At 45.2% G+C, this 72,089-nt stretch overlaps 2 protein-coding genes across 2 annotated transcripts; one reads left to right on the forward strand and one right to left on the reverse strand.

Moving 5' to 3' along the window:
- The first annotated feature begins 17,797 nt into the window (after positions 1-17,797).
- LOC127345608 (uncharacterized) lies at positions 17,798-23,113 on the forward strand. The gene is made up of 2 exons (XM_051372102.2): positions 17,798-19,929; positions 21,146-23,113. The coding sequence occupies exon 1, from the start codon at positions 17,847-17,849 to the stop codon at positions 19,764-19,766; it is 1,920 nt and encodes a 639-aa protein (XP_051228062.1). The 5' UTR covers positions 17,798-17,846; the 3' UTR covers positions 19,767-19,929; positions 21,146-23,113.
- LOC127345599 (long chain acyl-CoA synthetase 1) lies at positions 20,966-26,464 on the reverse strand. Its single transcript, XM_051372095.2, has 19 exons — positions 26,304-26,464; positions 25,292-25,355; positions 25,093-25,182; positions 24,892-24,948; positions 24,761-24,809; positions 24,537-24,613; positions 24,416-24,455; positions 24,235-24,329; positions 23,951-24,118; positions 23,733-23,843; positions 23,549-23,636; positions 23,406-23,472; positions 23,254-23,329; positions 23,002-23,119; positions 22,268-22,513; positions 22,048-22,187; positions 21,780-21,962; positions 21,432-21,551; positions 20,966-21,146 (listed from the first exon to the last, which is right to left on the reverse strand). The coding sequence occupies exons 1-19, from the start codon at positions 26,462-26,464 to the stop codon at positions 21,084-21,086; spliced, it is 2,013 nt and encodes a 670-aa protein (XP_051228055.1). The 3' UTR covers positions 20,966-21,083.
- Between the last annotated feature and the right edge of the window lie 45,625 nt (positions 26,465-72,089).

Raw genomic sequence — 72,089 nt, forward strand, 5'->3', positions numbered from 1 at the left:
CGGTGGCGTCGATGGAGATGGCTTCCGGGGGCACTTCCCCGTCTCGGCAGGGTGCCGGAACAGAGAGTTCTGTCCCCCGAATTGGAGTTTCGTGATGGCGGCGGCGCCCCTGGAGTCTTTCTGGAGTTTTGTCAATTGGTACTGTGTTTTTAGGTCGAAAGGGGTTTTATAGGCGAAGAGGTGGCGCAGGAGGGTGCCTGGGGGCTCCTCACCATAGGCTGGCGCGGGCCCAGGCCAGGCCGCGCCGCCTTATGGTGTGGTGGCCCTCTGGCCCCTCTCCGACTCTTCTTCGGTGTTCTGGAGCCTTCCGGGAAAAATAGGAGGTTTGGCGTTGATTTCGTCCAATTCCGAGAATATTACCCGAACAGCCTTTCTGGAACCAAAAACAGCAGAAAACAGGAACTGGCACTGTGGCATCTTGTTAATAGGTTAGTTCCGGAAAATGCATAAAAACATTATAAAGTGCAAGCAAAACATGTAAGTATTGTCATAAAACAAGCATGGAACAACAGAAATTATGGATACGTTGGAGACGTATCATTACCGCTCTGTGGGGCTGCCACAGCCAATGACTAGTGGGGTCTTCTATTTATTTAGAGAAAATCATATATTCCCGCTCTGTGGGGCCTCCGCAGCAATGACCGCTGGGGTCATCTATTTATTTAGAGAATATCATATAGAGCCGCTCTGTGGGGCCGCCTCAGCCAATGGCAGGTGACTATTTTCGCAGCTTAATCTAAAGGGAATGTAAAGTGAATCTTATACTAAACTTGGTGCTTTCCGACGGTGACCTAGCAGTGGCGGCGAGCATAGCCGTTCTGACCATGCCGATATCGGCATCGTTTGGAGGCTGTGGTGCTCGAATCATGGTGGAAATTGCGATATAATTTTTTAAATGCATAATATATAGGAAAATAGCTAGATCTCTAAATCGATGCATATGAAGCTACATATATATTCTTGGTCATAATCCCCTTATCTAAAGGGGATGGATGCATGGCTTCACGTCGTCGTCGCTTTCATCGTCAGTATCTTCGTCGTCCGAGTAGTAGTACTTCCTGCACATTGTTCCGTCGAACACCTTCACTGTGAGCACATCATCGCCTTCATATTTGAAGTGTACGAAGCAGCCGAAATCCACACCGTGCGCGATGGCGAAATTCTCCCAACCCTTGTCGAGGTACATCCGGCCTTGACCGTCAAATAGGACCTCCACGGTCCAGAGACGAGGACCATAGTCAGCTACTCGCAGATACACCTTAGCTGGCTCCTGGCCGTCAAGATAGTCCGCAAACTTTTTTGGGAGTGCCTAAAAAGAGATCGAGCGCCGATCCGTTTGAAATTAAAGGTTTTTTAGAACATGCCCATAATTAATCACATGCATCATATATGTGGGAACGCGAACGTACCTTCTTGACCAAAGGGTCTTCATAGATGACGATGAAGAACTCCTCTATGATCAATGGCAGTGTTGACGGTGGTGGTGGCAATGATGATGATCCACCACCCCGGCCGCCCCTTCCCCTTCCCCTTCCGGTCCGCGTCCGAGACGTGGAAGCCATGGCAATGGATCAAGTGTTTGTGAACGAAGAAGAGAGAGGCAGAACCTATTGACACAAGGGATGGCCGTTGTGGGTGTTCATAAGGGAGAGATGATCGTTGTAGGGGTTTACACAATAAATTAAGGAGGAGGTGACCGTTGTGGGGGTTTACACAATAAATTAAGGAGGACATGATCGTTGTGGGGGTAGTCATCTAGGTTTTGTGTTTAGTCAAACTTCCCTTTAAACTTTGACCACATATATAGGAAAAAGTAGTAGCATTTATGACACTAATTTAGTATCCCGAGATTCGTTTTGAAATGTAGTTTCAAATTATACCAAAATCTCATCATATATTTGACTTAGTACAAAAGCTAAAAGTACACTTATTTGTGGACGGAGGGAGTATATCTCAACAAAAAAGTAATGCGGACTATCTTGACGGAAATGGAACATCGTGATATAGTTTATCATTTTACCGTGAAAAGTAATGCCTAAAAGAAATGGTAATTCATGATAGTTTATCATTTTACCGTAATGGCTACAAGAAATCGGTGATTGTTCATCATTTTTTGCGTGGAAAGTAATGGCTACAAGAAATGGGTGATGGTGTATAATTTTTTGCATGGAAAGTAATGGCTACAACAAATTGGTGATGGTGTATCATTTTTTGCGTGAAAAGTAATGGCTACAAAAAATGGGTGATGGTGTATCATTTTTTGCGTGAAAAGTACAAATCGGTGATGGCTTATCATTTTTTGCGTGAAAAATAATACCTAAAAGAGTTTATAATTTAGCTCGTGAAAAATAATACAGAAAACCAAACTTTAGCGTACTGGGTAACCGCCCTTTAGCATACATAGAGGGTGGAAGCTAACCGCCGACAGAGAGAGAGAGGGTGGTGGCCCCGACCAGAGAGAGATAGGGGTTATCCTGCCCGTTAAATCATACGACCAACGGTCGGCGGGCACGATCCGCGTGACATGTGCTAGACCAATTAGGGCAATATTGGGCGTCTGTGAGAATTTGTGAAGGGAGAGGGCAAAACTGAGTAGTATCAAGAAACCAAGTGCAAGTGAGTAGTAAACAGACTAAGGGATTCAAATATGAGATTTAAAAAATGAAAAATGCGTGTTTTGTACAATGAAACCCATCTTGGCCTACCTCAAACTATTTGCAATACAAATATACATGAGTGTGAAAATTATGGCCTCATTCAGACAAAGTATGTTTTGGGGAAAGCTGTTTTGGGTAGGGCTTATTGTGGAAAACCATGCACCTTCATAGCTACTAGGTGATTTGAGAAGTGGCAATTTGTGGTAAAACTTGATTTATCTATGATTTGAGAAGTGGCAATTTGTGGTAAACACTCCATGAGTAAGTGCCACTCTTTTTCGGATTTTTTTGCACATTAAATAACTCATTTAACTGGTTAATCCCATTTGTTGACTCTCTGTTGACCAGCCACTTGAGGGTAAAACTGAGTATATTGCACTAGCCAGTATTAGCACCCAAGGGGAAAACTGAGCACACAAAAAATGCTAGTATATGACTCGAGGGTATACCTGAGTATATCTAAATTTCCAAGGTTAGACTCGAGGACGCGTGTTGCGGTGCAGAAGTGGAAGACGTGCCATTGTTGACGCGTGTCGCGGTGTAAACGTGCACTAGTGGACACGTAGGACGCGGGTCGCATTTAGGACGCGTAAGCCCCTCTCTCCCTCCCTCTGCACACAGTACGTCTCATTCTCGCTCACGCGCGAAACCACGCCTCTCACGTCCCATCAACTTCTCCAAATCGAAGGAAAAACCCCAACCGCCGTATGAGCCCTGCCGGCGATGGAGAAGAAGAATGCGCCGGCGGCCATCGCCCCCGATCCCGTCGCCGCCGAGCCCGTCGCATCCGAGCCCATCGCCTCCGAGCCCGTCGCCGCCGAGCCCGTCGCCTCCGAGCCCGGCGCCTCAAAGCCCGTCGCCGCCGAGCCCGTCGCCTCCGAGGGCGGCGCATCCAAGCGTGGCGCCTCCGTGAGCTGGGCCTCTCTCATGGGTGACGGACCACTTCACAAGATCGACGAATGCTTACTGGCGAATGAGGAGTACGTGGACGCCTACTCTGCTATGAGGCAAGTCTGTAGAAATTGGCGCTCAGGTTTACCTGAGCCCGACGTGCACTTGCACGAATGGATCATGGTAGACCACGCCCTTCCACGCGCCGCTGAGTTCACCTTCCTCCAACTCGGCACATCCCGCTACGTCACCATAGATCTATCGGAAGTTCGTGCAAGGTTCAAATTCCTTCAAATTCCTCCATATCTATAGGGTTAATCTATTCTTATTTTCAATCTTAGTGTTGAATGTTATCTTCATCAATATATTTTAGATACTACTTCATCGGCTTTTGTCGTGGTGTCATCGTGCTTGCCCAGAAGAACCCGCCGCACAAGATACGGCTTCTTAACCCACTCACAAAGGCATCGAACACTATGTTTGAGGCGCAGATGCCATCTGTTTTTCTGAATTCAGTCGCTGTAATCAAATCCCCGACTATGGTCTTCGTTTGCTCACATTACCCGAACGAAATTAGTTGGGTCGATGAGAGCACTCCAACTAAGGATATATATGAAGATTGGGGAGATGGTAGTTTTTCGATGGAGAACCATGGTTTGCGTTGCATTACCCCGTTCAATGGTGAACTGTATGCAATAGCTGTGGATAATTTTGAGTCCGGAAGAATAGTGTGCACCAATGTACAGTTGCAACAGCGCGCGAGCACTGTCAAGATGGAGACACTAATTTCATTTCCACAACTTGGAAATGACAAGTTCTATATTGTGAAGTCGGATGGTGATCTGCTGCTTGTGTTGTTGGACAACATGCTTTTGGAGGACCAACCATTGGTGTACCGTGTGGACACTCAGAGCCGCTCTCTCCATCCGGTCAGTAACATTGGCAGTCATGCCTTCTTCGTGCATTATATCCGGTGTATCTCCATTGACACCAGAGTGCACCCGACACTTCTACCTGGCTGCATCTACTACGCCGATTTGGGTTATATCAGAGAGTACATTCATGATACAAAGGCCTGGGATGAGTGGCCACGATGTGTGGATAGAATGGGAAACTACGGTCTGAGAAATGAACACAGGCCATACCGTCTGGAGGATGTATTGGCCGCACACTGCAGACGGAAGGAGTTCAATGAATATTTCCTTGGGATAATGCACGAATGGGGCGACGAAGAAATATATGAGCAATGAGGAATCTTCCAGCTGGCCATACATTGCGTGCGTCTTGTATTTTTTTCATCTTAGTTTGTCGTGACCATTAACAATGTTATTGGCTGCTTTTGGCTGCTGTATGCAGTTTATGTATTATACTTAGTTTTCTGATTATGCTGCTGTGAATTTATCATATACTAGCTTCTAGATTTGCTGCCATATTGGGCAAAAAACGAGGGACAAAAGGCAGAAATAGAAGCTTCTCTAGATTTGATACTAATTTGGTGAAAAAGACAGAGAGAAAGAGGGGAAAAGGTGCTCTTAAAAGGGAAAATGCCAATTTGGGCCGAGAGAGACAAAACTCAGCTCCTGCTCACGTGCAACCAAACGCTATCTCGTCTTGTCCCACGCGGTCCCTTTCTACAAGCTCCACGCGACGAGGACCCACACGACGCGGCCCCACACGTTAGCACGGAACGGTCAACTTAACGGGAATCCTGCCGTCTGAGCTGCTTCTGCGGGTTTCAAACAAGGACTTGGGGAAAACTGAGGAAAAACTAAGGAGCTGGGGAAACTGAGCACAACTAAGGAACCAAGGGCACGAAAATAGAAATCCCAAGATTCTATAAGTGTGAGATTCGGCACCGTAACCAACAAATATACCCTCCAAAGCTTTAGGAGCAAATTTAGATAGACGGACCCCTTTGATTTTGTAGAAACACTTACACCCGAACACCTTGAAGTATGAGATATTAGGCTTGTTCCCGGTGAGTATTTCATATGGAGTCTTGTTCAAGCCCTTGCGGAGATAGAGCCGGTTAGAGGAGTGACAAGCGGTGGAGATGGCTTCGGCCCAAAAGTTATAGCGGGATTTATACTCCGCCATCATAGATCTTGCCATATCCATAAGAGTCCGGTTCTTCCTCTCCGCAACACCATTTTGTTGAGGGGTGTAAGCAGCGGAATATTGATGTCGAATCCCCTCATCACTAAGAAAATCATTGAGTGCATAGTTCTTGAACTCGGAGCCGTTGTCACTTCTTATTGCCATAATGAGGAGGTTGTGTTGGCGTTGCACCTCGGTAGCAAAGTCAATGAATATTTGTTGAGTCTCATCTTTCGTCTTGAGAAAGTAGACCCAAGTGTATCTTGAGTAGTCATCAACAATCACCAAGCAATGTTTCTTCGCACCAAGACTTGCATGAGTAACGGGACCAAAGAGATCCACATGAAGGAGCTCCAAGATCCTCTTGGAAGAGATGATGGTCTTGCTTGGATGCGGAGAGTCATGCATTTTGCCTTCAACACAAGCCCTACAAACACGATCTTTGGCAAACGACACATTTTCCATTAGTCCCAGAATATGGTTCCCCTTGTGAAGACTTTGCAAAGTTCTCATGTTGACATGGGCTAGGCGGCGATGCCACAACCAACCCACGTCCGCCTTTCCAAATAGGCACATCGCACTTGTCGTGGTGGTCCCCGAAAAGTCCACCACATACAAGTTGTGTTCGCGATACCCAACGAAAGCGACTTTTAGAGTCTTGCTCCACAAGAGGATCACAATATCATTATCAATAAAGACGGCGAAACCCATCTTGCCAAGGGCAGAAATGGAAAGCAAATTGTAACCAAGGGTTTTGACAAGCATGACATCCACAAGAGTAATGTTGTGTGCAACCACAACCTTGCCAAAACCCAATACCTCGGATGTAGAATTATCGCCAAAGGAGACGGTGATATCATTTATGTTGGGCCTCAACTCCTTGACGAGGTTCTTGCCGCCGGTCATATGACTTGTACATCCATTATCAAGTACCCATTTTGAACCTCCGGCGGCATAGTCCTACATGAGATCAATTCTTGGATTTAGGTACCCATTTCTCAATGGGTCCTCTTTTGTTAGCAACAAGGGTCTTTGGGACCCAAATAGACCAAGCAACATAACCATCATATGGACCAACATATTTAGCATAAACATCACCATAATAATCTTTAAAAAGAACATAGTGAGGGTTATCAATTCCCGCACCATCATCAATAATGGTTTTGCCCTTTTGGGTTTCACCATTAGTGGTGACCTTCTTTTGTGCGGGCTTGGCTTTTGTCTTGTGCCTTTTTAGCCTTGGCATTGAAACCAAGTCCGTCCTTCCCATTGTTTGACCTTTGCTTACTCAAAAGATCATCCAAGGAAAGTTTACTTTGGGGAGAGGAGGCCTTAGCAAGTTCATCCTTCAACCTAGCATTTTCCTCAATAATATTTGCATGATCACATGAGGGAGTAGAGGTACTAGGTATGTCATATGAAGCAAGCCTAATTTGAAGTTGCTCATAAGACTTGGAGAGGAGAGAGTATTCACTCTTCAAAGCTTTGTGAGCCTTGTCTAGTTCATCTAGATCCTTCACAAGTTTCTCATGGTCAACACCAAATTTGGCCTTTTCCTTTATAAGCACTTTAGTCTTAGCTCTAGCAAGATCTCTAGCTTTAGTGAGCTTGTTAAGTTTATCTTGAGGTTCTTCAAGATTTTCTAGCCTCTCTTCAAGAGATGCTATGGTTTCTTGACATTCCTCAAGAGCATTTTTAAGAGCATGTATTTCTAGAGAGTCTTCTCTTTCTATTTGGCACTTTTTCTCAAGAGTATCATTTAGTTGAGCTATACGAATCATGAGATTTGAAACATGCTTCTTAGTGTTACCTTGTAGGTTAAGAATGAAATCATCAAACTCTAGCATTTCTTGTTTCACTTTTAGACTAGCAAGATCAACCCCTAGATCATTTGAAATGTTAGGCGTAGAGGGGTTAGGAGATGATACCTCGGAAGATTTAGCCATGAGGAAACTTTCTTCCTCCACATGAATGACCTCATTGGGAGATTCACTTGTTGATGAAGAGTTAGTGGAGAGGGAGGCAAGGGCAACCAATCCATTTGAGGTTGCATCTTCTTCATCATCAACATCATCATCTTCGGAAGTATACTCTTCTTGAGTTGATAGCACAATTGATGTGTCCAAGGTGGACCTTGCCATGAAGCAATGTGCATTCTTGAATTGAGGATTCTCATTGGTGAATCAAAGAGAGAGGAAGAGGGAATGTTGGTAGTGACAATGGCGGCCACTTCTCTTGAGCTTTCCTCTTCATTATCACTAGCACTTTCAATCTCATCGGAAGAGTATTCTTCTTTAGTCACTAGCACAATCCTTGAGGGCCTTTTGCCCTTCTTGTTCTTGTTATAGAATTTCTTGTTGGGCGGCTTTGAGTACTTGCCCTTTGAGTCTTTGCTCTTGTCCTTGGGGATGAGCCTTCCACCATGAGTCTCCCTATTCTCATAGGGACATTCGGCAATGAAATGGCGCTTGTCATTGCAATTGTAGCAAGATCTTGTTCTTGGGCCCGAGCTTGAGGGACCCCTTGAGTTGTTTCTCTTGATGTTGTCTTCTTTGGCCTTGGATGGGTCAATCCAAAAGGTGTTTGCATGGAATTCCATGTGGTCATGGTAGTGGTGTTCCAAGTCTTCCGGATAGGACATGCTCCAAGATGCCCTATAATATTCCTGAGGAATCACTTCTTCCACGGAGTTGACTACCAAGGCAAGGTTGGACCCTTTTGACATCCCAAGAGCACGATTGCGAGAATCATGAGAGTTTTGCTCAAGCACCTTGAGAGCTTGCATCTCGTGCACGGCTTGTTGAGAGGTGAGAGAGGCATAGCATTCTCTACCGACAAGAGTCTTGACATCAATAGGTTCAAACGGCATCATGCAATCAATGTACTTTTCCTTGATCCAAGAGTCATCGATGTGAGTGGCAACAACATTCCGGAAAGCACCGGCAACGGTGAGAAGTCTTCCATACATGTCTTCATGATCTTCATCTGGTAGCCTCATGAATCCTTCGGCTTTATTCCGAAGAGCATTATACTTGTTCCTTCTTGTGCTCTCACTTCCAATGCAACTAGCGGCCAAACCATCCCAAGCCTCCTTGGCGGTGGTGAAATGCCGAACACGAGACAACTCCTTTGTCCCCACACTAGTTTGAATCATGTGCAAGGCGGTGTTGTTGAGTTGACTATCAACCGCTTCTCTTCTAGTCAACTTGTCGGGGTTGTAAGGCTTGAAGCCTTCCACGATGATTCTCCAAAGTTCATTGGAGGCACTGCGAACATGAGAGCTAAACTCAAATTGCCAAGTATCGTAATCATTAATGGAAAACTTAGGTGGGTCACCCCGGATGTTTATATGAGGATGGGGAACCGGTATATCGGGAGATAGAAAAGCTGGAGCCACTCGATTGTAGCTCTCACCTCCACTAGTTCCCCTAGGAGATGCAATGGGGGAAGTGATAGTGTTTAAGTTATCACCATTCGCGGGTTTGGTAGAGGAGGGTAATACCGAAGCATTTCCCTCTTCTAACGCATCCGTGACATTAACCTCTTTGGTGGGAGCCACGGGACGGGGCGGAGTCAAAAGCTCGGAAATCATCTTTCTCATGCTTTCCATTTGAGCTTCCATGGATGACCTCAACGAATTGATATCATCCATGGTGACCATCTTAGCTTCCCCTTCCATAGGTTCTTCGTCCGGCATACTCTTAGGCGGTTAAGCCCGAAATAAGAGCCGAGGCTCTGATACCAATTGAAAGGATCATATGCCGCACCTAGAGGGGGGGGGGGGTGAATAGGTGCTAACCAATTTTTAGTTCTTTTTCAATTTAGGCTTGACACAAAGGTAAATTCTCTAGATATGCAACTAAGTGAATCTACCTATATGACAAGATAAACAACTAGCAAGATATAGCAACGCAATATAAGAGATAGAATAGGATAGAGGTAACCGAGAGTGGAGCACGCGATGACACGGAGATGATTCCCGTAGTTCCCTTCCTTTGCAAGAAGGTACATATACATTTGGAGGAGTGTGGTTGCTACGAAAGCCAAACCAACAGCCACGAAGGCTTCACTCAGATCTCCTGTGAGCAACGCCACGAAGGCCTAGCCCACTTCCACTAAGGGATTTCCTCGAGGCAGAAACCGGGCCTTTACAAGGTTCTTGGGGCACACATCCACAACCAAATTGGAGGCTCCCAAATCTGTAACAATACCACAATCAACAACAACACATCAACACAAATCAACTAGGGATCTAATGTCTACGCACACTTCTATTCCTGTAGACATTGTTGGGCCTCCAAGAGCAGAGGTTTGTAGAACAGCAGCAAGTTTTCCCTTAAGTGGATCACCCAAGGTTTATCGAACTCAGGGAGGAAGAGGTCAAAGATATCCCTCTCAAGCAACCCTGCGATCACAATACAAGAAGTCTCTTGTGTCCCCAACACACCTAATACACTTGTCAGATGTATAGGTGCACTAGTTCGGCGAAGAGATAGTGAAATACAGGTGGTATAAATGAATATGAGCAGTAGTAACGGCGCCAGAAAATACTTGACTGTCTACGGCGACAGAAAATAGCTTGCTGGCGTGTAGTAGTAATATTGCAGGAAGTAGAGATGCAGTAAAACAGTAAACAAGCGGTGATTGCAGTATTTGGAAACAAGGCCTAGGGATCATACTTTCACTAGTGGACACTCTCAACATTGATCACATAATAAAACTACTCTACACTCTCTTGTTGGATGATGAACACCACTAATTGTGTAGGGCTACAAGAGCACCTCAATGCCGGAGTTAACAAGCTCCACAACATTCGATATTAATATTTAAATAACCTTAGAGTGCAAGATAGACCAACGCAATTATACCAAGTACTAACATAGCATGCACACTGTCACCATCATACTATGAAAGGAGGAATAGATCACATCAATACCATCATAGTAATAGTTAACTTCATAATCTACAAGAGATCACAATCATAAACTACGCCAAGTACTACCTGATGCACACACTATCACCATTACATCATGGAGGAGGAATAGAGTACTTTAATAACATCACTAGAGTAGCACATAGATTAATAGTGATACAAAGCTCATCATATGAATCTCAATCATGTAAGGCAGCTCATGAGATCATTGTATTGAAGTACATGGGAGAGAGATTAACCACATAGCTACCGGTACAGCCCTTAGCCTCGATGGAGAACTACTCCCTCCTCATGGGATACAGCAGCGGTGATGAAGATGGCGGTGGTGTCGATGGAGATGCCTTCCGGGGGCACTTCCCCGTCCCGGCGGCATGCCGGAACAGAGACTCCTGTCCCCCAGATCTTGGCTTCGCGATGGCGGCGGCTCTGGAAGGTTTCTCGTACCGTGGCTTATTCCCCTCGAAGATTTAGGTCAGGGGGCTTCTTATAGGCGAAGAGGCGGAGTCGGAAGGGTTACGGGGGTGCCATACAACAGGGGGGCGCGGCCCCCCTCTTGGCCGTGCCGGCCACCTGTGTGGTGGGCCTGTGGCTCTCCTCTGGTCCCTCTCGGGTGTTCTGGAAGCTTCGTGGAATTATAAGATGCTGGGCATTGATTTCGTCCAATTCCGAGAATATTTCCTTACTAGGATTTCTGAAACCAAAAACAGCAGAAAACAGGAACTGGCACTTCGGCATGTCGTCAATAGGTTAGTTCCGGAAAACGCATAAAATCATCATAAAGTGTGAACAAAACATGTAGGTATTGTCATAAAACAAGCATGGAACATCAGAAATTATAGATACGTTGGAGACGTATCAGCATCCCCAAGCTTAGTTCCTACTCGTCCTCGAGTAGGTAAACGATAAAAAGAATAATTTCTGAAGTGACATGCTACCAACATGATCTTAATCATACTATTGTAAAGCATATGAGATGAATGCAGCGATTCAAAGCAATGGTAAAGACAATGATTAAACAACTGAATCATATAGCAAAGACTTTTCATGAATAGTACTTTCAAGACAAGCATCAATAAGTCTTGCATAAGAGTTAACTCATAAAGCAATAGATTCAAAGTAAAGGCATTGAAGCAACACAAAGGAAGATTAAGTTTCAGCAGTTGCTTTCAACTTGTAACATGTATATCTCATGGATAGTTGTCAACACAAAGTAATATAATAAGTGCAATAGGCAAGTATGTAAGAATCAATGCACAGTTAACACAAGTGTTTGCTTCTAATATGGAAGGAAATAGGTAAACTGACTCAACATAAAAGTAGAAGAAAGGCCCTTCGAAGAGGGAAGCATTGATTGCTATATTTGTGCTAGAGCTTTTATTTTGAAAACATAAAGAGAGCACAAAAGTAAAGTTTTAAGAGGTGTTTGTTGTTGTCAACGAATGGTAGTGGGCACTCTAACCCCCTTGCCAGACAAACCTTCAAAGAGCGGCTCCCATGAAACATTTTTAGTTTTGGGTGGCACTCCTTCCAACCTTGCTTTCACAAACCATGGCTAACCGAATCCTCGGGTGCCTGCCAACAATCTCATACCATGAAGGAGTGCCTTTTTATTTTAGTTTTATTTAGATGACACTCCTCCCCACCTTTGCTTTCTCAAGCCATGGCTAACCGAATCCTCGGGTGCCGTCCAACAATCACATACCATGGAGGAGTGTCTATTTTTTGTAAAATTATGAAGGTTAATTAATTTGGGACTGGGAACCCCATTGCCAGCTCTTTTTGCAAAATTATTGGATAAGCGGATGAAGCCACTAGTCCATTGGTGAAAGTTGCCCAACAAGATTGAAACATAAACACCACATACTTCCTCATGAGCTATAAAACATTTACACAAATCAGAGATGATAAATTTTGAAGTGTTTAAAGATAGCACTCAAGCAATTTACTTTGGAATGGCGGAGAAATACCATGTAGTAGGTAGGTATGGTGGACACAAATGGCATAGTTATTGGCTCAAGGATATGGATGCACGAGAAGTAATCCCTCTCAATACAAGGCTTAGGCTAGCAAGGTTATTTGAAGCAAACACAAGTATGAGCCGGTACAGCAAAACTCACATAAAAACATATTGCAACCATTATAATACTCTACATTGTCTTCCTTGTTGTTCAAACCCTTACTAGAAAATATCTAGACCTTAGAGACACCAATCATGCAAACCAAATTTTAGCAAGCTCTATGTATTTCTTCACTAATAGGTGCAAAGTATATGATGCAAGAGCTTAAACATGATCTATTTGAGAACAACAATTGCCAAGTATCAAGTTATTCAAGACATCATACCAATTACTACATGTAGCATTTTCTGTTTCCAACCATATAACAATTAACGAAGCAGTTTCAACCTTCACCATGAAAATTAAAAGCTAAGAACACATGTGTTCATATGCAACATCGGAGCGTGTCTCTCTCCCAAACAATGAATGCTAGGATCCAATTTATTCAAACAAAAACAAAAACAAAAGCAAACAGACGCTCCAAGTAAAGCACATAAGATGTGATGGAATAAAAATATAGTTTCACTAGAGGAACCTGATAATGTTGTCGATGAAGAAGGGGATGCCTTGGGCATCCCTAAGCTTAGATGCTTGAGTCTTCTTGAAATATGCAGGGATGAACCACCGGGGCATCCCCAAGCTTAGAGCTTTCACTCTTCTTGATCATATTGTATCATCCTCCTCTATTAACCCTTGAAAACTTCCTCCACACCAAACTCGAAACAAACTCATTAGAGGGTTAGTGCATAATCAAAAATTCACATGTTCAGAGGTGACACAATCATTCTTAACACTTCTGGACATTGCTCAAAGCTACTGGAAGTTAATGGAACAAATAAATCCATCCAACACAGCAAAAGAGGCAATGCGAAATAAAAGGCAGAATCTGTCAAAACAGAACAGTCCGTAAAGACGAATTTTTTAGAGGCACCAGACTTGCTCAGATGAAAATGCTCAAATTGAATGAAAGTTGCGTACATATCTGAGGATCACGCATGTAAATTGGCAGATTTTTCTGAGTTACCTACAGAGAACACTGCCCAAATTCTTGACAGACAAAAATCTGTTTCTGTGCAGTAATCCAAATCTAGTATGAACCTTACTATCAAAGACTTTACTTGGCACAACAATGCAATAAAATAAAGATAATAAGAGGTTGCTACAGTAGTAACAACTTCCAAGACACAAATATAAAACAAAAGTACTGTAGCAAAATAAACACATGGGTTATCTCCCAAGAAGTGCTTTCTTTATAGCCATTAAGATGGGCTCAGCAATTTTAATGATGCACTCACAAGAAATAAGAGTTGAAGCAAAAGAGAGCATCAAAAAGCAAATTCAAAACACATTTAAGCCTAACCCACTTCCTATGAAAAGGAATCTTGTAAATAAACAAATTCATGAAGCATAATGCAACAAGCATAGAAAGATAAAACAAGTGCAGCTTCAAGATTTTAAGCATATAGAGAGGTGTTTTAGTAACATGAAAATGTCTACAACCATATTTTCCTCTCTCATAATAATATTCAGTAGCATCATGAGCAAACTCAACAATATAACTATCAAATGAAACATTCTTATCATGAGTCTCATGCATAAAATTATTACTCTCCACATAAGCATAATCAATTTTATTAGTAATAGTGGGAGCAAATTCAACAAAGTAGCTATCATTATTATTCTCATCAAGTGTAGGAGGCATAGTATAATCATAATAAAATTTACTCTCCATAGTAGGTGGCACCAAAAGACCACTATCATTATAATCATCATAAATGGGAGGCAAAGTATTATCAAAGTAAATTTTCTCCTCAATGCTTGGGGGACTAAAAATATCATGCTCATCAAAACCAGCTTCCCCAAGCTTAGAATTTTCCATATCATTAGCAACAATGGTGTTCAAAGCGTCCATACTAATATGTTCCATAGGTTTTTTAATTTTCGCATCAAACCATCCATGTCTTAACTCAGGAAATAGATTAAAAATCTCCATGTTGCTTTCCATTATGCCTAACTAGTGATAAACACGAAACAAAAAGATGCAATTGCAGGATCTAAAGGAAATAGCTTCGAGCACTTACAACGGCAACAGAAAATAACTTAGTTACCTGGGACCAGAGTGTGAATGCCTTTTACCTTTCCTCCCCGGCAACGGCGCCAGAAAATAGCTTGATGTCTACGCACACTTCTATTCCTGTAGACAGTGTTGGGCCTCCAAGAGCAGAGGTTTGTAGAACAGCAGCAAGTTTTCCCTTAAGTGTATCACCCAAGGTTTATCGAACTCAGGGAGGAAGAGGTCAAAGATATCCCTCTCAAGCAACCCTGCGATCACAATACAAGAAGTCTCTTGTGTCCCCAACATACCTAATACACTTGTCAGATGTATAGGTGCACTAGTTCGGCGAAGAGATAGTGAAATACAGGTGGTATAAATGAATATGAGCAGTAGTAACGGCGCCAGAAAATACTTGACTGTCTACGACGACAGAAAATAGCTTGCTGTCGTGCAGTAGTAATATTGCAGGAAGTAGAGATGCAGTAAAACAGTAAACAAGCGGTGATTGCAGTATTTGGAAACAAGGCCTAGGGATCATACTTTCACTAGTGGACACTCTCAACATTGATCACATAATAAAACTACTCTACACTCTCTTGTTGGATGATGAACACCACTAATTGTGTAGGGCTACAAGAGCACCTTAATGCCGGAGTTAACAAGCTCCACAACATTCGATATTCATATTTAAATAACCTTAGAGTGCATGATAGACCAACGCAATTATACCAAGTACTAACATAGCATGCACACTGTCACCATCATACTATGAAAGGAGGAATAGATCACATCAATACCATCATAGTAATAGTTAACTTCATAATCTACAAGAGATCACAATCATAAACTACGCCAAGTACTACATGATGCACACTGTCACCATTACATCATGGAGGAGGAATAGAGTACTTTAATAACATCACTAGAGTAGCACATAGGTTAATAGTGATACAAAGCTCATCATATGAATCTCAATCATGTAAGGCAGCTCATGAGATCATTGTATTGAAGTACATGGGAGAGAGATTAACCACATAGCTACCGGTACAACCCTTAGCCTCGATGGAGAACTACTCCCTCCTCATGGGAGACAGCAGCGGCGATGAAGATGGCGGTGGTGTCGATGGAGATGCCTTCCGGGGGCACTTCCCCATCCCGGCGGCGTGCCGGAACAGAGACTCCTGTCCCCCAGATCTTGGCTTCGCGATGGCGGCGGCTCTGGATGGTTTCTCGTACCGTGGCTTATTCCTCTCGAAGATTTAGGTCAGGGGGCTTCTTATAGGCGAAGAGGCGGAGTCGGAAGGGTTACGGGGCGCCACACAACAGGGGGCGCGACCCCCCTCTTGGCCGCGCCGGCCACCTGTGTGGTGGGCCTGTGGCTCTCCTCTGGTCCCTCTCGGGTGTTCTGGAAGCTTCGTGGAATTATAAGATGCTGGGCGTTGATTTCGTCCAATTCCGAGAATATTTCCTTACTAGGATTTCTAAAACCAAAAACAGCAGAAAACAGGAACTGGCACTTCGGCATCTCGTCAATAGGTTAGTTCCGGAAAACGCATAAAATCATCATAAAGTGTGAACAAAACATGTAGGTATTGTCATAAAACAAGCATGGAACATCAGAAATTATAGATACGTTGGAGACGTATCAGGATCCAAAGAGGAACACTAACAAGGGGGCCCTCAAGCATAAGAGGGGGAAATGAAAAACGCTTCGGTGAGGATGTAGATCGGGGTCTTCTCCTTCGATTCTCCAAAGCATAAGTGATTTGGGTGGTTGAGGGAGGAGATCTGGCTATTTTGGTGTTCTTGGTGGCTCAGCAATGGAGGATGGAGTTCTTAGGGTTTGAGAAACATTCCAAGGTAGGTGAAGGGGGGTATTTATACCCCACCAGCAATTCTGCCCGTTGGAAATGAATCGCCAGCGATGCGGCCACGATTACGAATCGCCAGCTCGACAGGCGAGCCAGCGATCTGCCGTGAAACGCCGACGGGTGCACTCACTGGCAGTGTCGGCCTGGAATCACCGGCAGTGCCGGGGTGCACACACCGGCAATGCCGGCCCGGTGTTGCCGGCAGTGCCGGCCAGGGCCAGACTCTAGGTTCCTCCTTCTTCTTTTCTTCCTTTTTGAGTGGGTTGAGATTTTCCTGTGATATCTTTTCCTTAACTGTAAACCACTTAGCACACGCTTAAATTATCATCGGTGTTGTTAACAAACACACAAAACTCAGAAATCATGAAATGTTCTTTCAGTTTCATTTGTTGAAACTCGAATAAAACAATTATGAAACTTCTCAAAATATTATTTTCCACATGTAGGTTCCATATAGGTTTCAGTCTGGTTTCATGATTTCATAAAACTTTCATACGAGTTACAACAGAGTTACATAATGGTTTGTCACTCGGATGAACATGTGTGGAACACATGCTCCTGTAAGAAACATGAACGAAATATATAAGTGGAATGTGTGCAAGCATTAGACTGTGGAAAATGCAAAATATTATGAAAAGTTACTGTGGGATAAACTCATTTTTTCTTAAGAAATAGTCAAACCACCTATGAACCCCATATTTTGGCAACTGTGCTCAACCACCTATGAACCCCATATGAACACACGCGTTTTTGGCTAAATAAGCATAACTGTAGGATGTTATTATGAAGCGTACATGAGTTATCCCTCTTTGTATATGGGCCACTGATATTTTAATCGTGTGGCTGTGAATGCCTAGTACACTAGTACACCTGACATCCCAATGGCATTCTATATGCCCCCTATTTTCGGAATGATCTAAAGAGGACGATCTATAATCCCGTATGGTAAAGACCACAACCCATCATTATAGTGTTATTTGGACATTTTGTCATTTGTGTAGGCCACATACAATCGAATTTATCCATGAAAACTTACAGAAGTAAGTATCACCATAATATGTACTTGAAAAGAAATTATTTCAATTTTTTGAGATTTTTAAATAACATTTTTTTTTCAAAATTGATGAAACCAGGTGCATGTGCACGGTGCACCCGGGTGCATCCGCCTATTTCCCCCGATTTTCCAGATATATAAACCCGTCGCTCGCACAATCGACCACTGGCTGTTAATTTGCTATACCTCGTGGGGTTACTCTGTCGGAACTGAAAAGTTGATTGCGCGCCATGTGTTCGACCAAATGCCGCCACCTGCTCAGGCAGCTCCGCGGCCGCCATTTCTCCACCGCCCCGGCATCCAACCACCGGAAGAGCACCCCGCAAATCACCATCCGGTGGCCGGAGCAATCCAGGCCCTCCCCCGACCCAGGAGACACGGCGCGGGCCCATGAGGCCACCGTCAGGAGGCTCGCGGCGGCGGGCGACCTGGACGGCGTCCAGTACGCGCTGCAGGAGATGCGGCTGCGCGGGGTGGCGTGCCCCGAGGGCGCCCTCGCCGCCGCCATCTGCGCCTTCGCCCGCGCCGGCGCGCCCGACCGCGCGCTCGAGACCTTCTACCGCGCGCACGACCTGGGGTGCGGCGCGCCCACCGTGCGGGTGTACAACCACCTGCTCGACGCGCTGCTCCGGGAGAACCTGGTCGGGGCGGTGGTGCCGGTGTACGACAACATGAGGAACGCCGGCGTGGAGCCCAACGTGTACACCTACAACCTGCTCCTCAAGGCGCTGTGCCAGAACGACCGGGTCGACGCCGCGCGCAGGATGCTCGGCGAAATGGCCAGGAAGGGGTGCCGCCCGGACGAGGTGAGCCACACGACGATTGTTTCCGCGCTATGCAAGCTGGGCAGGTTGGATGAGGCCCGGGGGGTGCTGGCGGAGACGGCGCCTGTGTGCACCTCGTACGATGCCGTTGTTCACGCGCTCTGTGGAGAGTCCAGGATGCGGGAGGCGTTCGTGGTTGTCGACGAGATGGTGCAGCGGGGATTGCAGCCAGGCCCCGTCACCTACACGAGCATAGTCCACGCGTTCTGCAAGGCCCGGGAGCTGGGAATGGCTTGCGCTATTTTGGCCAGGATGGTAATCAAAGGTTGTTCCCCGAATGTTCATACGTTCACTGCGTTGGTCAAAGGGTTCTTCGATGATGGAAAGGCGCGTGACGCTCTTGGCATGTGGAATTGGATGGTGGCTGAAGGATGGGCACCTTCTATAATCTCTTACAATGTTCTCATCCGTGGCCTTTGCCGTACCGGTGATCTAAACAGGGCGTTATCTGTTTTCAGCAGCATGGAGAAAAACGGATGTTTTCCTGATGTGAGGACCTACTCTGTTCTCATTGACGGATTTTCCAAAGCTGGAGACCTAGATGGTGCCATGTCAATATGGAATGACATGACACAGGCTGGCTACAAGCCGAACGTTGTTGTCTACACAAATATGGTGGATGTGCTTTGCAAGAAGATGATGTTTGATCAGGCAGAAAATCTCATTGACAAGATGTCATCGGAAAATTGTCCTCCTAACACATTGACATTCAACACCTTGATCAGAAGCCTGTGTGACTGCGGAAGAGTGGGGGCAGCTTTGAGTGTGCTCCGTGGGATGGCAAGATATGGATGCTCTCCTAATGTCAGGACATACAATGAGTTGCTTCATGGTTTTTTCAGGGTAGGAAACTGCAAAGACGCCTTTCAAATTTTGATCGAGATGCTAAACAATGGGATTGAGTTGAGTTTGATATCTTACAACACTGCGATTAGTGGTCTGTGTCAGATGGGAAGGAGCAAAGAAGCTATGATTCTTCTGGGGAGGATGATGCTACAACGAATTCAACCCGATTCATTCACTTTCAACGCGATAATTCATGCTTATTGCAAGGAAGGGAATGTCAGAGCTGCTGCTTGGATGCTAGGTCAGATGGATGCAGTTAACTGTCCACGCAACATAGTTGCTTACACAAGTCTGATATCGGGGCTTTGCAATCAGCATAGGATGGATGATGCCATGGTTTATCTCTTGAAGATGTTGAATGAAGGTATCTGTCCAAATGAAGCGACATGGAATGTGTTAGTCCGTGGATTGTCCACACTTGTGGGCGCCATCGGACCAATGCACTTGATTGATCATATTGTTGAAGATTTACAACCATAGCCCTAGAGAACTTGTACAAACCTGGGCGGCATCAAACCAATTTAGTTGATTGAGCATATTTTGATCATATATAAGCTTCAGCTTGGTGCTACCATTTGAACTTGTTAGTGAAGGACAGAGATGACGCACAACATTCTCTCTGGTAGTTAGCTTCAAATATGAGGTATGCTATTTTATTATAGTACTTGGGGCTCGGAATGGATCGGATAGTGCCCTTGTTGAATACGAATGTGGAGCAGATGTTACTTGAATATGGATGCGGATTGGATGTTTTCAACTCGGAACAAATACAAATATAACAAAATAATAGACTCATGTCTTATAACGAGTCAACTATAGAACAATAGAAAGATAAATATGCTGATATGATATACAGTAGTTTCAAGTTCAATCACAGAAAAATACATTTGATCACTGTGTTAGTCTTTTTTAGATTGGGTAATTGGCATCTTGGGCTGGAATTACTAAAATTGGCAAACATAATTTTATTTGGATACATATATATTGATTTCCATATCCAACATTTTCTTCAGAATTCAGTACCACATTTGTATTTGTAAAAGAAAACCGGATATTTTCCACATCCATTTACATTTTCTTCCGGATTCGGATGTTTTGACATCCATTTTCAATTTCACGAATACGATGTTGGATAATTTGGATTATCCACTATCACTTTCCACCCCTAATAGTACTAGTGTTAGTTTGATATCCGAGATCAAAAGGATTTCATTGTATGCATGCTACTACAGAAGTGATAACATGACTTAAATTTATGAAGATTTTTCTCGATGATTCATCAGAAGTACCATTCAATTCGCAAACTAGTGCATCTTCTGTTTGGTCAGTATGTAGTATGCCCAACATGGATATTTTCTTGGGACAAATCATTTGATAGTCATATAATTTGTCAATTTGAGTCGTTCATGCTCCCTGCCCAAGTCGCATGTCTCTAAATTAACATTATGTAAGATCTCTGAGAAGTTTTTATAATATTCTTTTATACAAACTCGTGAAGGGGGGCATATGTTTCAGATTAGACTTTCCAAACTTCTCTAGAGTATTTTCACTGCTAGTTTTATGCTTTAGCCGCCCTTGTTTATAGACAGAAAAACTCTGCCTTGGTCGAAATACTCGTGTAGCAGAAATCCGCTGTGCCTGTGTCTGAGTCACACATGTAACTTCAGAGAGAGGATACATACACTGTGCACCGTGCACGGATATGCATTTTATTGCTTTTATGCATTGTTCATACCAAAGTTCGATAGGAAATTTACAACAGTCTTTCTGGCATATGACCAAACAGAACACATATCTTTACTTTGCTTTGTTGGCAGCCCTCTGATCCTCCAATTTTTTGTATACTTTGTCAATCTCAGGCTGCATATGAAGGAGAATGAAATAGAATTACTCAAAAGAAGCAAGAGAGGACAATTATGGGCAAAGGGAGAATGAAGACAATATGAGTCAGCTGTACAGCATTAGGGTTCACCATGTCAGCTTTACTATGTTATGAGTTCTCTCTTAATAGATCGCTAGTGATTTTGTACGGAATTTACCAAATTTTGTTGGGTTCAATCAAACCCAATCCTAATAAACTTGCTCTGATCCTGACAATTAGTACAAACAACAAATATCACACTTCATCAGCTCAACAAATATTACCTGGTAATATTTTAGCATGTAGTTTCTTCTCTTCTTCATCGTTGCAGTGACCAAGTCTCTTTCAATGTCAAAAGGTACAGGATCCAACACTATGCCTTTGATATACTCGAAACCTCGTAACTGATTTGTGATATGCAAAGTGGGTTAACAGATATGATGCTTAGAGATGCAGTGAATAGTAAAAATGATGGAGTTCACACTACACAGAAACTTCTGAGTTCCTTTTAATTGTAATGCAAAATGCAGTGGAAACTATGTTGACCGTAATGTTAGAATAATTTGATGGGTTACATGATGAACCATGTGATATGTTCAGTCTTCAATTTGGAAGTGAATAAATGACCATACCTTGTTCTTCTGTGCAGCAGTTGCGAGCTCCGTAAGGATATATTCTTTAAGGCTTTCCAATTTGCATATTTCATCGAAAGAACCTTTGTATCCTTTCGACGCTGCCCACTTCATGGTGTTTTCTTCATGTGGATTAACTACTGCAACTAACGTTGATCTGTAGCTGTCCCCGTACACCCAGATCTACAAAAGTTGACAGTATTGCATTGAATGCAGAGCCATGCACTCTTCTAATATAAACATATGATTCACTGGAGGTTTTCCTTACATCTTCAATAATTGGAGGGAAGACATAAACTTTCTCCAGATACTCAACTGCGACATACTCCCCTTGTGACAGCTTAAATATGTTCTTCTTTCGGTCAATTACCTTCAGAATTCCATCTGGGGTCATCTCTCCAATGTCTCCTGAGAACAACATTGGGTCAGAACATGCTATGTGTAACTTTATCTCGGTCTTCTGTTTAAATTAAAATGAGATTCTTCACCTGTATGAAACCATCCATCAACCATGACCTCGTTTGTGAGCTCAGGATTTTTATAGTACCCAGTGAAGACAGTGTTCCCCCGGATGAGGATTTCACCACGAGAAGGAACACCAAGCGGATCATAACCCATCTCAGGTACTTCTTCCAATCGCAGATCAGTGTAGGTGGCAGCGACACCGACAGTTCCAACTAGGGACATATCATCAGGGTAACCGACTGTGCTAGGTCCCAATGTTTCTGTTAAACCTGAATAAAGGCCACACAATATAATCTTATACTGGTTCCTTTTAATTGACAAAGAGATTGATAACTAAGTGCCATGCACTATTGGAATTTCATACGGAGATTTTTTTTATGTGGCTTATCTTTATCTTTGTGAAATAGGAAAATAGATGCCCACACTTTTACTTTTTGTAAACAACATTTAAGTATTAGAGTTAAAATGCTTAACACAATAAATTTATTGTAAGTACTCTTAAAATTAGTGTTTGCAATGAAAATAATCATGGGGATAGGATAGAGAAAGTATTCAGTTCTGTATGACTATGGCTAAAACAGGTCAATTAATGCCAGTTTCAAATAGAACTAGTACTCATGCTCAAACTAAATTATACCCACCAAGTTTTGTGGTATGTTTCATGTATGATTTGCTTGCATTGCCAATTATCTCTCTTTATGCTTTGGTGTGTTTTACTTCTGTGACGATTGAACAGTTTAAAGGCTCTATGAATTACCATAGCCTTGGATAAAGTATGCACAGCTGGTCACCCTTAAGAACTCTTCTATTTCAGTACTCAATGGTGCACCACCGGAGATTAGTAGGCGAAGACGACCACCAAGCCTTGCCTTGACCTAGACCAAACAAAGGGAACAAACAAAGCAAATATAAGAGTCATGACTTGTGAGTACAACTTCTACTGATCTTACATTATTTTTCTGAAAGCAATTTATCTCTAGGGAATCTTTCTTAGTTATGAACAGAATACCTTGCGAAAAGCCAGCATGTCCGCAAAAGGTGAAGCAGTTTTGTGTGTGTAGCCTGCTTTCATGCCCGCTAATTTGCTGGATTGCAAAAGCTATGGTTAGCTGACATGATTTCTTTGCTGTGAGAAATGATTCATGATGCTAAGCAACTTACCGGTTGTACAAGGCATAAAAAATCACTCTCCTGAGGGGTCTGAGATCGGCTAAGGCCTTTAAAATACCTGAAGTCAATCATAAAAAAGTTGTCTTAGTTAGCAATATGGAGGCTTATTACTATCAATATTTTCATTTTACCACCTTCATATATCTTTTCATACACTCTGGGCACCCCAACTAGCAGAGTTGGCTTTAACTCCATGAGATCATCTCTCAAAGCATTCAAATCCTGACAAAATAAAACATTGTGGTTGTATTAAAGAAAGAATGATCACAATTCACCAGTAAGATTAAAAGTGGAAGCCTAATATGTGGATTTGCTCACTCCATGGTAATAGCCAACTGAGGCTCCTTTGTGAAAGAAATACTCTTCGATCATGCGGTCCAGAATGTGAGCAAGTGGGAGAAAAGAAAGAAACACATCTTCTGTTGACATCTGCATGCACAAAACCAGCGAATTTTCTTGAATTATGCTTAAGAAGACGATCTATTTAATCAAGATTAGGCTTATTCACATCATTATATCTGGTAGAAAGGAGTAACCTTATCATCAAACTGGTCCATAAAAAGGTCAACCCCTTTTACATACATTCCATGGCTCTCATGGCTTAACATAACACCTTTGGGTTGCCCACTTGTTCCACTTGTGTACATGATGGTGCATGTATCATTTGGTTGCGGAGGACAAGGTTTAGCTGGTTTATCCTTTCCCTGAAATGCAATACCGGAATTGATGGTTTGATCAACACATACATGATATCACAAACGTTGCTACCAATTTTTGCAGTCTGAATGGTGAATGAATATTGTAAATTCTCTTTACCCACCATTTTTAAGAAATCATTCCAGGAGTACACATTCATCCCAATCTGCTCGGCATCTTTGATTTGTTCGTTATTTGCCGAAGTGAATGCCACCAATGCTGCAAGCATGTTTTGGACGATAAAAAATTCGACTATTTAATCATTCCTAAACAACAAAGAGACCCAATCACTTTACAATGCTTACCTTTTAGCCTCGTTGCAGATTTGCAATTTGGGGACAATATCTGCAAATAAGAAATACTATCAAATCCATATTCAGAAGGGATTCTAAATGTATTCAACTTAGGTAATAGATTTGGTTGTACTTCTTTTATTTTCTTGTCTTGTATGAAGACAATATCAATCTCAGCATGGTCAATAATGTAATCAACAGCTCCTGCACCTGCAATCTCATGGAACAGTTATTAATTTTGATAGATACATAATATATTTTTTCTGATCAAAAGCCCAATGCTGTTTTCAAATGTTTGCATCAGTTGATCTGAAACATTTTTGATGAGGATTTATTGTTTATCAGTCTCCTGCTTACCTAAAGTATCGTATAGTGGGACACATATTAGGCTGTAACCATTGCAAGCCTGCAAAGTTAATTGTAGATTATCAGTGTTTATCCTGGTCAAAGGAGGGAAATTATCATTCAGATGGGTTTCCGGTGGTTACCTGCATTGCCACCACCCACTGAGGGCAGTTTGCTCCATAAATTCCAACCGTGGAACCCTGACATAGATCAAGCGTAGGAGCATCAGTGTCTCTGACTAAGTAAATTTTACAAGCGCTCTTGAAAATACAAAGATGCCAACAATTGAAGGTCTATTTTTATATAGGAGTACTGAAAGAGCTAGCTTAAGTCTCCGTTCTTACCGGTTGCACCCCCAGGTGCCGCAGTGCAGAGCCAATTTGCAGGACTTCCTCATAGACCTCTTTGTATGATTTCCATAAATAGGGCCCTGGCTAGAATATGAAAATGCAGAAGGTTCCCATCAAGAACACACTAATCGCAAATAGGCATGTAGCAGATAACTAAGCTTCATTATCCTTGGGGTTAGTTATAGGTGCATACCACTCCATCTTTAAATGGACGCCATCCAAGCATCCGGTTGTTTGGATACTTTCCTGCTGCTGTCCTGCGGGGACGTAAGCAAAAGAGATCAAAACCAAGATTTTTTTCGTTCTGAAATATTATTTTCTGCTGTGATATTCGGCACGCCGCTGGCTTTCCATTTTTTTCGTTAAAACAACAAATCTGAGGTTTACACAGTAATCTATGTACTGAAAGGTTTATCATTCATGGTATGTTGCACCACTAGATGAAAGTCTTAACTTATCTTATGCTTTATTTTTTTTCTCTTTACAGGTTATTTATGAAGGAGCCAGCTATGCTGCAACTCCTGTACTCTTTGAAGGTTAATGCTAGGAACACATAATGACCCTGGTGTGCGGTATGTTCTTAGTTCTGCTTTTAGCCATGTTCTATTTGGACCCAACTACTGAATTTCGAAAAAGTTTTGAGCAGGTAACTTTCAGAAAGAAGAGGGTTCAAGAAAAGATCTTTAGAGTACGCATTCAATTTAAACTTTTAGACAGTTAGTAGTTCAGCGCACAGTTTTTTCTGGTAAACAGTGAATGCAAAACAAACATGACATGTGCATGTCCTTTTTTTTGTTGAGGAGAGTCACATGCCTGTCCTTATACGAAGATCCAAAAAGCTAGTAAATCAGATATGAGGTTCTCCCCAGACCCAGTACCATCTTGGAACAACTATACACGTGCAGAGTGGTGCTTTTTTTCGTTGTTGTCGAAGTAAAACCACATGTAGAGTAGTGTTTTTTTGTTGTTGAGGGTGGTAAGGAACAAACAGATGAATTCGTCTGACATGGAGCTGACGTCTCATTACTTCCTATAGTGCATACTAGCTACCAGTTCTCTCTGTCTTTCTTTATGGTCCACACAAAAATAAACATAGTAGGTACAACAACAGTGGAAGCTATCTAGCAGATTTTTTTTTTGAAGACAAATCTAGCAAAACCTTTAGGAGGAAAGAAGAGATGAATTTGTTGTTTGTTGTGTTTTACCTGAAGACATCCCATGAAGTTCTCATGTCAGGCTCAAGCGGCGGGTACCCATCCTTGGCCAGTATGTTCCGGAACACCGGCCCTACCGCCGGCTGGCCATCCTTCCCGGGCTTCCCATCCTCTACCTGAATCGTGAACACCTGCTTCTTTGTCCCCTCCATGGATTCTCCAAACCGTGATCCCTTGTATCAGAAACCAAAGTTAGCAGCGGATTCTGTCAGGGGTTTGCAACTTCTCTCTTGCCAAACAAAAAAAGGTTCACACTCTCTTGCTGCACTGAATCGACCAATGCATATACCGTCGAACAAAAGGATTCTGCAAATAAGCTATGGCTGTACTCTGTTGACTAAAATAAGAGGAAATAGAAGCAGGAACTGGTAGTTCCTTATGTGCCAAGAAAACCAGAAGTTTCTGCCCAAGAACTAGTTGAGCAATGAGGAGTGCGACCATGCGACTCGTCTGAGTCGTCTCTGTTTCAGACTTTTCTTGGTTGCAGTCACAAACAAGTATTTTTATTCTTCTTTTCTGAGAGAGACGACTTCTGAGTTTTCAAGATTTCTGAGAGAGACGACTTCTGAGTTTTCAAGATCTGTTGTTTTCTTTGTTGCAGTCAGAAAGCAACACAGCCAAGACTTGTTCCAATGACAAAAACAACAACATTATCTGCTTCCATCAAGAAAGGTTCTTGCGTATGTGTTAGAGAGAGAGAGAGAGAGAGCAGAGAGCTTTTTTCTTGGAGAGAATAGAACTTGCAGAAGAGGAACTTGGAGAGAGAGAGAAGAGAGCTTACAGAAGAAGTGAGCTTGGAGAAGACAGAGAAGTCTTGGGTCGAGTCGAGAAGATGTCTCAAGGATGCAGTAGCTAGTGCCGCTGCTGATGGGGGAAGAGGAGAGAGAGCTTGTTCCTATATATGCCAGATTATGGGGGAAGAGGGTTGCGTGCGTGCAAGGAAGAAGAACCGCCAAGTGGGACCCACTCTTGTTAAACTAAAACCGCTTAGCTCCAGGTTTAGAGAGAGAAACCCCGTGAAGGAACGGCTTCCAGAAATTAAGCGTGGAGTGCTAAGCGCGTGATCAGTCTCGCTCTACTAGGTTCAAGGGTGGTTGGTCCACATGATCAGTCACTCATAACGAAGAAATAGCCATTCCAGGAATGTTTTTCTTTTCTCGAGACTGTTACAATGATTTTTTTTTTTTTGAAACGAGGCAAAAGACTTGCCATTTTCATTAATAGAGAAGAAGTACAGAATTTGGCCAGTTTATTAGCGGAAAACCGGCCGAAAACCGAAACAAGTGCCCTGTCAACTGTCATGGAGCACGACCGTCGCAGGGACACAGAGCCACCCTGGCAACTCACAAAAGATACACAGGCCGCCGAAGCGAGAAGTCGTCGCGGTTGACCTTCAACGTCATCGTCATCACTCTTCAGCGACTCCGACTTCACGAAGAACCAACCACCAAGACCTCGCCGAAGCGGCACCGTGAAGCTCAAGCCGGCCAGCGCCAAACAAGCGACTCCTCGTGAAGCAACAGGCAGCTCCGACTCTGATGACGAGCTCTGAAGAGGATAAGCGCAAGACCTGCGCCGAGGAAGATCATCGCCAGAGGGCCACCCTGCAGGTCATCGTACGCTGCACAAATGAAGACTCTCAACAAACCATAGCAGCTCCGACTCCACCGCAAGCGAAGCACAAGACGAAGAAGCTCGGACGCTCGCCGAAGCCAAGATCTTGACGCTACCAAACCATCGCTCAACACCGCCATCGTTGCCACACAAGCCACCACACGGACCTCACACATCGCCGGCCACCCGCCGCGATGTTGTACGAGTCCAGCCTCAGGAAAGCACGCTGGGGAACAAAGTCTTCAAGACGACGCCCCCAAGAGGGAAGCGACGTGGATCGACGCCGTCGTCCGGCCCTGCACAACACGGCCTAGGCTTTCGCCCGAAAACTATGCTCCGGGAGCGGAGGAGGTCGAAGGCTCCATGAAGGCCCCCAAGAGGATAGCGACAGCCGCAGCTGCCCGCGCCATCAGCTTTCGCTCGGAGCAGCCGAACCTCCGCACTCCCACGTTGCCGAACGGAGATGAAGGAGACCCACAACGCCGCCGGCCTGCGAACCACTGGAACAAGCACCTCCCACGCGGCGACGACGCCACACCACGTAGGACCACCAACCTCACCGCCGGCAGGAACCGACGGGCCAGATCGAACCGAGCCCGCCACGGTCAGATCTGGCACCTCGGGAAGCCGCCGCGACGAGCAACCAGCAGCAACCCGCCGACCACCACCCGCAGAGGAAGAAGCAGGGGAGAGGGGCTGCCACCCCGCCCACCCTATCCGTTGCACATAGTAACACTCCTCTCTGTTAACAAAGCTTAGCCGCTGTTTGCTGATCATACCGTTTATTTTCTGCGGTATCTGGGCCATGGTGTTGATATAAATCTAGTAAGTAGGACGGTTGTCCAACGACAACGTTAATCTTAATCTTTTGTTGATTCTAAATGCACAGAGCGCGTCGGTTTGCGGAGGAACTTCCAAGGCTCGTATATCAAACAGTAGCTCGGACAATACAGCGTCAGTCTGCATGCATAAATGAGTGATGTGATTGCAACATTGCAGTAGTACTAATTCTTGGAGTTGGACGGAAACCTCTCACTGTCAAAAATTGTTGGATTATTAGGCAATTTCCGTATGAGATTAATTACCGAAAACAACATTACAGATGCACAAGCATACTTAACCACATGCATCAGACTAAGCACATGCATCAGATCTGAACATGGAACAAGTAGCAGTGCAAGGTAGGAGAGGAAAAGCACGTACATCGCGACCGGGAAGGTCGCACCAGCAGCACCACCACCATGGGTATTGTTGATGTCGCCCATGGTGTAATCGGATCTGTCGATGAAGCAGCCGGATCATCGAAGAAGAAGACGAACAGTAGCGAGCAGTCGCGCCGAGACGCTCCCCAAAAACCTTATCGCCCGTCTCCCGGTGCAGGATCTCAACGGACGGAGTTTCGGAGGCCTGCTCTCCCGGACGGCTGTGCACGCAGTCGTCGGGATGGGGAAGACTAGAGAGTAGCGCAGTAAAAGGAACTTCGCGAGAGAGATGGACTAGAGAGTTCTGAGAACTGTGTATTTCTCTAGATCTGATCTGTCTCCTTGTATAGCCTAGGAAGCCGACCCGACCCGACCGCGTTGACACGCGTAGGAAGCCAGGGACACGCGGCGAGCATGCACATGCAGGCCGACACGTACCCAACACAGTTGGTGCACCAAACAAAAATTTAGGCTTCCTTGAGTGTGTCTCGAACTCGAACTCGAGTCACGAAACGCGACGTGCGTGCGTGACGAGGCGAGGCGAGGCGGGCGGGCGGAGGAGGAGGAGTGCGCGAGGGCTCTTTCTATTCTCACTCACTTGGAATGACTAGAACATCAGCCCTTATATACCACTCCAACTCTCTCCCAACTGGCAATGTGGAACTAAACTTTGTCCCCCAAGGCTGTCCCAAGCTGCCAACGTGATGGGCCTTGAGATTTCAGGAATTGTAGACTACATGGGCTGCCTTACTGGGCTGCAGCCCATCTACATTCAACAATCCCCCACCAGATCTCATATGCACATCAGATAACACATTAGTTCCATTCACTGTTTAATATACCTGCACTTCAGTGGAGACTGTTAAGTTGAACTTCCACTTAGGCAAGGTGCTACGCTTGACTACAACTGAACAATGGACTATGCCTTGAATTGTCAGTCTTTGTGTAGCAAGTTTCGCTCAATGCCGGCACGGTACTAGGCTACCATAGCCTTCCCCTCGGGTGGAGCTTATAAGTCATACTCCTCGGCCTTTCATGAGCTTACTAGAGATTCACCCAAATCTCCCACACTATGACCAGTAGTGTCACTCATATAGGTGTGTTCTTCAAAGATCGCCCTGTAGGACAGCGTCTTCGCTCATCAAGAGCCGCTCAGAACACATTAAGACATTGTCAACCTGCCATACAGTAACTATGAGAGAATTGCATCTGGAGTGGGAGTATTAATTTTCTCTCAACTCAGTTACTCCGGTTTGTTTTCCCAGGTCCTACTTCACGGAATTTCCGATTACATAGGTTGGGTTCCCCCCTCGGCAACTCAAGTGGGTCTCAAATCCATCTCCATCGATGCAAGGTCTATCATATTTCTTGATAGTCCTTTTGTGAAAGGATCTGCCAGATTTTTAGCACTTTGGACATAATCCAATGCTATCACTCCGGAGTTCTTCAGTTTTCTGACAAACTTCAATCTCCTCTTGATATGTTTGGAACTTTTCATATTATCCTTAGAACTTTTCACTTTGATAATCACAGTTTGATTATCACAGTTCATGAGGATAGCCGGTATTGGTTTTTCAACCATAGGCAAGTCCATCAAGAGCTCACGAAGCCATTCCGCTTCTACAGTAGCTGTATCTAATGCTGTGAGTTCTGCTTCCATAGTTGACCTCGTTAAGATGGTCTGCTTGCAAGACTTCCAGGAAACAGCGCCACCACCAAGAGTGAAAACATATCCACTTGTGGCCTTCATTTTAGTATCAGAAATTCAATTGGAATCACTATACCCTTCAAGTCCTCTTGGATACCCGGTATAATGAATTCCATAACTCATGGTTCCCTTTAGATAGTGCATCACTCTCTCAAGAGCATGCCAATGATCATCTCCCGGGTTGGCCACAAACCGGCTAAGTTTGCACACAGCAAACGAGATATCAGGCCTCGTAGCGCAAGCTAAATACATGAGTGAACCAATGATTTGAGAGTATCTCAATTGATCTCTAGTTGCCTTTTCATTCTTTCGAAGCAAGACACTAGGATCATAAGGTGTGAGAGAAGATTTGCAGTCAGCATAACCGAATCTGCTCAACACCTTCTCAACATAATGAGATTGCACAAGTGTAATCCCATTATTCCCATCTCTCAATAACTTGATGTTCAATATAACATCAGCTTCTCCGAGATCTTTCATCTCGAAACACTGAGATAAGAAGGTTTTTACCTCCTCAATCACTTTGAGACTTGTCCCAAAAATTAGTATGTCATCCACATACAAGCATAGGACAACCCCCTCACCCCCACCATGGCGGTAGAACACACATTTGTCGGCTTCATTGATAACAAAGCCCACAGATGTCAAAGTTCTTTCAAACTTCTCATGCCATTGTTTGGGTGCTTGTTTAAGGCCATACAAAGATTTCTTTAATTTACACACCTTTCTTTCTTGACCTTGTAGTACAAAACCATCAAATTTGTTCCATGTAAATTTCCTCGTCCAACTCTCCATTTAGGAAAGCCGTCTTAACGTCCATTTGATGAACGAGAAGACCGTGTGAGGCAGCCAATGACAGTAGTACACGAATTGTGGTCAATCTCGCCACAGGTGAGTAGGTATCGAAGAAATATTCGCCTTCCTTTTGGGTATAGCCTTTGGCTACAAGCCGAGCTTTGTACTTCTCAATGGTACCATCAGCTCGAAGCTTCTTCTTAAATACCCATTTACATCCTACAGGTTTGCACCCATAAGGACGCTCAGTTAACTCCCACGTTCCATTAGCCAAGATGGAATCCATCTCGCTTTGAACCGCTTCCTTCTAGTAGTCTGCATCAGGAGATGCGAGAGCTTCTGAAATGGTAGTGGGAGTATCATCCACAAGATACACAATGAAATCATTACCAAAAGACTTTGCAGTCCTTTGTCTCTTACTCCTTGTGGGAGCTTCATTGTCATCTTCATCAGAATCTGAACTCTCATCATCAGATTCCTCATCAGACTCCATAGGAGTTTCATGTATTGGATCAGATTCCCAACTAGACATGCCATGCATATCTCTCATAGGAAATATATCCTCAAAGAATGTAGCATCTCTTGATTCAAAGATGGTGCCAACATTCATGTCGTCCACTCCAGATTTCACCACAAGAAATCTATAAGCAATGCTATGAGCAGCATAGCCAAGAAAGACACAATCCACGGTTTTTGGTCCAAGCTTTCGCTTTTTGGTGATTGGCAAATTCACTTTAGCCAAACAGCCCCAAGTTCGTAGGTAGGAGAGTATTGGTCTTTTCTTTTCCCATTCCTCATAAGGGGTAATCTCTTTATTCTTGGTTGGAACACGGTTTAGGACATGACACGAAGTCAATATAGCCTCCCCCCACCATTCCTTGGATAAACCCGAAACATCTAACATGGCGTTAACCAAATCTGTTAGAGTGCGGTTCTTCCTTTCCGCAATCCCATTGGATTGTGGGGAATTGGGAGGCGTCCTCTCATGGATTATACCATGTTCCGCACAGAATAAATTAAACTCGTTAGAAAAGTACTCTCCACCACGATCGGACCGAACCCTTTTTATCTTTCTTTCAAGTTGGTTCTCAACTTCAGCCTTATAGATTTTAAAGAAATCAAGAGCCTCATCTTTAGTTTTCAGGAGATACACATAACAGTACCTAGTGGAATCATCAATCAAAGTCATGAAATATTTCTTTCCACCTTTTGTCAACTCACCATTCATCTCACATAGATCTGAATGTATGAGCTCTAGTGGTGTCAAGTCTCTTTCCTTCGCAGGCTTGTGGGGCTTGCGAGGCTGCTTTGCTTGCACACAAGCATGGCACTTAGAGCATTTGACAAAGGTGAATTTCGGAATTAAACTCATATCAGCAAGCCGCGTCATACAACCGAAATTAACATGACAAAGTCGTGAATGCCAAACATTAGTTTCATTAACACTAGTGCTTACATGGTTCACAACATTATCACAGAAGTCTTCTAGAGAGAAACGCAACATTCCCTCACATTCATATCCCTTTCCAACAAAAGTTCCATACTTAGACAGTACAACTTTATTGGACTCAAACACCAACTTGAACCCATCTTTCATAAGACGGGAGCCACTAACGAGATTCTTCTTGATAGAAGGGACATGCAAAGACGTTCTTGATTGCACGATCTTTCCCGAAGTAAACTTCAGATCTACCGTGCCAACACCACGAACAGTAGCATGTAACCCATTCCCCATCATTACTGAGGAACCTCGGGCCTCATAAGAGGTAAACATGGAGATGTCAGCACACACATGAACATTAGCACCAGTATCAACCCACCATTCTGTGGGCTGAAACACCGAAAGAACAGTAGGTAACATATTACCATACCCTGTAGTTCCTTCCTCTGTGTTGCCAATGACCATGCTGACAGAATTTGAGTTCTGTCCAGCCTGACATTTCTTTCCTTTGCGTTGTGGACAACGATTGGCCCAATGGCCAGTCTCGCCACACACCCAACAAGGATCTTTCTTCTCCGTTTTCCCCTTCTTCTTGAAGTTGGTAGTCTGGGAGACTCCCTTATTCTTTCCCTTGGACTTGTGGGCATTTTTCTGCACCATATTGGAAGCAGAACGTCCCTCGGTTCCTCCAGTGTGTTTGTCTTTTGCCCTCGCCTTCTCCTCAACATCCAGAGAGCCCATGATATTCTCAACAGAAAACTCATGCCTCTGATGTTTCAGGGAAGTTGCAAAGTTCCTCCATGAAGGGGGAAGCTTAGCGACAATGCATCCCGCGACAAACTTGTCCGGTAGCACACACTTGAGGAGCTCGAGTTCCTTTGCCATGATCTGTATCTCATGAGCCTGTTCTACTACAGATCGGTTCTCAACCATTCTGTAGTCATTGAACTGCTCCATAGCATACAGTTCACCTCCGGCATCGGCAGCACCAAACTTAGCGTCCAGTGCGTCCCACAGTTCCTTCCCATTTCGTATGTGCAGATAAGCATCAACCAACTTGTCTCCAAGCACACTTAGGACGGCACCCACAAAGATTACGGTGGCATCCCCGAACGCTTTATCCTCTTCAGGAGTAAGCGGACCTCTGGGAGTACCTTCCGCAACCCGATGCACGCCCATAGAAGTGAGCCACAAGATGGTCTTACTCTGCCATCTCTTGAAATGAGAACCCGTAAACGGGCTCGGTTTAAGCGCAGCAGCAAAACCAGACGGTGAAAATTGCCTAAGCACATAAGGTTTTTGGATTGTTGGATTATTAGGCAATTTCCGTATGAGATTAATTACCGAAAACAACATTACAGATGCACAAGCATACTTAACCACATGCATCAGACTAAGCACATGCATCAGATCTGAACATGGAACAAGTAGCAGTGCAAGGTAGGAGAGGAAAAGCACGTACATCGCGACCGGGAAGGTCGCACCAGCAGCACCACCACCATGGGTATTGTTGATGTCGCCCATGGTGTAATCGGATCTGTCGATGAAGCAGCCGGATCGTCGAAGAAGAAGACGAACAAGATGGCAAGCGATCGCGCCGAGACGCTCCCCAAAAACCTTATCGCCCGTCTCCCGGTGCAGGATCTCAACGGACGGAGTTTCGGAGGCCTGCTCTCCCGGATGGCTGTGCACGCAGTCGCCGGGATGGGGAAGACTAGAGAGTAGCGCAGTAAAAGGAACTTCGCGAGAGAGATGGACTAGAGAGTTCTGAGAACTGTGTATTTCTCTAGATCTGATCTGTCTCCTTGTATAGCCTAGGAAGCCGACCCGACCCGACCGCGTTGACACGCGTAGGAAGCCAGGGACACGCGGCGAGCATGCACATGCAGGCCGACACGTACCCAACACAGTTGGTGCACCAAACAAAAATTTAGGCTTCCTTGAGTGTGTCTCGAACTCGAACTCGAGTCACGAAACGCGACGTGCGTGCGTGACGAGGCGAGGCGAGGCGGGCGGGCGGAGGAGGAGGAGTGCGCGAGGGCTCTTTCTATTCTCACTCACTTGGAATGACTAGAACATCAGCCCTTATATACCACTCCAACTCTCTCCCAACTGGCAATGTGGAACTAAACTTTTGTCCCCCAAGGCTGTCCCAAGCTGCCAACGTGATGGACCTTGAGATTTCAGGAATTGTAGACTACATGGGCTGCCTTACTGGGCTGCAGCCCATCTACATTCAACAAAAAGTACTTTGTGTTTTTCTCACCGTACTGCCGTTGTTTGCTGATTACCGTCGGTGGTATCTGTCCCTGGTGTACGGTTGTCCATCCTAATTCCATGTCCAAGAAAAAAGTCCCAATTCTTTGAAGATTACAAAGGCATGGCGTGCCTTGGTCCGCACAGATCATGGTATTGAAAGCTTGAAGGTCTCTTTGGATTGCAAGATTGATCAACTCAATAGGAGAAGCACAAGCTAAACCCTACGCGTTCGAGTCTAAGAATAGTTGAAACGAAAGCTAATATTCGTACGGTATTGAGGCATATGAATCCAATCCAAGGAATTTACATGGGGGCTTTCGTTCGATGTGAAGTCAGTGAATAGGAAAAAAATAAACCCTCTAAAGAATCCTACAATCTAAAGGGTGGCGAAGCTTCCAAGAGAAACATTATGAATAAGTAGCATTGACAAAATACTGTTAGTGAGCAGAAGCATCCTTTCACAATATATGTTATACAGTATCTGCACGACAATATTGACTGAATTCATAGTTTGACGGGATATAATTGCAATACTATAATGTTTTAGCAGTAATAGAAGATGGAGAATCAGCGGCCACCCATCAGCTTCCATGTACGGAGGCCCCTCGGCGTCAGATAGTCCTTTTTTGTTAGTTGGAAGGTAGCAACATTAATTCCACGGTGTCCTTTATTTTAGATATTTTGCTTGCTGTTAGAGCATCCCCACTCGTTGGCGCTCCCCACGCCCAAATCCGGCGAAATTTTCGTCCGGATTGGATGAAGTTTTGGCGTGGGGAGCGCTAGTTTCCCAGCCGCGTGCCCAGGCGAAGTCGACGATGCGAATTTAAAAAACGGAAACTTGACAAACTTCGGCTAAATTCGGGTGAATATAGACTAAATTTAATGATATTTAGACTAAAACGGGCGGAGTTCATACATAGAGGCCGAATTCGACTATATTTCGAATTCGGCTAGGGGAATTCAAACACTAATTTTAAAACACGGCGCTCTACATGCCCATACGGCGGTAGAACACCGTGTAGTCGTCGCCGCCGTCGTCGGAGCCGTCGTCCTCGACCTTCGGCACCTTCGGCTGCGCGGCCCGTCGTCGCTGCCCCGGCCGGCGTCTCCCCACCCCGGGGATGGCTTGTACCGATCGTCGTCGGAGGACTCGAGGTCGGCAGCGGGGGACAGCGACGCCGGATGGAGGTGTCGCAGGACGGCGGTACCGCGCGACATCGTCGTTGGCGGTTGGAGCGGCGCGGGCGGCGAGTTGGCGTGCGGCGGCCAGTCGGCAGCCGCCGCCGCTGCTCCGCCTCTGGCGGCGCCGATCGCGCTGGCCCGATCCGGTGCGGCGTCGTCCGCGCGCTTCTCCTCCTCCATGTCGGCAAGCGACACGGCGATCGCCTCCGCCATCGCGGCCTCCTCCGCGCGCTTCGCCTCCTCCTCGGCGAGCTGGCTTGCGGCGGCCTCTTTCTTCGTCTTCTTCCGGCCGCTGCGGCGCGGAAGGCTGTTCTCGGATGACGAGGGCGCCGCCGCTGCGCCCTGCGGTCGCCGGCGGAGACGCCGCTCCTTCTTGACGCGCGCACCGGCGTCGAAGGCGGCGTCGCCTCCTCCCTCTTCACCGGCGCCAAGGATGACCTTGACGCCGATCCGGAAGACGACGAGCTGGCAGCCATGCGCCGTGGCTGCCGACAGCTTCCCGACGGCGGCTCGCCGATGCCCTCGATGCCGATAGAGGGGGCATCGTGAGCACCGGGAGTTGCCGCCCTCGATGTGCTCGATGACGGCCTCGAGTGTCCGGCCCGGCGCGCCCACCACCGTCGGCGGCCCGCGGCGTTGTTGCGCGCAGCGGAGGCGGCGGGCCGTCGTAGGCCGCCGACTCCCGCTCCCACCGGCCGGAGGAAGTAGGAGTTCCACCGCGTGTAGTTGTCGGGGTGGTGGCGCGGGTCGGCGCGCTCCTCGTCGGTCATCGTCATCCTCGCCTCCTCGATGGCGACGTCGAGGGCATGGCCCTGCGGCGGCGGCGGGATTGGAACGCCGCCAGCACTTAGCCGCCAGCCGCCTCCGGGAGGCCTCGTGTCCGGCGGGCAGGGGTACCCCGCCTGGTGGAGGAGGTGCCCCTCCCACGCGTGGAGAGACCGGCGGGCGAAGCCGTTGTTGGCTGCGCCGTCGTCGTCGTAGAACGCCATCTTGAGAGTAGAGGGAGAGTGGAGGGAGAGTGGAGCACGGGGTACGCCTCGCGGCGAGCGGACCGGCGTATATAGGCGTGGCTGGCGCGGGGATTAAATGCCGCGTGGATCGCGGCGAGCTGACCGGCGGCAGCCTTTAGTGCGCGCGGAAGACGATGCGTGCGCGGAAGACGAAGACATTAACTCGCCGCGTGGCCGGCGAATGCATGCCGGCGGCAGGCTTTTACAGCGCGCGGAAGACGACGACATTAACTCGCCGCGTGGCCGGCGAATGCAGACCGGCGGCAGGCTTTTACACCGCGCGGAAGACGATGCGATGAGGACGACGATCGGTTTCTCTCGCCGACAAGTTGGGGCCACCAGACGCGCGGGAAGTTTCCTCGCCGTTTCGCGCGCTTTCGTTTCGTCCGGAGTCCCCGAGCGCTCCCCGGGGGGCCGGGGGGGGCGTGGGATCGCCGGATGAATTTAGGCCCAAATCCGGACGAAAACGAGGAACCGGGGGCGCGACTGGGCCGAATTTCGCCGTCCGGATGGAAAAAACGCTCGCCGGGGGCCTGTTCGGGGGGACGAGTGGAGATGCTCTTATCTGTTCCTTTCAAGGAAGTTTTCTGTCACCACACAGGGAAGTTTTCCGCTTGGTATCCGTCTGATTGTAATCTCCGTCACTGCTACAACTTACTATACTATCAGTCTGCCAGCAGTAACGTTTTCCTAACGAATCTTGTCGAATTAAACGGAGTACCTTGTTGGGGTAAAGTCTGGACCTTACCAAGTTCTACCAATGGATGGCCAGTCCATTTTCGTACAACCATTTTTTGCAGCTCAGTTCCCAGTGGAAAAACACTGCTCTCTGCTCACCGGCTTGCCCGTTCTGTCTTCAACAGGGATAACCTATCTACTGCTGCAGCTGACACAGTCCACAATTGATGTTCCCAGGCATCCAGCAGATACCCATTGATCACACTTGCCTACCACTTGGTAGCTACTGGTGGCATTACTAAATATTTTTTTGAGCAAGTGGTGCCATTACTAGAAATGATATTTCCTGGCCGGTTAAAAAGTTGATAGCTAATGAGTAAGAAAAATACTCCTTTTGTCCCAAATTTATTGACGCGGGCGGAATGGAGATTGCCGATGTCATGAACAAAGATTGCAACCCTATTTTTGGTTAATTAAATTCTCCTTTTCCCGCATTTTTAAAAAACTTCAGAGTGCACTGGGTAGATAATTCAACGGTGGGCGTGTGACTAATGTGCAGTGATTGTGCCGTTGGTAGAAAAGTATGCTCTTGGCTTCTAGCGTTCCAAAAAGGAAGGGTGGTTGACTGACAAAGTCCATGCCACCAAATACCGATACCGTCAACTAACTTGACCTGAAGGTTTGACACAATCTTATTAAACAGCTAGGTCATAAACTCTGGCTTGACTAGGTGCCTATTACACCGTAGAAGTTCAGAACCAACTTGTGCATCCGAGATGGGTAGTATGATCTGGCCAATAGTCTTACAGGTATGTATTGTGAAAAATATGCACGAAAATTCTAGTGTGATGAGGTAAGTAAACGATTAAGACTGCAGAAGAAACAGTATATGCACCATGCTCTGAAGTCTGAACATAGACGCATTCTCTGAACGTGCACTGTCGAAGCTAACAATTGGAGGATGCCAGTGTAATTGGTGGCCAGTTCGAGCGTGCAGCTTGGGACGCCATTCATGGCGGTATGGGCTACCTAGAGTTCTTGCGCGTCCTGATTCATGTATAGGTAGCGTAGCTCAGCAACAATGGCGCGTCCATGCATGTGTCATCATTTATTTGGCCCCTCACGGTGCTGGGATAATATAGGATGTGGATTCGTATGAGTCCATTGAATCCGGTGATAAATTTTGAGGACCAACACGTAGTAGTATGTGAAACTTGGGGCTCAGATCTACCCACAAACCATTCTTTTACACCGGTAGGTTGTTACGGCTCAGTACAAGTACTATCTCCGTTTTAAGGAATAAGGCACACCCGTATTCTAAGACGAACATTGACCATGAAAATTAAACACCAAAATCTTGATTATATTATATGTAATTAGTATCGTTGGATTCATATTGAAAAACACTTTTTAATGATACTAATTTCATACAAATATTCCTTATCTATTTAAAGTAATTCTTGATCAAATAAAAAGCTCGTAAAACAAAGACGTCTTATTCTTTAAAACGGAGGTAGTATATATGTAGCAATTGGCATATTGCTACCCTCCTCGACTTGATTCTCCAGCACCAAACAATAGTACATGCTAGCTGTCGTTGTAAGATATCAGGTAAGTAAATCAACCAAATTCTAGGTAAGATAATGAATTTGATATTTTTCAGACTTGGTTGGATGTCATTATTGTTATGTGCTACTAAGTAATGGCCAAGTGGATAATCAACAATTGGTAATGATAAAAATCATCATCTTGATGCATGCATGTTGGCTACTAAGAATCATAGATCTTCTCTCCTCGGAGTAATGTGCTACGAAGAATCATAGATCTTCTCTCCTCGGAGAAATGCAAGACATATTTTGATTACTAAGTTTCAGAATTAACCAATTGTTGATCCAATAGTACATGGCTATTGCTCCGGTGTCCCCCCCCCCCCCCCCCCCCTCTAAACTTTGTTCTATTTAGACGGCTAGGATCTGATAATACCCCTTCGTGGGTTGACTTAACATGTGTGTTTGGTTCATGGGCAAACATGTACAAGATGGGATGTGATAAAATATGTTTAATTAACAATTAATAGAAAAAGATAAATATGCCATTAACACACCGGTTAATATGTAATTAACGGGTCCTTTTTCCTTTGTGGTGGAGGCCAGACCTAGCGGGCGGCCGCCTACCCGTGCCTAGCAAGGTCACTACCCGCACATATTTAGCGAGGCCGTTTCTGTCGACCGGGTGTGGCGCAGACGTAGCAAGCTCGTTGCTCGCCACGCCATGGAGGCCGCCGCCGCCAAGCTAGGGAGCCACGTTGAAAATCAAGCCCGCACTTAGCGTGCCCTGGAGGCCGCCGATGTCGAGCTGGGGAGCCACGTGGAAAAGCAAGCCCACCGCTCGCCGTGACATGGTGGCCGCCGCTGAGCTGGGGAGCCACACATACGACGGTGGCTGATGTCTACGCACGCTTCTATTCCTGTAGACAGTGATGAGCCTCCAAGAGCAGAGGTTTGTAGAACAGCAGCAAGTTTTCCCTTAAGTGGATCACCCAAGGTTTATCGAACTCAGGGAGGAAGAGGTCAAAGATATCCCTCTCAAGCAACCCTGCAATCGCGATACAAGAAGTCTCTTGTATCTCCAACACACCTAATACACTTGTCAGATGTATAGGTGCACTAGTTCGGCGAAGAGATAGTGAAATACAAGTAATATGGATGAATATGAGTGGTAATAGCAATCTGAATAAAATATGGCAGCGAGTAAACATGCAGTGGAACAGTAAATAAACGGAGATTCGATGTGTGGAAACAAGGCCTAGGGATCATACTTTCACTAGCGGACACTCTCAACATTGATCACATAATAAAACCACTCTACACTCTCTTGTTGGATGACAAACACCATTAATTGTGTAGGGCTACAAGAACACCTCAATGCCGGAGTTAACAAGCTCCACAACATTCGATGTTCATATTTAAGTAACCTTAGAGTGCATGATAGACCAACGCAATTATACCGAGTACTAACATAGCATGCACACCGTCACCGACAGACTATGAAAGGAGGAATAGATCACATCAATACTATCATAGTAATAGTTAACTTCATAATCTACAAGAGATCACAATCATAGCTTATACCAAGTACTACATGATGCACACACTGTCAACATTACATCATGGAGGAGGAATAGACTACTTTAATAACATCACTAGAGTAGCACATAGATGATATTCAACTAGATCACAAAGAGAGAGATGAACCACATAGCTACGGTAGAGCCCTCGGCCCCGGGGGAGAACTACTCCCTCCTCATCATAGGAGATAGCAACGATGATGAAGATGGCGGTGGTGTCGATGGAGATGCTTTCCGGGGGCACTTCCCCGTCCCGGCGGCGTGCCGGAACAGAGACTTCTGTCCCCCTGAATCTTGGCTTCGCGATGGCGGCGCCTCTGGAACTTTTCTCGTATCGTGGCTTATTCCTTTAGGGTTTTCGCGACAGAGACCTTAAGTAGGCGGAAGGGCAGCCTCGGAGGGGCCCTGGTGGGGCCACACCATAGGGGGGCGCACCCCACCCCTTGGCCGCGCCGCCCTGACGTGTGGGGCCCCCTGGCTCTCCTCTGGCCCCTCTTCGGTGCTCTGGAAGCTTCCAGGAAAAATAAGGTACTGGGCGTTGATTTCGTCCAAATCCGAGAATATTTCATGTGTAAGATTTCTGAAACCAAAAACAACAGAAAACAGGAACTGGCACTTCGACATCTCGTTAATAGGTTAGTTCCGGAAAATGCATCAAAACGATATAAAGTGTGAATAAAACATGTAGGTATTGTCATAAAACAAGCATGGAACATCAGAAATTATAGATACGTTGGAGACGTATCAGCATCCAAGCTTAGTTCCTACTCGCCCTCGAGTAGGTAAACGATAACAAGGATAATTTCTGAAGTGACATGCTACCAACATAATCTTGATCCAATAATGATGTAAAGCATATGAGATGAATGCAGTGATTCGAAGCAATGGTAAAGACAATGATTAAACAACTGAATCATATAGCAAAGACTTTTCATGAATAGTACTTTCAAAACAAGCATCAATGAGACTTGCATAAGAGTTAACTCATAAAGCAATAAATTCAAAGTAAAGGCATTGGAGCAACACAAAGGAAGATTTAAGTTCCAGCAGTTGCTTTCAACTTTCAACATACATATCTCATAGATAATTATCAACACAAAGTAATATAATAAGTGTAATAAGCAAGCATGTAAGAATCAATGCAAAGTTGACACAAGTGTTTGCTTCTAAGATGGAAGGAAGTAGGTAAACTGACTCAACATGAAAGTAAAAGAATGGCCCTTCGCAGAGGGAAGCAGGGATAAAATCATGTGCTAGAGCTTTTCAAGTTTTGAAATCATAAAGAGAGCATAAAAGTAAAATTTTGAGAGGTGTTTGTTGTTGTCAACGAATGGTAGTGGGCACTCTAACCCCCTTGCCAGACAGACTTTCAAAGAGCGGCTCCCATGAAAAAAAAATTTTTTTGGGTGACACTCCTTCCAACCTTTGCTTTCACAAACCATGGCTAACCGAATCCTCGGGTGCCTTCCATCAATCTCATACCATGAAGGAGTGTCTTTTTATTTTAGTTTTATTTAGATGACACTCCTCCCCACCTTTGCTTTCTCAAGCCATGGCTTACCGAATCCTCGGGTGCGTCCAACAATCACATACCGTGGAGGAGTGTCTATTTGTAAAATTATGAAAGTTAATTAATTAGGGCTGGGAACCCCATTGCCAGCTCTTTTTGCAAAATTATTGGATAAGCGGATGAATCCACTTGTCCATTGGTGAAAGTTGCCCAACAAGATTGAAAGATAAAACACCACATACTTCCTCATGAGCTATAAAACATTGACACAAATAAGAGATAGTAAATTTTGAATTGTTTAAAGGTAGCACACGAAATATTTACTTGGAATGGCAGAAAATACCATGTAGTAGGTAGGTATGGTGGACACAAATGGCATAGTTTTTGGCTCAAGGATTTTGGATGCACGAGAAGTATTCCCTCTCAGTACAAGGCTTAGGCTAGCAAGGTTATTTGAAGCAAACACAAGTATGAACCGGTACAACAAAACTTACATAAGAACACATTGCAAGCATTATAAGACTCTACATTGTCTTCCTTGTTGTTCAAACACCTCACCAGAAAATATCTAGACTCTAGAGAGACCAATCATGCAAACCAAATTTTAACAAGCTCTATGTAGTTCTTCATTAATAGGTGCAAAGTACATGATGCAAGAGCTTAAACATGATCTATATGAGCACAACAATTGCCAAGTATCAAATTATTCAAGACATTATATCAACTACCACATATAGCATTTTCTGTTTCCAACCATATAACAATGAATAAAACAGTTTCAACCTTCGCCATGAACACTAAAAGTAAAGCTAAGAACACATGTGTTCATAAGCAACAGCGGGCGTGTCTTTCTCCCACACAAGCATGATAGGATCATATTTTATTCAAACACAAAACAAAAATAAAAACAAGCAGACGCTCCAAGTAAAGTATATAAGATGTGACGGAATAAAAATATAGTTTCACTAGAGGTGACCTGATAAGTTGTCGATGAAGAAGGGGATGCCTTGGGCATCCCCAAGCTTAGATGCTTGAGTCTTCTTGAAATATGTAGGGATGAACCACGGGAGCATCCCAAAGCTTAGACTTTTCACTCTTCTTGATCATATTGTATCATCCTCCTCTCTTGATCCTTGAAAACTTCCTCCACACCAAACTCAAAACAAACTCATTAGAGGGTTAGTGCATAATCAAAAATTCACATGTTCAGAGGTGACACAATCATTCTTAACACTTCTGGACATTGCCCAAAGCTACTGGAAGTTAATGGAACAAAGAAATCCATCCAACATAGAAAAACAGGCAATGCGAAATAAAAGGCAGAATCTGTCAAAACAGAACAGTCCGTAAAGAAGAATTTTTCTGGGGCACTTAACTTGCTCAGATGAAAATGATCAAATTTAATGAAAGTTGCGTACATATCTGAGGATCACTCACGTAAATTGGCAGATTTTTCTGATTTACCTACAGAGAATACTACTCAAATTCGTGACAGCAAGAAATCTGTTTCTGCGCAGTAATCCAAATCTAGTATCAACCTTACTATCAAAGACTTTACTTGGCACAACAATGCAATAAAATAAAGATAAGGAGAGGTTGCTATAGTAGTAACAACTTCCAAGACTCAAATATAAAACAAAATTGCTATAGTAAAATAAAAACATGGGTTATCTCCCAAGAAGTGATTTCTTTATAGCCATTAAGATGGTCTCAGTGATTTTAATGATGCACTCGCAAGAAATAAGAGTTGAAGAAAAATAGAGCATCAAAAAGCAAATTCAAAACAAATTTAAGCCTAACTCACTTCCTATGAAAAGGAATCTTGTAAATAAACAAATCATGTAGGCATAATGCAATAAGCATAGTAAAACTAGACAAGCGCAACTTCAAGATTTTCAGCAAAAAGAGAGGTGTTTTAGTAACATGAAAATTTCTACAACCATATTTTCCTCTCTCATAAAGATTTTCAGTAGCATCATGAACAAACTCAACAATATAACTATCAAATGAAACATTCTTATCATGAGCTACATGCATAAAATTATTACTACTCCCAACATAAGCATAGTCATTCTTATTAATCGTAGTGGGAGCAAATTCAACAAGGTAGCTATCATTATTATTCTCATAAAGTGTAGGAGGCATAGTATAATCATAATAAAATTTATCCTCCATAGTAGGCGGCACCAAAATACCACTATCATTATAATCATCATAAATAGGAGGCAAAGTATCATCAAAGAAAATTTTCTCCTTAATGCTTGGGGGACTAAAAATATCATGCTCATCAAAACCAGCTTCCCCAAGCTTAGAATTTTTCATAGCATTATCAACAATGGTGTTCAAAGCGTTCATACTAATATTATTGCTACTAGCATGCAAATAAGGTTCCATAGGTTTTTTAATTTTCGGATCAAACAATCCATGTCTTAACTCAGGAAATAGATTAAAAAGCTCACTGTTATTTTCCATTATGCCTAACTAGTGAACAAGAAACAAAAAGATGCAATTGCAGGATCTAAAGGAAATAGCTTCGAGCACTCACACACCGGCAACAGTGCTAGGAAATAGCTTAGTAGTCGGAGGATGTGAATACCTTTTACCTTACCTCCCCGGCAACGGCGCCATAAAATAGCTTAGTTGCCGGGGACCAGAGTGTGAGTGCCTTTTACCTTACCTCCCCGGCAACGGCGCCATAAAATAGCTTGATGTCTACGCACGCTTCTATTCCTGTAGACAGTGTTGGGCCTCCAAGAGCAGAGGTTTGTAGAACAGCAGCAAGTTTCCCTTAAGTGGATCACCCAAGGTTTATCGAACTCAGGGAGGAAGAGGTCAAAGATATCCCTCTCAAGCAACCCTGCAATCACGATACAAGAAGTCTCTTGTGTCCCCAACACACCTAATACACTTGTCAGATGTATAGGTGCACTAGTTCGGCGAAGAGATAGTGAAATACAAGTAATATGGATGAATATGAGTGGTAATAGCAATCTGAATAAAATATGGCAGCGAGTAAACATGCAGTGGAACAGCAAATAAACGGAGATACGATGTGTGGAAACAAGGCCTAGGGATCATACTTTCACTAGCGGACACTCTCAACATTGATCACATAATAAAACCACTCTACACTCTCTTGTTGGATGACAAACACCATTAATTGTGTAGGGCTACAAGAACACCTCAATGTCGGAGTTAACAAGCTCCACAACATTCGATGTTCATATTTAAGTAACCTTAGAGTGCATGATAGACCAACGCAATTATACCGAGTACTAACATAGCATGCACACCGTCACCGACAGACTATGAAAGGAGGAATAGATCACATCAATACTATCATAGTAATAGTTAACTTCATAATCTACAAGAGATCACAATCATAGCTTATACCAAGTACTACATGATGCACACACTGTCAACATTACATCATGGAGGAGGAATAGACTACTTTAATAACATCACTAGAGTAGCACATAGATGATATTCAACTAGATCACAAAGAGAGAGATGAACCACATAGCTACGGTAGAGCCCTCAGCCCCGGGGGAGAACTACTCCCCCCTCATCATAGGAGACAACAACGATGATGAAGATGGCGGTGGTGTCGATGGAGATGCTTTCCGGGGGCACTTCCCCGTCCCGGCGGCGTGCCGGAACAGAGACTTCTGTCCCCCCGAATCTTGGCTTCGCGATGGCGGCGGCTCTGGAACTTTTCTCGTATCGTGGCTTATTCCTTTAGGGTTTTCGCGACGGAGACCTTAAGTAGGCGGAAGGGCAGCCTCGGAGGGGCCCTGGTGGGGCCACACCATAGGGGCGCGCCCCACCCCTTGGCCGCGCCGCCCTGGCGTGTGGGGCCCCCTGGCTCTCCTCTGGCCCCTATTCGGTGCTCTGGAAGCTTCTGGGAAAAATAAGGTACTGGGCGTTGATTTTGTCCAATTCCGAGAATATTTCCTGTGTAAGATTTCTGAAACCAAAAACAGCAGAAAACAGGAACTGGCACTTCGGCATCTCGTTAATAGGTTAGTTCCGGAAAATGCATCAAAACGATATAAAGTGTGAATAAAACATGTATGTATTGTCATAAAACAAGCATGGAACATCATAAATTATAGATACGTTGGTGACGTATCAGTGGCAGGTGTCGGAGTGGCGTCCACGACCATGGATTCTCAGGCGGCTAGTGATATTAGTCATGAAATTCACGGATCATATGGTCCAGCCTTTCTCAGAAATATTCGGCTTTTGGGATGGGATCATCCATATTTTCTGGTCACGAACCAAACACACGTTTACCACCTGAACGTCGTTCGCAGGGGGGACACCGGAGCACAACCCATAGTACATGGGTTATAAGCCACTTGTGTGTTGCGGCCAACACGGTTCTCAAAGCACCCTTGGGCCAGGCTCGGGAGGAATGACTGCCCACCCTCGTTACGCGCTCCACCGATGCAACGAACGCGACCGAGGTTGGAGATGGCTTGTACTCTCCACTCTCACCGCCCGTTTCCAAAACTTCCATCCCCTCCACCCCCTCACCCCCACCATTTTCGAGCTCCATCTCCGGTCGTAGATCCGGTAAGCGCCGCACCAAACTCCAGGCAGCGATACTAGATTCATGTATTGGTAGTAGTGTTTGCGCATTAGATCTTCTAGTGTTGCATTAGTTTGTGGTACGACATGATGATTGTAGTACTCCATGTGTGATAAATTTAGCCAGGCGATGATCTGCATTGGGGAGTCGTAGTCCCCTCACAAGTGCTTGATTCACAACCCCTTATTGAGACCCAATAGTTGGATGTTCCAGTGTCAAATGGTCTTGTGGACGATATCATCGCCAAGTTCGCGGCAGAGGTGGCCACAAGGATTGCCGCCGCAAGGAAGACAAAGGCCAAGTTTCGCACTAACGCGTAGAATGTGATGAAGGCTGCTTAGAAGGGGACGATGAAGTGGATCCCATTCATGTCCAGCTTCGTCTTGGACAAGATGTGAGCACTAATCAAGAGCGGCGTCCGAACTGACAAGTGCTTCAAGGAAGCCCATCTAACTATCGTTGCCAACGTTCTCTTGGAGCATTGTGGTGCTAGGTGTAGAATAAGGTGGCTCATCATTAGAAGGCTATGTGATCTCAGCGGAGCTTAGAGCATCTCCACCGGTGCCCCCGATAGCGGACCCGATAGCATTTTGGGAGCCGGCAGCGAAAATGGGCTCGAACCGGTGCGCCCCAAACGGCGCCGACCAATTTTGGAGCCCAATAGAATCGCCGGCAACCCCGTGTCGGCCCCTTCGCCAAGGGCGTGAATCGGGCGCACCGGCACCTCGCGACACATCTGAAAATGAGCGCGGGCTCCGCCTAGCAGTCAGACACACCGATTTCCCACCTCCTACACACGCCCGAGCCAACCGCCACCCCTCTAGATCGCCACCGTCGCCATCGCCGCTGCGGCCCCCTGCTTGCAATAGACACCGCCGACTGTCTAGGAACCGCTGTCCATCGACACGGCCGCCACCCCCTCGACATGCGGCCGCTGTTTCGCACGGAACAGAGCTCGCCACCACCGCGATAGTATCGCCCCGCCCGCAGGGTGTTCGTCCGATTGCCGCGATGGACAACGACGACGAGATGATGGTGCAGCTGTTCACGGAGAAGCAGAACGCTCAGGCTGTTTCGGCGGCAACTGCAGCAGCTGATTCTGACGAACATGCTGCGCGTTCGCTAGCCTTTCTTCGGCGTGCCTCGGCGTGGCAGCTCAAAGCCAGGCAAGAGGAGGAACATCAACCGGCATCGTGAAGCCGACGCAATGCTGCTTGACGCCGACTACTTCAACGCCGACGCGAATCATTCACCGAAGGAATTTCGGCGCCGGTTTAGGATGAACAAGGAGCTGTTCTTGAAGATTGTTCACGGCGTTAGGGAGTACGACAAGTACTTCATGGCCAAGAAAGATTGCACATGTTTGTGGGGTTTCACCTCAATTCAGAAATGCACTGCTGCAATGCGCTGTCTTGCATACAGAGCTCCTCCAGATACAGCCAATGACTACCTACGGATGGTAGAATTGACATGTACAAAGACTCTCTACAGGTTCTCGCGAGCCCTCGTAGCGGTGTTTGCTAAAGACTATTTGAGAGCACCAAGAGAAGATGATACAGCTCGGATCCTGCAAAAGAATGCAGCAAGAGGGTTTCCTGGGATGCGTATGCATTGGAGCTGGAAGAATTGCCCTTTTGCTTGGCAGGGGGTCTACAAGGGGCATACTGGTGAGTGCAGTGTCATTCTTGAGGCGGTGGCAGATCATGAGTTTTGGATTTGGCATGCATTTTTTGGCATGGCAGGAACAAACAATGATATCAACGTGTTGTAGCGCTCTCCGGTGTTTGCCAGGCTAGCTAAGGGACAAACTCCTGCCGTGAACTTTGAGGTAAACGGCCACGCATACAACAAGGGGTACTATCTAGTTGATGGTATCTACCCGACGTATGCTACATTTGTGAAGACAATTCCCTCTCCATCAAACGAGATGAAAGCCTATTTTGCAACATGCCAGGAAGCAGCACGCAAGGATGTTGAGCGTGCTTGTGGGGGTGCTTCAGCAGCGTTTCGCCATTGTCAGGTACCCTGCTCTCACTTGGTCTGAGACACATATGTGGGAGGTGATGAACGCATGTATGATCGTCCACAACATGATCATTGAGAGCGAGCGTGATGCACCTGTGCAGGATGATCATCCATTTGATTATCAAGGGCTACTAGCTGAGGTAGAGCATGTACCCCAAGAATTTGCTGCTTTTCTTCATATGCACAATAAAATTCGAGATGCAGGTGTTCATGCACAGCTGAAGGCGGATCTAGCTGCGCATTTGTGGACGAGGAGAGGAGCAGCCAACAATGCATGATTTTATTTCTATTTGTTTGCCTGTATGAATAATTTAAGTACTATTTATTTGTTGGGTTGTATGAATAATTGAAGTACTATTTATTTTATTGATTGTAGGAATAGTTTAATTCTATTTATTTGATTGATGGTATGAATAATTTAATTCTATTTGTGTGATTGTATGAATAAAATGTGATTGATATTTTGTTTCAAAATATTGTGAAAAGAAAAAAATAGGGGCCGCCGTTTGGGAGGCGTCGGTGTGGGAGCAGCCTCCCCAAATGGAGGATGCACTACCGACGCCCCGTAAACGGAGATGCCGACGCTCCTGCCGGCGCCTATTTGGGAGCTACCGATGGAGATGCCCTTAGTGGTGCGAGCAAACCAAATGCATGATCCTGGAGGCTAAGCACTACCACGGCCATGGCTCGGTTAGCACAATATCCTCTACCATTGTCCTACTTCAGCATTGCACTACCTTGAATAACTAATAAATTTTGTTCCCTTGTTAGGATCACCTCGAGGACGCCGAGTTCCTGAAAACGTCCATCGTCAACTACAATGAGATGAAAATAATCTTCTCGTTTGGCTTCACCACCGCAAGTACACCATGGCTTGGGTGAGCCTCTGGGTACACCTTCTATTGCCCCTTGATACGTCTCCGACGTATCGATAATTTCTTATGTTCCATGCCACATTATTGATGTTATCTACATGTTTTATGCACACTTTATGTCATATTCGTGCATTTTCTGGAACTAACCTATTAACAAGATGCCGAAGTGCCAGTTGCTGTTTTCTGCTGTTTTTGGTTTCATAAATCCTAGTAACGAAATATTCTCGGAATTGGACGAAATCAACGCCCAGGGTCCTATTTTGCCACGAAGCTTCCAGAAGTCCGAAGAGGAGACGAAGAGGGGCCACGAGGGGGCCACACCCTAGGGCGGCGCGGCCCCCCCCTTGGCCGCGCGGCCCTGTGGTGTGGGGCCCCCGTGCCGCCTCTTGACCTGCCCTTCCGCCTACTTAAAGCCTCCGTTGCGAAAACCCCAGTACCGAGAGCCACGATACGGAAAACCTTCCAGAGACGCCGCCGCCGCCGATCCCATCTCGGGGGATCCAGGAGATCGCCTCTGGCACCCTGCCGGAGAGGGGATTCATCTCCCGGAGGACTCTACGCCGCCATGGTCGCCTCCGGTGTGATGTGTGAGTAGTCTACCCCTGGACTATGGGTCCATAGCAGTAGCTAGATGGTTGTCTTCTCCCCATTGTGCTATCATTGTCGGATCTTGTGAGCTGCCTAACATGATCAAGATCATCTATCTGTAATTCTATATGTTGCGTTTGTTGGGATCCGATGAATAGAGAATACTTGTTATGTAGATTATCAAAGTTATATCTCTGTGGTGTTAATGAACTTGCATGCTCTCCGTTACTAGTAGAGGCTCGGGCCACGTAGCTGCTCGTACCTCCACGAGGGAGTATTTATGCGCGAGAGTGGGTTCATGCTCGCATTGACACAGGGACAAGGATGTAAAGTTCTAAGGTTGTGTTGTGCTGTTGCCACTAGGGGTAAAACATTGATGCTATGTCTAAGGATGTAGTTGTTGATTACATTACGCACCATACTTAATGCAATTGTCTGTTGCTTTGCAACTTAATACTGGAGGGGGTTCGGATGATAACCTGAAGGTGGACTTTTTAGGCATAGATGCAGTTGGATGGCGGTCTATGTACTTTGTCGTAATGCCCAATTAAATCTCACTATACTCATCATGATATGTATGTGCATGATCATGCCCTCTTTATTTGTCAATTGCCCAACTGTAATTTGTTCATCCAACATGCTGTTTGTCTTATGGGAGAGACACCTCTAGTGAACTGTGGACCCCGGTCCAATTCTCTTTACTGAAATACAATCTACTGCAATACTTGTTCTACTGTTTTCTGCAAACAATCATCTTCCACACAATACGGTTAATCCTTTGTTACAGCAAGCCGGTGAGATTGACAACCTCACTGTTTCGTTGGGGCAAAGTACTTTGGTTGTGATTGTGCAGGTTCCACGTTGGCGCCAGAATCTCTGGTGTTGCGCCGCACTACATCCCGCCGCCATCAACCTTCAACGTGCTTCTTGGCTCCTACTGGTTCGATAACCTTGGTTTCATACCGAGGGAAACTTGCCGCTGTACGCATCACACCTTCCTCTTGAGGTTCCCAACGGACGCGTGTTGAACGCGTATCAAGCAGCTTTTTCTGGCGCCGTTGCCGGGGAGATCAAGACACGCTGCAAGGGGAGTCTCCACTTCTCAATCTCTTTACTTTGTTTTTGCCTTGCTTAGTTTTATTTACTACTTTGTTTGCTGCACTAAATCAAAATACAAAAAAAATTAGTTGCTAGTTTTACTTTATTTGCTATCTTGTTTGCTATATCAAAAACACAAAAAAATTAGTTACTTGCATTTACTTTACTTATTTCATCATGTTTCCTCCTAAGTTTGTTCTTAAAGATGTACCGGTAGGCCGAGGGTCTATCCTTGGGAAAGACAATATAGAAATTTTTTTCACTCATATTAGTACGGTCGAAGATTTTGAAGATAGACACTTGGTAGAACTTGCCCCCACTTATGAAATTGCTGTTGCTTCTTTAGTACACGCGTTAGAAGCTAGATTTGTTAATCTTAATCCTGTGATTCAACATATGTTTCTTACACTCAGTGATATGGAAGAAGGAGAAAAGAAAGATTTTGTATTAGAAACCCTTCTTAAAGAATTTGGGGGAATAGCGAGAGAAGCTAGAAAAGTCTTCACTAAATATAATATGCTAGGCTCTTACACCAACTTTGCCAGTACCCTTGATAAGATGGAAAAGGATAGACAAAAGTACACTAATGAAGTTAATTATGAGGGGGATATTAAAACATCAATACCTTGCAAACTCTTGGGAATGTGTGAGGCACTAGAAAAGAATTTTGATTGTATTGTTCCCGAAGATTTGTTTGATGAGAGTAGCAAGCCTAAGACTAATGAAAAGGGAGCCTCTGAAACTCACATAGAAAAGATAGTATGCATAGTTGAGAAAACTCCGCACCCCGCTGAGAATGCACCACCCTTCGATAATACTTGATACACACTTTCTGCGCCTAGCTGAAAGGCGTTAAAGAAAAGCGCTTATGGGAGACAACCCATGTTTTTACCTACAGTACTTTGTTTTTATTTTGTGTCTTGGAAGTTGTTTACTACTGTAGCAACCTCTCCTTATCTTAGTTTTGTGTTTTTGTTGTGCCAAGTTAAGCCGTTGATAGAAAAGTGCATACTAGATTTGGATTACTGCGCAGTTCCAGATTTCTTTGCTGTCACGAATCTGGGTCTACCTCCCTGTAGGTAGCTCAGAAAATTAAGCCAATTTACGTGCATGATCCTCAGATATGTACGCAACTTTCATTCAATTTGGGCATTTTCATTTGAGCAAGTCTGGTGCCATTTTAAAATTCGTCAATACGAACTGTTCTGTTTTGACAGATTCTGCCTTTTATTTCGCATTGCCTCTTTTGCTATGTTGGATGAATTTCTTTGATTCATTAATGTCCAGTAGCTTTATGCAATGTCCAGAAGTGTTAAGAATGATTGTGTCACCTCTGAATATGTTAATTTTTATTGTGCACTAACCCTCTAATGAGTTGTTTCGAGTTTGGTGTGGAGGAAGTTTTTAAGGATCAAGAGAGGAGTATGATGCAACATGATCAAGGAGAGTGAAAGCTCTAAGCTTGGGGATGCCCCGGTGGTTCACCCCTGCATATATCAAGAAGACTCAAGCGTCTAAGCTTGGGGATGCCCAAGGCATCCCCTTCTTCATCGACAACATTATCAGGTTCCTCCCCTGAAACTATATTTTTATTCCATCACATCTTATGTGCTTTGCTTGGAGCGTCGGTTTGTTTTTGTTTTTGTTTTGTTTGAATAAAATGGATCCTAGCATTCACTTTATGGGAGAGAGACACGCTCCGCTGTAGCATATGGACAAGTATGTCCTTGGTTTCTACTCATAATATTCATGGCGAAGTTTCTCCTTCGTTAAATTGTTATATGGTTGGAATTAGAAAATGATACATGTAGTAATTGCTATAAATGTCTTGGGTAATGTGATACTTGGCAATTGTTGTGCTCATGTTTAAGCTCTTGCATCATATGCTTTGCACCCATTAATGAAGAAATACATAGAGCATGCTAAAATTTGGTTTGCATATTTGGTTTCTCTAAGGTCTAGATAATTTCTAGTATTGAGTTTGAACAACAAGGAAGACGGTGTAGAGTCTTATAATGTTTTCAATATGTCTTTTATGTGAGTTTTGCTGCACCGGTTCATCCTTGTGTTTGTTTCAAATAAGCCTTGCTAGCCTAAACCTTGTATCGAGAGGGAATACTTCTCATGCATCCAAAATACTTGAGCCAACCACTATGCCATTTGTGTCCACCATACCTACCTACTACATGGTATTTTCCGCCATTCCAAAGTAAATTGCTTGAGTGCTACCTTTAAAATTCCATCATTCACCTTTGCAATATATAGCTCATGGGACAAATAGCTTAAAAACTATTGTGGTATTGAATATGTAATTATGCACTTTATCTCTTATTAAGTTGCTTGTTGTGCGATAACCATGTTCACTGGGGACGCCATCAACTACTCTTTGTTGAATTTCATGTGAGTTGCTATGCATGTCCGTCTTGTCTGAAGTAAGAGAGATCTACCACCTTATGGTTAAGCATGCATATTGTTAGAGAAGAACATTGGGCCGCTAACTAAAGCCATGATCCATGGTGGAAGTTTCAGTTTTGGACAAATATCCTCAATCTCAAATGAGAAAATTATTAATTGTTGTTACATGCTTATGCATAAAAGAGGAGTCCATTATCTGTTGTCTATGTTGTCCCGGTATGGATGTCTAAGTTGAAGAATAATCAATAGCGAGAAATCCAATGCGAGCTTTCTCCTTAGACCTTTGTACAGGCGGCATAGAGGTACCCCTTTGTGACACTTGGTAAAAACATGTGCATTGTGATGATCCGGTAGTCCAAGCTAATTAGGACAAGGTGCGGGCACTATTAGTACACTACGCATGAGGCTTGCAACTTATAAGATATAATTTACATGATACATATGCTCTATTACTACCGTTGACAAAATTGTTTCATGTTTTCAAAATCAAAGCTCTAGCACAAATATAGCAATCGATGCTTTTCCTCTATGGAGGACCTTTCTTTTACTTTCAATGTTGAGTCAGTTCACCTATTTCTCTCCACCTCAAGAAGCAAACACTTGTGTGAACTGTGCATTGATTCCTACATATTTGCTTATTGCACTTATTATATTACTCTATGTTGACAATATCCATGAGATATACATGTTACAAGTTGAAAGCAACCGCTGAAACTTAATCTTCTTTTGTGTTGCTTCAATGCCTCTACTTTGAATTATTGCTTTATGAGTTAACTCTTATGCAAGACTTATTGATGCTTGTCTTGAAGTGCTATTCATGAAAAGTCTTTGCTTTATGATTCACTTGTTTACTCATGTCATATACATTGTTTTGATCGCTGCATTCACTACATATGCTTTACAAATAGTATGATCAAGATTATGATGGCATGTTACTCCAGAAATTATCTGTGTTATCGTTTTACCTGCTCGGGACGAGCAGAACTAAGCTTGGGGATGCTGATACGTCTCCGACGTATCGATAATTTCTTATGTTCCATGCCACATTATTGATGTTATCTACATGTTTTATGCACACTTTATGTCATATTCGTGCATTTTCTGGAACTAACCTATTAACAAGATGCCGAAGTGCCAGTTGCTGTTTTCTGCTGTTTTTGGTTTCAGAAATCCTAGTAATGAAATATTCTCGGAATTGGACGAAATCAACGCCCAGGGTCCTATTTTGCCATGAAGCTTCCAGAAGTCCGAAGAGGAGACGAAGAGGGGCCACGAGGGGGCCACACCCTAGGGCGGCGCGGCCCCCCCCTTGGCCGCGCGGCCCTGTGGTGTGGGGCCCCCGTGCCGCCTCTTGACCTGCCCTTCCGCCTACTTAAAGCCTCCGTTGCGAAAACCCCAGTACCGAGAGCCACGATACGGAAAACCTTCCAGAGACGCCGCCGCCGCCGATCCCATCTCGGGGGATCCAGGAGATCGCCTCCGGCACCCTGCCGGAGAGGGGATTCATCTCCCGGAGGACTCTACGCCGCCATGGTCGCCTCCGGTGTGATGTGTGAGTAGTCTACCCCTGGACTATGGGTCCATAGCAGTAGCTAGATGGTTGTCTTCTCCCCATTGTGCTATCATTGTCGGATCTTGTGAGCTGCCTAACATGATCAAGATCATCTATCTGTAATTCTATATGTTGCGTTTGTTGGGATCCGATGAATAGAGAATACTTGTTATGTTGATTATCAAAGTTATATCTATGTGTTGTTTATGATCTTGCATGCTCTCCGTTACTAGTAGATGCTCTGGCCAAGTAGATGCTTGTAACTCCAAGAGGGAGTATTTATGCTCGATAGTGGGTTCATGCCTGCATTGACACCTGGGACAGTGACAGAAAGTTCTAAGGTTGTGTTGTGCTGTTGCCACTAGGGATAAAACATTGATGCTATGTCTAAGGATGTAGTTGTTGATTACATTACGCACCATACTTAATGCAATTGTCTGTTGCTTTGCAACTTAATACTGGAGGGGGTTCGGATGATAACCTGAAGGTGGACTTTTTAGGCATAGATGCAGTTGGATGGCGGTCTATGTACTTTGTCGTAATGCCCAATTAAATCTCACTATACTCATCATGATATGTATGTGCATGGTCATGCCCTCTTTATTTGTCAATTGCCCAACTGTAATTTGTTCACCCAACATGCTGTTTGTCTTATGGGAGAGACACCTCTAGTGAACTGTGGACCCCGGTCCAATTCTCTTTACTGAAATACAATCTACTGCAATACTTGTCCTACTATTTTCTGCAAACAATCATCTTCCACACAATACGGTTAATCCTTTGTTACAGCAAGCCGGTGAGATTGACAACCTCACTGTTTCGTTGGGGCAAAGTACTTTGGTTGTGATTGTGCAGGTTCCACGTTGGCGCCGGAATCTCTGGTGTTGCGCCGCACTACATCCCGCCGCCATCAACCTTCAACGTGCTTCTTGGCTCCTACTGGTTCGATAACCTTGGTTTCATACTGATGGAAACTTGCCGCTGTACGCATCACACCTTCCTCTTGGGGTTCCCAACGGACGCGTGTTGAACGCGTATCACCCCTTCACCTGATAAGGTGGCCGTTAATGGCGCCCCTCACTAGTGGAAAAAGGCTCATCTATATCGGTTGGTAAGGGCCATTTGCACCGGTTTCTCAACCGGTATAAAAGATCCGGTACAAAAGGCCCCCCCTTTCGTACCGGTTCCTTACGAACGGGTATAAATGGTGCCTCCACGTGGGCGCCCAGAAGAGCGCACGGCGAGGGAGCTTTGGTACCGGTTTGTATTACAAACCGGTACCAAAGGTTGTCTGCCGCGGTAGAGAAAATGCAGAAATCTCTGCCGCGACAGAGAATTCAGGTTTAGGGTTTTAGGAGGGGTTTAGGGGTATCAGAGCGTTTCGTATCACGTCGATGCACCAGAAACGCGTTTGGGTTTACGTAGTACATGAAGATCAAGGTGATGCATATCAAGTTGGTGCATATAATATAACACACATGTAATTGCATAAGTAGTACTCTTCGATGCATATCAAGTCGATGCACCAGAATAAAGTAGTACATGCATGAAGATCGATCTTCATGCGTAGTGGTACTCTCCGAGGCATACTATCTATTACATGTACCATAGTGGTACACTCCGAGTCGAACTATATATACAGAAAGCAATCGAGGAGCGGGAGAAGATCTTTATGCATAGTGGAACTCTCCGGATGGTGGTATGACTTCCCGAAGGAAAAATCCCGCCAATTCCTCGCCAATTGCTTTGAAGCGCTCCTCGATTGAGATCTTCTCCCGCTTTCTTCTCAACTGTAAAAGAATAAGATACAAATGAATACATGAAACTCAGCACAACTTATGGTAACAAAATAAATTTGTGAATATTGTTTTCGTACCTCTCTATTTCTTTCATTATTCACTCTCTCGCTGACAATTATGTGGATGTACTCGCAAACGTAGTATCCACATAGATCATTCCCCTGTGATTGTTTCGCGCATTTCTGTACAAGAATATAATTCAGTCAAACAATAATCAAGTATGATAAATGTGTGTGGACCTAGGTAACTACTACTTACTTTGTTCGCACGCCATATCAGCTTCGGTGCCCATTGAAAGGACTGATCTTCCTTGATGAAAGTTTCTCATACGCTGCCCGATAAAAGAAAATGCACAAAAGAGTTATCAATCAGTTGATATAAGGAAATTCACAAAAAAACGATAAGAATTTGAATTACCTTTTGAGCATAAGAAAACAAAACTTGTATAGTATAGGCTCTTTGGTTAGTGAGTCAAAGACTTCAACTTCACCTTCGTACATTTTAATGACGATAAGAATAAAGTGAAACCTGCGCAAGTTTAAATATGTAGTGTCATATATATAAGTCATCAGTTAATATTTTAACATATGGTGAGCAAAATAGAATGTGTTATAAGAGAGTAACACTCACTGGAAGTTGTAAGGCCAAAGTATTATCTTTTTGTCATGTTGTCGCTTCAAAAACCTTAGCAAAGTCTCCAGTGTATCCCTGTTATAGAGGGGTTCTTCTATGGTCCTGACATGCATTGTGTCCGGGTCAATGAACCCAATGTCCGTGATTTCATCCCTTTGCATTCGAGCATGTTCGATCTGCATAACATAGCGCACAAAAGATTATAATTTGCAGATAATGAAGGAGCTGAGCTAAAGACTTCTCAAATTATATAAATAAATCACTTACAGACAATAGCAACTGATGATAGATTTGTCGAGGGCCCGAAGATTGTATAACTGGAAAATCTCGCAGAAGTCAACGCTCACAGAATATTCTTGGAAGTAGTGCTCTTCCTTAACTCGCATCATGATAGTCTCGATCCCTCCCTTTGTGGCAAGTTGGTACCACGTATGCAAGTTACGCATTCTTGTTGGTAGCTTCCTGAGATTCTCGACCAAATCTTTCCCTTGAACATATTTATATTGTACTTCAGCTGAGGGGTAATCGGTGTATTGTCGAGAACTTTGAACGGCCTTCTCGTCATACACCACGAGATGGGGGGCCGATTGAACGGGTTGTTGTCCGAGCTGGTAGACTTGGTGTATCCCTTTTATCTCCTTGGCACCCGATTGAACGGGTTTTGTCGCCTCGATCATGTTGTCATACGACCTTTCAATAGAACGCCTATAGTCAGATGGCGGTGATGGTATAGGGTCATATAGATTCTCAACGGTACGCACAACTTTCACCGGATCTAGTGTCTTCTCAAAAGGTATCTCTGGCACTTTCGGTGCAAAAAAGGCTTTCCGCTCGGACTGAACGGTTTCCCTGTTTTCCTCTTCACTTTTTCCCAAGGTAACTTCTCAATGGGCGGCTGTGGTTTCTCCTTTCTAGATCTCTTCCTAGGCGGCGTACCGTTCCGCTTAACGGGCGATGTCTTACACGGAGGATCTCGAGATGGTGGACTCACGCTGGGGTCCCTCTCAGGTAGGTGTGGACTTGGCTGCTCACGAGGACTGCTACCAGGAGGAGTCGATGGCATTTGCTGCTCATGTGGAGGAGTCGGTGGCCTTTGCAAAAGGACGACGTACTTCTTCGGCCATAGGGCAAAACCGTGCTTGACATCGGCCAGTGTCCTCTCATCTTCACCTCTAGGAATATCAAGCTCCACTGTTTCAAAACCTGGAACAACTTCATCCACCCCGACACGAACACAACCGGGTGGAATGGGCATATGATGGTGCATTGCTCCATCTTCACTTGGGTACACATAGCCGACCGCCACCTTAACAGACGCGGTCCTGAATAACATATGTAGCACGCAATCTATCTTCTCCGTGACATAATCCACGGGGTAGCTTCCTCCACATCCGTCAAGATGCGAGGAACCGACACTGCTTCTTCGCTGAGATGGGGCAGCATCGGCTTGTGGATCCTGTAGAAACATCGGCTGATCAGGTGCCCTCTGATTTTTTCTCAAGCGCCTCCACCCTAGTTAACAATTCTGTTAACGTGTCGGCGTCCTTCTTCTTCTTTCGCGAACGGCTTCTATAAGTGCCAGCGCTGTCCGGCCACGCTTCCTTCATGGTGAGTGATACGTCTCCAACGTATCGATAATTTCTTATGTTCCATGCTACTTTTATGATGATACTCACATGTTTTATACATACTTTATGTCATATTTATGCATTTTCCGGCACTAACCTATTAACGAGATGCCGAAGAAACAGTTGCTGTTTTCTGCTGTTTTTGGTTTCAGAAATCCTAGTAAGGAAATATTCTCGGAATTGGACGAAATCAACGCCCAGGGGCCTATTTTTCCACGAAGCTTCCAGAACACCGAAAGGGAACCAAAGTGGGACGACGAGGCGCCGCCACACTAGGGCGGCGTGGCCCAGGAGGGGCCCACATGGCCCTAGCGTGTGGGGCCCCCGTCAGCCCTCCGACTCCGCCCTTCCGCCTACTTAAAGTCTTCATCGCGAATACCCCAGTACCGAGAGCCACGATACGGAAAACCTTCCAGAGACGCCGCCGCCGCCAATCCCATCTCGGGGGATTCAGGAGATCGCCTCCGGCACCCTGCCGGAGAGGGGAATCATCTCCCGGAGGACTCTTCACCGCCATGGTCACCTCCGGAGTGATGTGTGAGTAGTTCACCCCTGGACTATGGGTCCATAGCAGTAGCTAGATGGTCGTCTTCTCCTAATTGTGCTATCATTGTTGGATCTTGTGAGCTGCCTAACATGATCAAGATCATCTATTTGTAATGCTACATGTTGCGTTTGTTGGGATCCGATGAATAGTGAATGCTATGTTATGTTGATTATCAATCTATTATCTATGTGTTGTTTATGATCTTGCATGCTCTCCGTTATTAGTAGAGGCTCTGGCCAAGTCGTTACTTGTAACTCCAAGAGGGAGTATTTATGCTCGATAGTGGGTTCATGCCTCCATTAAATGGGACAAGGATGTGAAAGTTCTAAGGTTGTGGATGTGCTGTTGCCACTAGGGATAAAACATCAATGCTATGTCTAAGGATGTATTTGTTGATTACATTACGCACCATACTTAATGCAATTGTCTGTTGTTTGCAACTTAATACTGGAGGGGGTTCGGATGATAACCTGAAGGTGGACTTTTTAGGCATAGATGCATACTGGATAGCGGTCTATGTACTTTGTCGTAATGCCCAATTAAATCTCACACTACTCATCATAACATGTATGTGCATGGTCATGCCCTCTTTATTTGTCAATTGCCCAACTGTAATTTGTTCACCCAACATGCTATTTATCTTATGGGAGAGACACCACTAGTGAACTGTGGACCCCGGTCCATTCTTTTACATCGAATACAATCTACTGCAATACTTGTTCTACTGTTCTCTGCAAACAATCATCATCCACACTATACATCTAATCCTTTGTTACAGCAAGCCGGTGAGATTGACAACCTCACTGTCACGTTGGGGCAAAGTAATTTGGTTGTGTTGTGCAGGTTCCACGTTGGCGCCGGAATCCCTGGTGTTGCGCCGCACTACACTCCGCTGCCATCAACCTTCAACGTGCTTCTTGGCTCCTACTGGTTCGATAAACCTTGGTTTCTTACTGAGGGAAAACTTGCCGCTGTACGCATCACACCTTCCTCTTGGGGTTCCCAACGGACGCGTGATGTACGCGTATCAGTGAGACCTGGGCGAGCTCGTACCCGTCCAACGTGTTCAGGGTTCCCCAGAGCGAGTGTTAGCTCGTCATTCTCTCTATCGGGAATGTACTCTCCCTTTCTGACCTTTTCAATTGCATCTACAAGCTTCGGTACGATTGCCTCAATTTTTTCCTTCCATTTTCCCTTCGCAACGATCAGCCCTGTATTTGGGTCCAACCCTGCCCCATGCGCGAACAACCAGAACTTGGACCGTTCGGGCCAGTCCCATGTCTCTGGAGTGATTCCTGCATCCATCAGTTTATTCTCAAACGCTGTCCACTTCGGAATGGCAGTCTTGTAGCCACCTGACCCCAAATGATGCCAAAGTTTATTCTTTGCAGCATTTTTCGTATTTGTCTCTGATCGGGACACAAAAGTAGACGATTGCTTATACTCCTTAAATGCGGGCCAGTGATCTTTTATCTTCACTAGATTATCATCGAATACTGGATCTTCATTCTTATATTTGTCCCATAAATTTTTCTTCCAGGTCTGGAATTGTATGGCCATCTTCTTCCATGTCCATTCCCTGACTTTATTCTTCTGGCCTTCCGTCATGTCTTCCGGTAGGCTGAATCGTGTCAGTAGAGTGTCCCAAAGAAAAGTTTTCATCGCGTCGTTGACATAACTAGCTTCAGTCCCCGCTTTCTTCGGCTTATTCCACTCTTGAATGCTGATCGGTACATGGTCCCTAACAAGAACTCCGGCTTGATTTGTAAATTTGCGGCAAAACTCTTTGGGATGCTCTGGTTCACCATTAGTCTTAAATGCCGCGAGGGCTAACCTGCCCTCGCCCTTTAACACTCTCGTCGGGCCTCGTTTTGTTTTAACAGACTTGCTCGATGATGCAGAAGGCTAAAAGAAAAAATTATTCGTTAATAAGTGCAATACAAATAAATGAATGCATCTAGGGATCGATGAACATAGACTAATTGATACATAGATATACACCTCGCCGGAGTTTGTTATCAACACTTTGTTGTCTCTTCTAACTTATTTAGACTCAAGTCCCTCGCTGAAATCATTCAGAAAGTCTTCAAACTCGTTATCATCTCCATCGATATCGGGTTCCGTACCACGGGCACTCTCATAGATCAAATTTCTGCACCGCTTCTTCCCCCTCCTCATCTCGGACGAAGGTGCCGTCCGCCATACCTCAATGTCACTACAAAATTAAGAAAGCAATTATATTTCATTCATCATGTCATGATCATATAACAGATTGCTAGATGGATAACAATTTAAATGAAGAAACCAATAACCCTAACCCTAATACTTGGCGCTCCTATTCCTCGACCCTAACTCTATGTCGCTCTTCTCTCTTTTTCTCGACCCTAACCCTAACACTCGGTGCTCCTCCTCTCGTGAGCTCACAAACGGCGTCAACAACGAAGGGAACCAGCCGATCGAGGCGCCACCCTCCTCGACTTCCTCCGCTCCCGCACCCGCTTCACCGTCTTCAACACCATTCCCTGCATTCCATCTCCAAATTCCAATTCGGATTGCTGTTTGAGAATCCGGCAATGGAGTGGCTCGACGAGTCTCCCGACGGACGCCTAGGCTACCGCGACGCCGCTGCGCTCGCACGCCGCACTATTCGCGGCCGACGCACTGCACTCCCTCGCGGCGCCCGTCCTCCCCCGCGACCGACACCCTGTCGGAGGAAGAAGACAATGTAGAAGCGGCGCCGTGCCTATAAAAGGAGCATCGATACGCCATGGCAAGCAGCTCAACAAGCCAACATGGATGGAGAGTTTCATCACCATGGATGGAGGAAAGGGTTGGGAAATCTCCCGTGGCGGAACTTTTCGAAGATGCCCTTGGTGCACACGCCCTATGGCATCTTCGGAAGTTCCGCCTCGGAAAAATTTCCCTGCAAGCCCGTGAAAGACTCCATCTCCGCTAACAATGTTGGGGAAAGGGTTGGGAAATCTCCCGTGGCGGAACTTGTCGAAGATGCCCTTGGTGCACACGCCCTATGGCATCTTCGGAAGTTCCGCCTCGGAAAAATTTCCCTGCAAGCCCGTGAAAGACTCCATCTCCTCTAACAATGTTGGGGAAAGGGTTGGGAAATCTCCCGTGGCGGAACTTCTCGAATATGCCCTTGGTGCACATGCCCTATATATGGCATATTCGGAAGTTCCGCCTCGGAAAAATTTCCCTGCAAGCCCGTGAAAGCTACTTAACTAGTAAAACAAGCCAACCATCTACATTGTTAATATCTTACATACAGTAACATCATTACACAAAAGTGATTTCCATATTGAGATACACAAGTTATGATCCCTATCTAGCTAGTCTTCTGAGTTTTCTTCGTTTGTTCCCTTTCTTCTGACTGCGACGCAACCATGGACAATCTTCATTGTTTAAGATGATGCTTGGGTCATTTTTTACCTTGAAGGGTGGAATATCATCAAACTTATTATAATCTTCTGACATGTTTGTCTTGTCCTCTACTCCCACGATGTTTCTTTTTCATGAAAGAACTATGTGCCGCTTTGGCTCATTGTATGATGTGTCCTCTTGCCTTTCTTTTCTTTTTTTCGGTTTGCTAGACATGTTCTTCACATAAAAAACCTGAGCCACTTCACTGGCTAGGACGAATGGTTCGGTGTCGTACCCTAGATTCTTGAAATCCACTGTAGTCATTCCCTACTGCGGGTCTACCTGTACCTCGTCTTTCAGGTTGAACCATTTGCACCGGAACAAAGGGACCTTGAAATTAGGTCCATAGTCAAGTTCCCATATCTCCTCTATGTACCCATAATATGTGACCTTGTTCCCATTGCCATCTTCTGCATCAAAGCGGACACCACTGTTTTGGTTGGTGCTCTTTTTGTCTTGGGCGAAAGTGTAAAATGTGTTCCCATTAATCTCGTACCCTTGAAAAGTCGATATAGTAGAAGATGGTTGCTTGGCCAACAAGTACAGCTGCTCGTCATCGGTGACATTCATGAGACGTGTTTGCAACCAACCGCCGAAAGTCTTCATGTGTTCTCCATCAATCAAATCTTCACGTTGCTCCGGGTATTTAGAGCGTAAGATATCCTTGTGTTCCTCTTTGTACGGAGCCACCAAGATGGAATTATGTAGAACTGTGTAGTGTGCTTGAGTGAAAGAATGTCCGTCCATACACGTTGTTTTCTTTCCTAGCGTGCCTTTTCCACGCAGTCTCCCCTCATAGCGTGATTCAGGAACACCGATCGGCTTAAGGTCAGGAATAAAGTCAACACAAAACTCAATGACCTCCTCTGTTTCATAGCCCTTGGAGATGCTTCCTTCTGGCCTAGCACGGTTATGAACGCACTTCTTTAAAACTCCCATAAATCTCTCAAAGGGGAACATGTTGTGTAGAAATACAGGACCGAGAACGCCAATCTCTTCGACCAGGTGAACTAGGAGATGTGTCATAATATTGAAGAAGGATGGTGGGAACACCAACTCGAAGCTGACTAGACATTGGACCACATCCTTCTGTAAATTTTGTAGAGTAAGTGGATTGATCACCTTCTAAGAAATTGCATTGAGGAACGCACATAGCTTCACAATGGGTACTCGAACATTTTCCTACAGTAAGCCCCCTCAATGCAACCGGAAGTAATTGTGTCATAATCACGTGGCAGTCATGAGACTTTAGGTTTTGAAACTTTTTCTCTGACATGTTTATTATTCCCTTTATATTCGACGAGAAGCCAGACGGGACCTTGATGCTACTCAGGACTTCAAAAAAGATCTCCTTCTCCTCTTCCGTAAGAGCGTAGCTGGCAGGACCTTGATACTTCTCTGGATTCAGGTTGTTTCCTTCGTGGATACTTTGCTGGTCCTGTCGTGCATCCGGTGTATCTTTTGTCTTCCCATACACGCCCAAGAAGTTTAGCAGGTTCACGCAAAGATTTTTCGTCACGTGCATCACGTCGATTGCAGAGTGAACCTCTAAGAATTTCCAGTAGGGTAGCTCCCAAAATATCGACTTCTTCTTCCACATGGGTACGTGTCCGTCAACATCATGCGGAACAGATTGTCCACCGGGACCCTTTCCAAAGATCATTTTTAAATCCTTGACCATATCATATATAACTTCCCCAGTAGGGCGGGTAGGCTTCGTTCGGTTATCTGCCTCACCTCCGAAATGCTTTCCTCTCTTTCTTACGTGATGTTGTTTTGGAAGAAATCGACGATGCCCCAGGTACACATTCTTGTTTCCCAAATATATAGTGTCAGTCTCACCTAAACAGTGTGTGCATGCATTGTATCCCTTGTTTGACTGCCCTGAAATGTTACTAAGAGCAGGCCAATCATTGATGGTTACAAACAATAACGCCCGTAGGTTAAATTCCTTTTGTTCGTGCTCATCCCACACAGGTACACCTTCGTCACGCCACAACTGTAAAAGTTCTTCAACCAATGGCCTCAGTACACATCAATGTCGTTGCCGGGTTGCCTCGGGCCCTGGATGAGCACTGGCATCATAATGAACTTCCGCTTCATGCACAACCAAGGAGGAAGGTTATAGATACATAGAGTCACTGGCCAGGTGCTATGACTGGAGCTCTGCTCACCGAAAGGATTAAAGCCATCTGTACTTAGACCAAATCTTAAGTTCCTTGCGTCATCTGAAAATGACTTGAACTCTCTGTCGATTTTTCTCCACTGCGACCCGTCAGCGGGGTGTCTCAGCATCACATATTTCTTACGGTCCTCTTTGTGCCATCGCAACAACTTGGCATGCTCTTTATTTTGGAACAAACGTTTCAACCATGGTATTATAGGAGCATACCACATCACCTTTGCAGGAACCCTCTTCCTGTGGTTGGACTCGCCCTCAACATCGCCAGTGTCATCTCGCCTGATCTTATACCTCAATGCACTATATACCGGGCATGCATTCAAATTCTCGTACTCCCCGCGGTAGAGGATGCAGCCATTGATGCATGCATGTATCTTCTGCACCTCTAATCCTAGAGGGCAGACAACCTTCTTTGCTTCGTACGTACTAGAGGGCAATACGTTCTCCCCTGGAAGCATCTTCTTTATTATTTTCAGCAACTTTTCAAACCCCTTGTCAGAAGTACCATTATCTGCCTTCCACTGCAGCAATTCCAGCGTGGTACCCAGCTTTTGCTGGCCATCTTTGCAATTTGGGTACAACAGTGTCTTGTGATCCTCTAACATTTTCTCCAACTTCAACCTCTCATTTTCACTTCCGCAGCTTATCTTCGCATCAAGAATGGTCCGACCCAAATCGTCATCGGGGTCATCAAAAATCGGCTCATCAAAAATGGGCTCTTCTTCATCTTCGTCTTCCCCCATTCTACTATCACCGTCTTCAGTGAACATAGGATAGTTGTCACTATCCTCTTCTTCTTCGTTGTCTTCCAATATAACTCCTCTTTCTCCGTGCTTGGTCCAACAATTATAGCTGGGCATGAAACCGTTCTGCAGCAGGTGGATGTGAATGGTCTTTGAGGTAGAGTAATCCACCGTATTCTTACAGGAACTACATGGACAATAGATGAAACCATTCGACTGCCTGTTTGCCTCAGCCACGTTCAGAAAACAATGCATGCCATTAATGAAGTCGGGATGGCACCGGTCACCGTACATCCATTGTCGACTCATCTGCATTTTATATGTATATCAAAAATCATTAATTACACAACATCGTGGATATATGAGTGAACAACTTAATTAATATTCAAGTTCATCACATAAAACTAAGTTTTTTATAAAAAAGAAGAGGCTCACCGAGGTTGTACGGTGCCGGCTAGGGGACGACGCTGGCGATCGACGGCGGTGAGGACGGGGATGATACTAATTAAAACCTACAAAATATACCATAATTTCAGCTCAAATTGCATATAAAAAAATAAAATCCCTAACTTAGGCATTTCATCGAATACCTTGCTAGCACTAGAAAAATAGTACGAGTTAAAACTACCAAAGAAATAAGCTAAATTAGGAACGCCGGAAGGAAGGATGATATTGCTAACCCTTAGATAGATGGGTGCCGTTAATCTTGTTAAAATGGTGGATAAAAATGAAGATTATTGGAGTGTGAGATGTGCAAAATATTTAGAAATGTGAGAGCAGAGAAGGAGAATGAAAAATGAGAGATGCAGGGGTCGGGCGCAGCGGCGCACTGATATAGGGCAGAGACCCTTTAGTACCGGTTCCTAAGATGAACCGGTACTAAAGGTCCAGCCCTAGCCCCACCTCCGCTTGAATACTCTGCTGAAAACCTTTCGTACCGGTTCGTGTTACGAACCGGTATAAAAAGCCCGCAACAGACCGGTATAGATGTTCCTCGCCCACCTGGGCAGAGGAACCGATACTAATGCCCCCTTTAGCACCGGTTCGTAAGTGAACCGGTACTAAAGGCTAAAACGGATGCCCATTTTTCTACTAGTGCCTGAGAAGCCTATTGACACTCCCACGAGTCCCTGAAGATCGACAAAGCCTGTCCACGAAGCCTGAAAAATGGACCAGCCTACCAAAAATCGCCCCAAGCAAGTACGGGCAGTGGTCCGTCTGATGGACGTACCGGAGTCCGGTAGCCTGTAAAGATCCCTATCGGGTCCAAGTTCACGTGACGGTCCACTCTAGTACGGTCGATGTTTAACCTGTCTTCTACCTCCTGATCGCTACTGTTCGCTCTGCGTGCAGGACCAACTAATTATGATGAAGCTGACCCAGCTCATTGATGGTGTTCAATGGAGTGGGTGTCCCATTGCCATTGGCAAGGGCAGGTTCTCGCGGAGGGAGACGAGAGGAATTCAATGGAGGAGGCAAAGAGGAGATGAGATGCCACTGGCACGCACTGTAGTTCTACTTGTGCTGTATAGGTGGATGTAGGTGTTGCTGTTAGCTGGAGTTAATTCATCCCATCCATAACAAGGGCAAGCAGGCCAGCCATGCAGCTCGCCTCGCCGTGGTTTCTTCAACTTCCATCTTCACCCTAGGGCGATGTCTCTCTTCGTCTCTGGGCTCCGATTTCCTTCCTCGGTGTCCAATTTGGCAAGGATCTTTCCGACAGCGCAAATGACACCCAGACTCCGGACGCCACTTGTAGTTGCAGATAATGAAACTTGTATTTTAATATTCTCTTTGAATGATTTAAAAATGGTCTTCCGCTGAATTCGTCGCCTCCTAATTTATGGGCGAATTTTTTTTAAATAATACGAATTTTTTATTTAATTCTAGGAATAGCGCGCGATTTCAAAAAATTCTAAAAGTGTGACCCGGTCGGTCAATAGCTGACCGATCGGTCACTAGTAGTCCGACTGGCAGTCGGCTGCTGCTGCTTGTCAGAGGGCAGAAGTAGTTGGTCGATAGCTGACCAATTGGTCAGCTACCGACCAATTGGTCAGCTACCGACCGACCCCCTGCATGGATTTTTAGGTTTATTATTGGCACTTCTCCCCCATTATTTTCTGGCCATATCTTCTCCCTCTCCCGTTCACACCGCCGTGTTTCCCTCCCGCCCTTGTCGCCACCCTTCCCGCCACTTCTTCCCGCCATTCCTTCCCGCCACCATCTCCCGCCACCATCTCCCGCTATATTTTCCCGCCACGCTCTCGGATTTTTTCCTATAAAAGCAGGCATCGACACTCATAGCAGCAGAAGTGCTACTATCTCTCTTTTTTTTCTGTTGGCTCACCCTTAGCCGTCATGAGTGTGCCGTGCTCTGACCAGGAGTTTAGGCCGGTGAAGGCGAAGGCTGCAAGTTTGCCCCCGGGTGTGACTGCGGAGCGGTGTTGGTGCGGCCGTCTTGCTAAGGTTAAGCAGGTGGAGGATTTCTCCGACCAGTTCGGCATGAAATTTTTTATGTGTGCGAGCTATGAGCATGATTCACCCCGTAGTTCAGCTTCGTCGTCCACCAGGCCGCCGGTATGTTTCGACATAATTTTATGTAGGCATAAATTTATTTATGAATGTGATTTAATGTTACTATTTGTGTTGCAGTCTCCCCCGCCCCTATGCAAATGGTTTCACTGGATAGACACGGAGCAGCCAGATTGGACGCGCCAGGAGGTTGAGGAGAAACACCGGCGTGCGTGGGCAACGTTCTTTGAGGAGGAGCGTAGGGAAAAGGTTCGTGCAAATGAAAAGGCAGAGCGAGAGAGGCAGATACGGAAACTAAGGGCGGAACAAGCTCGTAATCGCGAGGTGAATCAGAAGACGATGGATGATGAGGCTGCACGTAGGTTTGCAGAGGAAGATGTGCGTAAGGAGGCTCGTGAAGCGGAGAGAAAGAGACTAAGGGAAAGAGCTGCTGAGGCGCAAGTGGCAGAAGAACGCGGCGACAAGTCTGGAAAATGGCCACGGTGGACGCAGGGAAAGTAGAGTGATGTGACCTACTGGCTATGTATCTTAATTTCAGTTATAGTTTGTCGTTGTATCTTAAATTCTGTTGTAATGATAAGCCGTATTTTAAATTCAGCTGCAATGTATCTTAATTTCAGTTTTAGTACTAATGTGAAATGAATTTGCCGCAAAAATGTTGTGTCAGAAATTTTGGCTCGTTTGTTTCCCGCCAATTTTTCCCGCCCAATTTTTCCCGCTCAATCTTCCCGCCATTTATTCCCGCCCAAATCTGCCGCCACTTTTTCCCGCCTAATTTTTCCCGCTCACATCTTCCCGACGGCCTGGTGGACGACGAAGCTGAACTACAGGGTGGATCATGCTCATAGCTCGCACACATGAAAAATTTCATGCCGAACGAATCAGAGAAATCCTCCACCTGCTTAACCTTAGCAAGACGGCCGCACCAACACCGCTCCGCAGTCACACCCGGGGGCAAACTTGCAGCCTTCGCCTTCACCGGCCTTAACTCCTGGTCAGAGCACGGCACACTCATGATGGCTAAGGGTGAGCCAACAGAAAAAATAGAGAGATAGAAGCACTTGTGCAGCGATGAGTGTCGATGCTTGCTTTTATAGGGAAAAATCCGAGAGCGTGGCGGAAAAATATAGCTGGAGATGGTGGCGGGATAAATTTGGCGGGAGATGGTGGCGGGATAAATTTGGCGGGAAGGGTGGAGGGATAAATTTGGCGGGAGATGGTGGCGGGAAGAAGTGGCGGGAAGGGTGGCGGGATAAATTTGGCGGGAGGGAAATACGGCGGTGTGAACGGGAGCGGGAGAAGATATGGCGGGAAAATAATGGGGAGAAGTGCCAGCAGATATCCCTCGTAATAAACGTAAACTAAATCCATGTAGGGGTGGCTGGCCAATTGGTCTGTAGCTGACCAATTGGTCAGTTGCTGACCAATTGGTCAGCTATCGACCAATTACTTTTGGGCCTGTCTAGCTGCGAATTTTTTTTAAATAATACGAATTTTTTATTTAAGTGTGATCTGGTCGGTCAGCTAATGACCGATCGGTCAGTAGCAGGTAGCTGACCAACTGGCCAGCTACAGACCAATTGGCCAGCTACCGACCAATCGGCCAGCTACTATCTAACCAGTGCATGCATTTAGTTTAGGTTTATTACGAGTGATATCTCCTGGCACTTCTCCCCCATTATTTTCCCGCCACCGCTTTCCCGCCATATCTTCTCCCTCTCCCGTTCACACCGCCGTGTTTCCCTCCCGCCCTTGCCGCCACCCTTCCCGCTATCCTTCCCGCCACCATCTCCCGTCAAATTTATCCCGCCACCATCTCCCGCTATATTTTCCCGCCACGCTCTCGGATTTTCCCTATAAAAGCATGCATCGACACTCATCGCTGCACAAGTGCTTCTATCTCTTTTTTTCTGTTGGCTCACCCTTAGCCATCATAAGTGTGTCGTGCTCTGACCAGGAGTTTAGGCCGGTGAAGTCGAAGGCTACAAGTTTGCCCCCGGGTGTGACTGCGGAGCGGTGTTGGTGCGGCCGTCTTGCTAAGGTTAAGCAGGTGGAGGATTTCTCCGATTGGTTCGGCATGAAAATTTTCATGTGTGCGAGCTATGAGCATGATCCACCCCGTAGTTCAGCTTCGTCGTCCCGTCGTCCACCAGGCCGCCGGTATGTTTCGACATAATTTTATGTAGGCATAAATATATTTATGAATGTGATTTAATGTTACTGTTTGTGTTACAGTCTCCCCCGTCCCTATGCAAATGGTTTCACTGGATAGACACGGAGCAGCCAGAACAAGCTCAGTACATAAAATTGCAAATAAGTTCCGAAGTAGCGCCTCGCCGCCTAGTTTCTTCCCCTCCCGCGATGTCCCCTTGTGCTTCACTGCCCCCTTCCTGCTGGGCCAGTGCCGAAGGTTGGACAATTAGTGTCCCAGTGACCAAATTGATTGCATAGGAAACATTGTCTCGTTGGCCCTCCAGCTTCAGATTCATCCATATCATTCCGGATGCGTTGCGATGGCCGTCTACCGATGCCTGTCCTTTGTAGCGTCGGGTCTGGGATATATCGCTTTTCAGAAGGGTTTACAGTGCTGAAATAAACCTAAGGG

The sequence above is a fragment of the Lolium perenne genome, chromosome 1 (genome assembly GCF_019359855.2).
Source record: "Lolium perenne isolate Kyuss_39 chromosome 1, Kyuss_2.0, whole genome shotgun sequence".
Taxonomy (NCBI): domain Eukaryota; kingdom Viridiplantae; phylum Streptophyta; class Magnoliopsida; order Poales; family Poaceae; genus Lolium; species Lolium perenne.

Coding starts and splice junctions, on each gene's coding strand:
- LOC127345599 (XM_051372095.2), bottom strand. CDS start 26,464: ATGGAGGGGACAAAGAAGCAGGTGTTCACGATTCAGGTAGAGGATGGG. Junction 24,456..24,536: donor AAGACAAGAAAATAAAAGAA/GTACAACCAAAT, acceptor TCTTATTTGCAG/ATATTGTCCCCAAATTGCAA. Junction 21,963..22,047: donor TCCCTCCAATTATTGAAGAT/GTAAGGAAAACC, acceptor CAACTTTTGTAG/ATCTGGGTGTACGGGGACAG.
- LOC127345608 (XM_051372102.2), top strand. CDS start 17,847: ATGTGTTCGACCAAATGCCGCCACCTGCTCAGGCAGCTCCGCGGCCGC.